We start from the raw sequence: 72,089 nt of genomic DNA, 5'->3' as shown, positions 1-72,089 counted from the left end.
TACACCAAAGCATGGGGGAACACACTGCGCTGCCTCTGCAATAATGAGACAGGATCAGGTAATACATAGTACATGACGCTATCATCTCCTGTTATATAGCACAGCATCTTGGAATGTATGGTGCTAGAACATCTGAGACCCTCCATTATTGAGACATGCAACATGACCTCTCTATTGCTCCTGAGAACCTCCAGCACTGAGACAGCCATACCCCTCTAGCAGCTGACGAAATAACAGGCGACACACCTGCTACTAACAGCAAACTGAATTTCTCCTTGAGCTAAATGGTAGAGCTAGTATTCTCAGATTCAAGAGCTCCCAATCGGAGTCCACGAAAAGTTGGGTCAATCACAGTGATGCCCAGGTAAGTGGGGTAGTGTAGTGCCTGTTTACTGGAGCAGCCTGCATAGCAAGTGCTCATTGCCTTGGCACAGCTCTCTGTGTCTGAGCATTGGGAGTCGAGCACTTGGTTAAAGTGGCAAGTAGAAATGGTTTTGCCACTTCAGTGGCAGGGAGCGTGAGAGGGATGATCTCTACTGCTGCTGCTGTACTGGCAAGATCTAGCCATTTTTTACTCCAAGCCCTAAATTTGTGCCACCTACAACAGAAAACTGAAGCCAGTACCCATTGTACCTGTACAAAGAAGGCGTGGACCCGGATGGATCTTGGTTCAAAAGGGCAGCAAAAAATTGGATCTAGCTGGTATTTGGCAAACACTGTAATTAAAAGTGGCTTTGTGCACTTAAACAGATACGTATCTTCTACAGTAACAACGTGTAGTTACATACGTTTGGAGAAAATGTGACACTAGTTGGATCTCTGCACATGACGCTATTTAAGTTAGAAGTGTGACAGACATCTTTCTGAGCGTGTCAGATGCCAAACACTATTTTATATCAGATACTGAGTGTGGCTAAGGGATAGGACATCAACAGCTTGTCAGTACACAAAAGTGAATTTATAGTATTTCCATGTAGTTAAACTAGTGATCGTAATTATGTGTACTTCTACAGTAACAGAGGATCCAGTTCTGCCTCAGCTATGCACCCACACCAACTTCAATAGAACATGTTCGGGCACTCAATATTAACTACGTTTTAAATTAATACATCAGAACCATGCTAAACTGCAACTTCCTAATTCCTATGTTTAAATAAATGGTGTGAACCCTCTTCTCAGCAAAGATTTAACAGCAGACTCCTGTAGTGAGGTTTCATATTGCCAAGACTTCATTACTTTTTCACATTATTAGAGAGTATGTTTACTACTACGCCATATTGTATAAATAATTAAAATTAAACGACAGCTATCACAATAAATGAATAGAGAACACTGTAATGAAATAGCTTTGTTATTCTGTTCACTTACTAATTAAAAAAAATTAGCACTTGGTAATGGGACTCCCTGTTGTCACGCCAAATGAGCAAGGCTTTATAGTATTGTTAATTGCATCTAACTTTAATTAATTACTATTTTATCCAATATTGCTATTTTTTCCAAAATGGTATCCTAACAATTCTGACTCCCTTTATCCTGTTTGGATTTCTGTACAAGTCAATTTGAATCAGAGATCTATCTCATCCCTGTTTTAAAGACAGCCATTACACCACCCCGGCTAACATATCTACCAAAGCCACAAATTTGATAGCAATCTAGGTCACAGTTGGAAACACATTTGAAACCAAACACTCATAAGCATAGTTGCACTGAACACACTAACATCAAATATGATCGGACCAACACTAGACAAGATGCTCCCTCTTCTTCCACCACACCAGCTCCATTTATTATCTACACAGATAGTAAAAACCTAAGATTTAGGGGCGAAAATGAACATGTTCTGATAGGATTCAGATACCACATCCAGGATTTGGAAGATTCACCAAGTCTGAATCCCTGCACATACAAATGTCTCTGAAGCAGGGCACTGACTATGTTTGGGATTAGATTAGATTAGGTCCATTAGATTCTTAGGTCCAAAGCCCTTGCCTAGGAATTGCAGGTGTTCTCAGCACGATGACCAAAGGGCAAGCTAACCTTGCAAAAAGACACGTGTTACCCTTCAAAGGCACTTTGGTCTTTTGGGGTGTTTAGGCTTTAGAAACAATTTATGAGATGCCCAAAACAAAACAAAACAAAAAAACCCCAGAGTCCAGGCCAGAAGCCCCACCACCAGGCGGCACCATTTCCCAGTGTTGGATGCCAGAACCACCAGGCTCCCCAAGACAAAGGGCTGCCATGTCTTCACTTTGTCAAACCCATCCTGTTCACCGAGGATCTCCTCTCCTCCTGCTAAACCACACTGCCACTTCCCTGAAGGATAACTGCTCTTCTCCTCATAAATAAGTGTAAAACACACAGCAGGTAGGGAGGTAGGGGAGAATGGTGTACAGATAAGCATTTTGTTTTTAACACTAATTGTCATTATACAGAGTAATTGATTTTGAGTTGAGAGAAGAAAACTAAAAATTAAGTGGATCCAGTAGTGGATTTCCGTCCTCTCCTCCCAAGCTTTATTGCACCAGAATGCACTGGGAACCAGACTTTTCTAGTGCAAGGGCACTGAATAGAAGTGTTGTTTGTAAGGAGCCAACATGGCCTAATAGACTGGGGCTTAGGAGACCTGATTTCTAGTCCTAACTCTGCTGCAGGGAGGAGACCTTAGGTAAGTCATGTCCCCTTGTGCCTCAGTTTCCCCCATCTGTTAAATGAGGATAATGAGACTTCCTTTGTAAAACGCTTTAAAATCTAGTAATAAAAGAGAAGCGTTATTATTGAATGGTAAAATGTGGGAACCAAAATACAGTTGAGTCCAGAAGAATCCAAATGCTAGATCTGAAATTTTGCTACTCTAGTTGATCTGTCAGGGTCCAAATTTTACTATTGTAGTGTCGTCAGCTATACTTGTTTATAAATATGGTACAGAAACTGGGAGTTCACTCAGAGCTCAGTCTGGACTGTGAATCAGCTGTACCAGGAAGAGTCAGAATTCACACTTTAGCACAGTAGTACTTGTCTACTTACCAGTAGACACTACAGTTTAGGAACAAAAATTACATAGATTTTACTTGAAGTCAAATTTTAAAAAACAACAAAACACTTCATGGTTGTGCTCTACTGCTCTCTAGTGCAGTGCTACTCAAAGTGGTGGTCCGTGGACCGGTGCCGGTCCGCGAGCCATTGGTTGCCGGTCTGCGCGCACATTGGAAAAAAAATTTGCCAGTCACCGCCACATCAGATAGCTTGAGAAGCACTGCTCTAGTGCACACCCTGTCACTGCAGATACTCTCCTCTCTCCCCAAGATACAGGGACAGCAGCTTCCTCTGCTCCTCAGATCAGCCACACCGCCCTTACCTCCGGAGTTTCGAGTAGCCCCCGCTCACCTGCTCTGGTTTCGGGATAGGTCTTAAAGGAGTGCGAGCTCCATGCCGAAATATGACCTGGACCAACTTCAGCTCCAGCTGAGGGCGATCGCTGCTGTATTGAGTTTTGTCCCTTCTCAGCTCAGCCAGGGCTACCCTCTTCTGGTGCACACAGAAAGCCAGGGTGCCCACGACACCCACTCGAGCCCAGATACCCATGCCGTGGGGCTGTCCTCCCTAACGGACGCTGCGTGTGCATTAGTTTATGTAATGGCAGCCCTGGGAAAGGCTGGCGGCGCAAGGAGGCCGCACCTCAGCCCACGAATTCAGCCGCCGCCCGCAGGCGGCTCGGGGGTGGCCAGGCAGCAGGTGTGAAAAATCAGGGCACGTTTCGGGGGTGGCGGTGGTGACAGCGGCGTTTATAAGGCAAAGTCCCTAATATGGGAACATCTGGTGGTCACCCCAGCTGGGGGGCAAGGGGGAGGTTGTTGACCCCCCCCCCCTTTCCTTTAGCACAGCCCGTGAGCGAGGTGCCCGGGCTAAGCCCAGCTCCGCCCGGGGCGAGCAGGGGAGCGAGGCCAAGCGTCACGTCGCAGCCACGGCCTCCTCTCCTTGCCGCAGCCCCGCTCCTGGCGCGCTGGGGGGGCGGGAGGGGACGGAGCGGACCCGTCCCCGCTACAAACTCCGGAGCCTCCCAGCCGGAGCCGAGGCCAGTTCGATCACCCCAGACAGTGAGAAGAGCGGAGCTACGCAGAGGATTATGGGAAATGTAGTTTTCCCACCAGCGGGTTCCCTTGCTGGGAGCCCGCGGAGAGACTACAACGCCCAGGAGGCAGCGCGGCGAGGGGCCCCCTCCTCTTTCCTGGTGGCGTTCGCTGCGCGCTCACCTGTGAACTGGGAGGGCGACGGGACGAGCGCTGTGGAGATAGCGCATGCGCAGAAGAGGGACTCTCGATTGGGGGGTCTCGCGCTGTGGCTGGGCCGCGTGCTGCGCTCGCGGCTCCCTGAAGTTCCCGCAGGGCTGGGCGCGAGCTGAGGCGAGGCGTGTGCATTGGCGGGTGCCCTGGCCTTGGGGCTGGGCCACGCCCCCGCAGCTGATAGCATCTCTCCCTCCCTTTTCTTGTGTGCAGTCCACAGTGAGCGGCTCCCCTTGCCCGCTGCAGAGACCATTCTTCCTTGCTCCTCAGAGACTGCAGAGGGCAGGGCCACCCACCCTCTGCAACCCTCTTCTCCAACACCCCCAAGCTGGTCCCCTCCATAGTCTCCCATGCACCACAAGATGTTCAGGAAGTCCCCCCGCCCCGACACCCCAAGATGTTCAAGAAGCCAAACACTCCCCACAAAAAATAGGCTTACAAGAAGTGGAAGATTGGACAAACGACCAGGGATGAGTATATAAATATTGGTCAGGCATGTAGGAATGGAATCAGGAAGGCTAAATCACACCTGGAGTTGCAGCTAGCGAGGGATGTTAAGAGTAACAAGAAGGGTTTCTTCAGGTATGTTAGCAACGAGAAGAAAGTCAAGGAAAGTGTGGGCCCCTTATTGAATGAGGGAGGCAATCTAGTGACAGAGGATGTGGAAAAAGCTAATGTACTCAATGCTTTTTTTGCCTCTGTCTTCACGAACAAGGTCAGCTCCCAGACTACTGCACTGGGCAGCACAGCATGGGGGGGAGATGGCCAGCCCTCTGTGAAGGAAGAAGTGGTTCGGGACTATTTAGAAAAACTAGACGTGCACAAGTCCATGGGGCCGGATGTTTTGCGTCCGAGAGTGCTAAAGGAGTTGGCGGATGTGATTGCAGAGCCATTGGCCATTATCTTTGAAAACTCATGGCGATCGGGGGAAGTCCCAGAAGACTGGAAAAAGGCTAATGTAGTGCCAATCTTTAAAAAAGGGAAGAAGGAGGATCCTGGGAACTACAGGCCAGTCAGCCTCACCTCAGTCCCCGGAAAAATCATGGAGCAGGTCCTCAAGGAATCAATTGTGAAGCACTTAGAGGAGAGGAAAGTGATCAGGAACAGTCAGCGTGGATTCACCAAGGGACAGTCATGCCTGACTAATTTAATTGCCTTCTATGATGAGGTAACTGGTTCTGTGGATGAAGGGAAAGCGGTGGACGTGTTATTCCTCGACTTCAGCAAAGCTTTTGACATGGTCTCCCACAGTATTCTTGTCAGCAAGTTAAAGAAGAATGGGCTGGATGGATACACTACAAGGTGGGTAGAAAGTTGGCTAGATTATCAAGCTCAATGGGCAGTGATCAATGGCTCCATGTCTAGTTGGCAGCCGATATCTAGCGGAGTGCCCCAAGGGTCAGTCCTGGGGCCAGTTTTGTTCAATATCTTCATAAATGATCTGGAGGATGGTGTGGATTGCACCCTCAGCAAGTTTGCGGATGACACTAAACTGGGAGGAGTGGTAGATACGCTGGAGGGTAGGAATAGGATACACAGGGACCTAGACAAATTGGAGGATTGGGCCAAAAGAAATCTGATGAGGTTCAACAAGGACAAGTGCAGAGTCCTGCACTTAGGACGGAAGAATCCAATGCACCGCTACACACTAGGGACCGAATGGCTAGGCAGCAGTTCTTCAGAGAAGGACCTAGGGGTAACAGTGGACGAGAAGCTGGATATGAGTCAGCAGTGTGCCCTTTTTGCCAAGAAGGCCAATGGCATTTTGGGATGTATAGGTAGGGGCATTGCCAGCAGATCGAGGGACGTGATCGTTCCCCTCTATTCGACATTGGTGAGGCCTCGTCTGGAGTACTGTGTCCAGTTTTGGGCCCCACACGACAAGAAGGATGTGGATAAATTGGAGAGAGTCCAGCGAAGGGCAACAAAAATGATTAGGGGTCTAGATAACATGACTTATGAGGAGGGGCTGAGGGAACTGGGATTGTTTAGTCTGCAGAAGAGAAGAATGAGGGGGGATTTGATAGCTGCTTTTAATTACCTGAAAGGTGGATCCAAAGAGGATGGATCTAGACTATTCTCAGTGATAGCAGATGACAGAATAAGGAGTAATGGTCTCAAGTTGCAGTGGGGGAGATTTAGGTTGGATATTAGGAAAAACTTTTTCACTAGGAGGGTGGTGAAACACTGGAATGCGTTACCTAGGGAGGTGGCGGAATCCCCTTCCTTAGAAGTTTTTAAGGTCAGGGTTGACAAAGCCCTGGCTGGGATGATTAGTTGGGATTGGTCCTGCTCTGGGCAGGGGGTTGGACTAGATGGCCTCAAGAGGTCCCTTCCAACTCTGATATTCTATGATTCTATGAAATCCAATCCCCTACTGTCATACCTGGACTCAGCTTCCTACGCTATGTCTAAAGGCTTGTCTACACTTGAAAATTCATTTGGATTAAGGTAGGGTGTGAATTTAAAACACAACAGCTCTTCCAGAATAGTCCCCTGTGTGGACATTCTTATTCCCAAATAAGAGCGTTCACGTGGGTTGGTTAATTTCTCCCAAGCAGATGAGCCCTTAATTAGGAAAAGAGAGAGAAATTAGGTTGGTGGTGGGTAATGTTGACCTCTTTTCCTCATCTGGACATATCCCTAGATACCAAATGTGTAGCAAGGCACTTCTCCACCCTTTAAACCAGGAGTGGGCAAACTACAGCCTGGGGGCCACATCCGGCCCTTCAGACATTTTAATCCAGATCTCAAGCTCCCACCAGCACTCAAGGGTCAGGGTCTTGCCCCACTCCTTGCATACCGTGGCTCCGCGCAGCTCCCAGAAGCAGCGGCATGACCCCCCTCCAGCTCCTACACGTAATGGCAGCCAAGGGGCTTAGCCCACTGCCCCTGCCCCAAGTGCTGCTCCCGCAACTTCCATTGGCTGGGAACCATGGCCAGTGGGAGCTGTGGGGGTGGCACCTGTAGACAGGGCAGCATGCGCCTCCGAATAGGAGCTGGAGGGGGGACATGCTGCTGCTTCTGGGAGCTGCTTGAGGTAAGCACCACCCGCAGCCTGCACCCTGACCCCCTCCCAACCTCTGTCCCACCCTGTATCCCCCTCCTGCCCTCTGAACCCCTTGATCCCAGCCCAAAGCACCCTCCTTCATCCCAAACCCCCATCCTCCTCCCTACCCCAGAGCCTGCACTACCAGCCAGAGCCCTCACCCCCCCTGCACTCCAACCACCTGCTCCAGCCCAGAGCCCTCTTGGACACTGACCTCTTCATTTCTGGACCCATTACAGAGCCTGCACCTCCCCCAGCCAGAGCCCTCCCCCCTCCTGTACCCCAACCCCCAGTTTTGTGAGCATTCATGGCTCTCCATAAAATTTCCATACCCAGATGTGGCCCATGGGCCAAAAAGTTTGCCCACCCCTGCCTTAAACTATCTGCATCCAGCTCTAGAACTGTACTTCCCATTCCATGCGTTTTAGTGACTGCTATAAAAAATGTTTGGAGGGCCTGTACTACACATTTGTGCTGGAATATAGTGGTCCTATTGATTTGTCAATCGCAAAAGTCCTGTTTATTTTCACAGAGCCAGGATTTCACTCTTGGTCTGTTAAGATACGAGCACACCTTGATCTGAACTGAGATACCAGCTAACGGGCACAGTAGAACTCAAGATGCCATGCTCAATCTCTCGGCATAATCTAGGGTGATTGTATTGTGTGCTGGAACTTGTCATCTCCATGATATACGTGTCCGTATTATGAATGAAGTTGGTTGCAAGCTGTTCCATTTTATGCTGGTTTCGGGCAGCTTGGCAAATTGCCAGTGTACCTCCCTCAGGTGGGCAGTTTTTTAGGTGCCTCTGTATTAACCAGCAGAGCCTTTCCTGTGCAAATATCACCCTTTTTGTAGGCCCTGTTCCTTATGTTCTTGTAAAAATGGTTCAAATATACCTTTTTCCCCCTGGCCCTCAGGCTTGAAATATGATGGAGGATCTGTTAGGAATCCAGAGAGAGATGCTGAAGTCTAGTGAGTTTTATTGTTTGAAAAATAAATAAATAAAATCAAATAACCTCACAGTCCACTGGAGGGCTACAGTGAGCGCTGGAAAGGATTTGTACTGCTTGCTGAGAGTGTAATGAAGAAAGTGACTGTGGCAGAGAAAACAGTCCATTCACCTTTTTTATCTGGAAGGCAAACATTTAACATCCCCCAAATTAGGGATTATGGGGTGGTCAGCTAGAACGCCTGTTTGATCTCCCTAGAGAAGGTGAAGGGGATTTCTGAGAGATTGTTGCAGGTATTTTGAAAGGTGGCACCGATAAGAACAATGTCTTGACAGCAGGTAGTTGAGAGTATTTGTGTTTTCTGTCTGCTTTTAAAATATTGGAAAGGCAGAGAAGTGCGTGGGTGTTGGTAAGAGATGGTTTGTTGAGGAGAGACAGATACAATGTCAGAGACATTTAAGAGAGACTCTGTAGTGGTGCTGTGCACTACCATCTGACTGGGAGGCAGAAGCCTCTAGGGAGAAGAAAGGAAGGAAGAAGGGCCTAAAAGAGTGGTCTGCGCAGTCGTGGCTCAAAATGAGTCCACCCCAACCACTGCTGCTAGGACCCAGGGAAATGATCTTTCCTTTCTTTAGATAAAGGGGTTGGGAGCTCTACTGTCAGCACTTCATGTTGTAATTCTCTGATCTCCCCAGCTGCCTCCATGCTGGGCCTGCCATATGCACTGGCCTCCTGGCATTGGGGTGTCTCTGATGAGAACCTATAAAGCATAACACAATAGCCTGCTGCCTTCAAGCACAGTGGGCAACCGAGGACAGTGAGATCCAGCTCCCTCCTCCAGCCAGTGTCCTCACCTTTTGTGCTTCCTGAATCCAGTCTTGTCCACTGGAATGCCCTGGCCCCCCAAATTGATCTGTGTATCTAAGTTCTGTTGGATGCTGGGTCCCCTTCTAGCATAATCAGTGCCACTCCTTGGTGGGGCCTTGGGGATCTCCAAGTCCTGGAGCCTCCTGGGAAATTTCTCTATAGCCTTATAGACCAGTTCAGGCATGCTGTGGAGACACTTTTACAGCAGAACCGCCATCCTGGAACTCAGGTGACCATCCTTACTTCCCTGCTTTAGTTACCTGCTCTCCTGTCTGCTGCACTATCCTGCTTCAGTTACCTCATGGAGGATCATCAGGTAGGAACACAAAAGAAAACTAACTGAATATTTATGCTGGCTGCAGAGCTATTATAATTACAATAGAAAACCCTAATTAAATAAACAGGTAAAAAAATGGGGAGGGCATTGTAATGCTGCCTCCTGTGACTCAAGAGTACCAACCTCAGGGCAGATTGTTAAGAACCAGGGCACAAGCCCCAAACTGGTTGTGAGTTCTGTATTTAGATTTCACCAATCAGTTATCAAATGCAAGCTCCTCAGGCACTATAACAAACTTCATGTGGAGTCACAGACAGCGTCTCTGGGTACTCTATCTATCTTGCTACCCAGGCGAGCTTTGTGATAGATGATTCTTACACCAAGAATCACAGCAATATTCGGTTGCTTCCAGTTCCAAAGGACTAGTCACTTATCCCAGGTCAATTGCACCAAAAACAGTGCTTGTAGTCAATCCTGTTATAAATTATATAAAGATATATTAAATAGAACAAGGAAACCAAAGAGTTATTTACAAAGTTAAAGCAGGTAAACATACACACACAAATGAGTTACAATTTTAAGTTTTAAAAGGTAATAAAAAATTTCTGTAATCAGCAAGCTCTATATGTCCTCTAGGGCTAACCCAAGCTAAGCAGCTAGGGATCTCTCACATATGCCTAGAAACATCCTCCACCCCCACTCTTACTTCAAGCAGCACAGAAATATGAAATTCCTTTTGTTTGGGGTTTTTATCCTCCTGCCATGTGATCTGTGCTGCAAACTCAGCTGATGGTAGGAATCCACTTGTATGATCCATCTTCACAAGGAAGAGAACAGGACAACAAAAGTCTTTTGTCCTCTTGTTGACAGTATGTAGGGAAATTCCAGTTACAAAATCTGTCTGGTATCAGTGGACCTTTCCTATTGGGAAGGGTGTAACACCTTCTTTTGAAGATCAGTCCTACACAAGAATTAGCCTTTCTCTTCTGTCTGGTGACTTACACAGTCACAGAGGCTCACAATGTAACCACTCAAATACCACCTTACAATATGGGATACAGATGTTATAAGTGAGATTAATGCATGCAGCAACTCATAAGCATTCAATGAAGTCTAAACACATTCTTACATTTCTAATGCCTATTTTAACAATACTAACACACAGGTGAGACAGACTGATTCCTGTATTTGTCAGTGTTCAAATGAGACGTGGGGACCTTGGCATGAGCTGGCACCTGGTCTGCCAGCATCACAAGCATATCTGAAAGGGGAGAGGCAGGTAGAAGCAGACCAAAGGTGGATCTGAATTGTCAGTCTAGAGATGAAATGTTCCATATTCCATTTTTACTCCTTTCAAACATTTAGTTCCCCTTGTTTAGTGGCGTTTTGCAGCACGGCATGGAGTCTACAGATAGGTTCTCGAATATCATTTCAGTGTAAATATATACTAATTTAAATATATAATGAAGCTATGTAGCATATTTATTAATAAATCTTTTCTCTCCTTTTCTTTTGTAAAGGAGTTTAAGGTTTGAATCACACAGATTCCTTTCTTGTTAATTCCTATGAGCCTTTTGTTTAAGAATGCCCAGTGACCATTCTCTCCTCCATTCCACCCAGGCTTTTCCCTGTTTCCCTGCGCCATTCGCCTTCTTTCTCCCCTCCTTTGGTTCTTTCTCTTTCAGGATGTCAAATTTTAAACTTCATTGGGTGGATGGGGTTGTTTTACGCTGGAAGCGTTCATGGCTGTTATCGGCAGGTTCTTTGATTTATAGACAATTACAGAGGTGGTTCAAGGTGCTAGCTCTGCTGTCCGGATGGCTGGGGCTCTGGGATTAAAAAAACCTCAGAACTGAGTCTCAGGTCCTGGGTCAGCTGACTCAGGCTTGCAGGGTTTAGGCTGGGCGGGGGGGGTGTGTGTGTGTGTTTAAAAATAGCCATTTAGACATTTGGGGTCTCACAGCCTTGGCTCCAGCACGAGCCTAAACACAGCCCAAGCCCCACAAACCTGAGCCTAAGGAAGACTTCAAAAAAATGGAGGAATGAGGTTCACCTCAGCATTATATTAATATCTTCAGGGCCTCATAATATGGCCATGTTTTTCTTATCTGGATTAAGAAGTTCCTCTTACACCTTATCATCTTTCTAATCAAAAACATTCTTTTCTTTAATAAGAATCTGACTCCCAAAAAGAGAGCCAAACACTGGGCTTTTCTGACTTACACTCTTAAGCTTCCTGTTTACATTGGTTTGAAACTCACAGGTCTGCTAAGCCATCTGCCTGAATTGTGAGCTTCTTGCATTAGCAACTTTCCACCACAGTTCTGCTGACAAAGCAAGATTTGGGGTGCCAGCCCAGCCCTAGAGGGAGGGTATCAGTGCCTTTCCCAGTGTCCCTTTCCCAGGTGGGGTTCCAAAGTTGCCTGGTGATGCCTTCTCTCCCCCTTACTTTTATCTCCATATATGGCCCCCATCACCATAATATCTCAGCACTTGACAAACATTAATGAATATATTCTCATAACAGCCCTCTGAGTACAATTACTGTTATTCCCATATACCCAGTTCGGGAACTGAAGCACAGAGAGACTGCGATTTGCCCAAAGTCAGGTGGAAAAGTCAGGAATTGGACCCAAGATCTTCTGAGTGCCAATCCTGTGCCATGATCACAAGACCATCCTTCATCAGCTCCCTATACTGCCTAGACCAAGTGAGGGACTTAAGGGCCTCTTGGAGGAGCACTCTTCTCTCTTTCTCATGTCGACGTGGTCCCCTGTGGCTTTCTACCCTGCCGATGTGATTCAGGCAGAGCACACAATGCAATGTTGCTGAGTGGAAGGGTTGATGAAGCTTAGCAGACTGGTGGTATACATTACTGTGGTCTCATGAAGCTGGCAGGATTTGGGTGCATGGAGCAGGACAAAGATGTGGGAATGGGCAGGATTGAAGATAGGGTCTGGCAACCTGCATAGAACTTAGAGAAAGGAGGACAGGTTGGAGGGGGTACCGGGAAGTCAATCTGTGTGTGGATGGCCAGTATGCTAGCTACAATTGCAGCACCTCTGTGAATAGTTCTGTTAATAAAGAGCCAGCTTAGTTTTATAATCATGGAGTCCTTGCATTTTATGAACCCAGCAGGCAGTATATGAAACATAGGGGAGAGGAAAAAACAGAGAGAAACAAAAAGGAATGAACAGGGGGAGGAGAGAGGAAAGAGACCCAGGGAAGAAAGTGAGACCAAGGCAACAAAACAAGGAGAAAGAAGAAGCTGCTCCAAACTGTGGGGTGGGTGTGGATGTGGTCAGGGCAGAGTATTATGTTTTCAGTCAGAAAATAAATGTGTGAAGGAATTAGTAAAAAGAGAGAAAATAGCAGCAGATCAAACAGAGAGTGGAATAATGAAATATAAGTAAGGCCCACAGCTTTTAGATTAGTGAATCACCTTAATTTGTTTTGCTTTCTGTGCTAGTATTTTCCTGGCAGATAGCCCACAGCTCTGTAAATCTGCAGGGAGAGAGATAACAGAATGTTGCCTCTCTGGGGATTTGACTCTTGCTGCTTTGTACCATTCCTGGTAAGCGTATATTTTAAAATATAACATGCCACAGCAGGTGTGTGCAATTAGAGGAGGGCTCCCCAAAATAGCAGACGGCTGTCCATTTTTTAGCATATGGTGTTGCCCTTTTTTCCTTTATCCAACTGTGCAGAAATTTATTCTAAGATGCATCGTATTTTCAAAAACATATTCTAACTAACCTATCTATCTCCCTCCATCTATTCTAATATGACCAGGAAAAGGGGAACTGCTATTTAAAATGCCAACCTTCATATAGTTTGTGTTAGTGGTAAGAGTTAGTTCTACTCCAGTAGCTAAACAGATTTCAGGCAAACTTGCCTCCCAAAAGTGGATTCCAAATTTCCCTCTGGCTGAAATTTAGCAGCACTGCACAGACCTGCACCTCTTCAATTATTATTATTATTTATTATTTATTAATTACTAAATACATATTTTGTCTTTCTATAGAGTTTCCAAACAGTGAATTAAGTCTCACAACTCCCTTGTAGGGTAGGTCAGTATTAAGATCCTCACTTTACACAAGGGGAAAACTGAAGCACAGAGAATTTGTGCTTTGCTCAACAGTGAGTGCGTGTCTGTTCTGTGAATAGAATCAGGCCTTTCTGTCCATTGCTTTGAGCACAAGATCAACCTTCCTGATTATTATTATTGTATTATAATGTGATTTTAAATGTAAATATGCTTAAAAACAGTTTAGCATTAAAAGTTCAAGTCTGGCTTTTATTCCTCATAGGGTTACATGTAGGTTGCTGGAGAGGAAGTGCCATCCTCCCAGACAAAGGTTTATAGTCACCCTATGTGTAAAGCCACTAAATCAATGGAGCTGCACCAGTGATGAACCTATGTGAAAGCATCTGCACCAAATGTAGTGGCATGTAGTTTAGGCCCCCAATGCAGGTTTTTTTTTTTAAAAAAAAAGTAAGTGGAAAATGGAGGGATTGTAAGACCTAAGGGCTTCTTTCATTATCTTTTAGGTAGGGTGGTGGTTTGCCCTGAGTGGGAAGGAGAGAGAAGGCAGATTAAAATAGTCTCCTACAGTACTCGGAAACCAAAAACGATAACAGCATCCTGCTAATGCAGGAAAGCCTGCAAGTGAAACTAACTATGAGCAGAAAGTGAAAGCTGATCAGACTGATTTCATTGTCCACTTTGAATGAATTGCAATATGTAAATAAAGTACCAAAATGGTGAAAAGGATTTCTTGACTTTCTAATGCCATTTTCCCAAATTCACTGGAAGTCACTAGCTCTCTATGTTCTGCTAATTAGGTAACATAGCTAAGTGCTGCCTGTCTTCCATTGGCCACTCGTAATTATTCATGGCTACATAATAAGCACACAGTGACTGTGGTTGTCAGCTCACCACATATACAGAACAGAACTTTCAGTCTTCAGCTTCAAAAACGCAGGCCTCCAATACTGCAGCCAAAAGAAACTTCCTCTGTTACCCATCAGCAGAGATAATGACTATATCCTTGTTGTTTAGAGTCTCCAATCACTGTAGTGAAGATTACTGTTATAACCACATAGGCACATTAACTGTATTCCATCCATAGAGGGCAGAAGTGCATTTATAAATGAGTATAATACACTGTATTGCATCTTAGCTCGCTGTAGTTAGTAAGCGACTTAATCTACTCAGTCTGGCTATTGCAGCTTCTATAACCAACTCCTTTGTGAGCAAGTCAGGTCTGAAATGGAAGGAATGTTGCCATTTCTAACTTGTATGATCCACAGGGGTTGAATTGGAAAAAATAATTATGGTACTCTCCTAAATACCACTGCAAAGCAAGTCCCTCCCACTTCAGACACCAAAATGAGACACCACTGGTAGCAGATCTTTGTGGTATCCCTCTCTGGTTTTTGCATGTTCTGCATGCACCAACATCAGCTTATTACTCATCCTCTTTTTTTTATTTGATTAGCAAAGAAATAATGTAAATGTCAACACTAAAAAAAACCCACTATGCTTCATAGCTAACATGACATTCAGATGAACAGGGGTAGTTCACACCACTCATCTCTATTGCTTCTGGCTGTCTGCAGACTCAGGCAAACAGCACAGCAGTTAACAGCACTAAGTAAACAGCAAGGAAGTTATAGAAATTAGAGATTTTTTTGTCAAGGAAGGTTTAGATTCAGAAGTAACACTCTCTAAGAACTAAGCAAGGTAGCACCATCTAAAAACTAGCTTGACAAGGTGGTATAAGCCATCCTACTTTGATCCCTGGTGATTGGATAGCAAAATTGTGCAGGTTCACTATGGGTACTTTTCACCTTTCCCTGAAGCATCAGATACAGGCTACTGCCAACACAGGATACCGCAGTTGATGGTCCAGTGCTCTGAGTTGCTATGGCAAATTTATGTTTCAATAGCTATATTTAACTGTTTCACATTCTTAACCTCTGCCACTTCAATTGCTATTTTGTGCTAGTTTGAAAAGTGTTTGGGGATGATTTGGAAAGTGAGAGGTGATGATATACATGTCAGTTATTATAACTATTCCTCTGCCCTTGGAGGGGTGGGAAGCACCAATTCTGAGCATTACAAAATGGTCCTGGTCTAACAATTGATTATAATATGCTTTCATATACGGATATAAGCTTCTGAAAAATGGAACTGGTGTGTGTGGTGTAACCTGCAAACTGTGCCTATACCTCCCTACCCATACACTGCATCAAGAGTGGGTGAGAAGTGATAAAATGGAACCTAGGGGGGAAAACATCATCTCTTCATTTTGATGCAGGCCTAGGTAAATCTTGAAACGTTAAAGGCCCCTTATTGATCAGACCATTGTTGTTGGCAGAACATAGTGGGTTTCAGCATAAACTCAGACATGATATCCAATGGCGCATGAATCCTTTGTCTTGCCCCTAGTACTCTGAATTGTTTTCTATTTTAATGTAGACCCCTACGCTTGATGTGGGTGGGGATCAGCAGGGGGTGGGGGCAGAAGAGGGGACACAAGCCTTGTCTTGGGGGCTATGGTATTTACATTCAAGACATTTCTGTCCACACCAGCTGTTCCGTGCATGTTATTTTCAGATATCCAGTAATCCCTGAGAGGTCAGAGGGTGGAATAGTGTGAATATATTGGGTGACTGAGGTGAAAAGTCTTGAGAGTCCTCAGGCCCTGACACAGGGGAGCTTCAGTCCTCTGGGGAGAGATGATTATGGCTTGCAAACTAGGAGAATCCTGAAAGGAAGGAGGGAATGTGTGATGATTTTGCTGTTGGTCAAGTCTGCTCAGTTTGGTGTTTGCATGCATGGCTCTTCTTTTTTTACACTGCCTGCAAAGAGCACCTGTTCTTTCCTTAACAATGTGTATGTATATATATATAATATATATATTTCTGCATTTATATTTAGCCCAATTTAAAAGTCCCCAACAAGTCTGAAAGATGTTGTGGCTTAGAGTGGTGCCTAGAGGCATTGCTAGAGTTCAGGGTTTGTCAGAGTTTCCATTGTAAATCTCCTTTTTGAAAGCTTTATAACTCATCATCCTATTCTGAGCTGATGGGTTCTCTCAAACTGGGAATACACTTTTATTTTTTATTCTCCCAAAGTATGATGAAAATCAGTTTGCTGACCTATGAGGTATGCACAGCCAAGAGTTTCCAAAAGGATTAATGATTTTGGTTCCCTCCATTTTTGGGTGCTTAGCTTGCCACAACTTAAAGCAGCCTGATTTTCATCACGTTCTGAGCACCTGCCCTCTGAAAATCAAGCCTCTTTCAAGTGTCTCAAAGGAAGACACACAACATTTTATTTTGGCAAAAAAAAAATTTTCCAGCCAAACTTGACTGTTATCTGATAGTATTACAAAATGAATGGATGAAGGGAACTTGGTAGATCTTTTAGTAAAGATGTTATCACACGATATCTTACTCTCAATAGCATTAATTCCAATTGGGTTGCTAATGCACATTTGTCAAATGGATTTAAAACTGATTGGAACACTGTAAGCAAAGCACAATAATAATAAACCAGTCTATCAATCTGAGGCAAGGTTTTCACAGGTTGGCAGATTTTGAGGCCAGAAGGACAGCCTAGTCTGACCCCACAGGCCAAAGAAGAAACTCATCCAATAATTTCTGTGTCAAGCCCATAACTTCTGACTGACCTGTAGCTATATATTTTTTTAAAAATATAAGTCATGATTTACAGACTACAAGTGAAAGAAAATTCACTGTACCCCTTTGGGAAGGTGTTCCAATGGTTAATTACCCGCTCTGTGACGAATTTGGCTCTTGTTACGCATTTTCTGCTAGGTTAAAGAGCTGTCTACTCTTTCCAGGATAGGTTCTTGTAGACTATGATCAAGTCACATCTTAACCGTCTCTGGGATAAACTAAATAGATTGAGCTTTATGCTCTCACTATAAAACATATTTTCCAGGCCTTGAATAAATCTCATAGCCCTTCTGTGAACCTGCTCCAATTTGTCAATATTCTTTCTGAAGTGCAGATTCCTGAACTTGGACGCAGCATTCCAGTAAAGGTCTTATTAATGCCATACCCAGAGGTAATGCCACCTTCTGACCCATTTTTTTTTATAGTCCCCCGCTTATACATCCAAGAATCACATTCACCTTCTTAGCTACAATATGCACTGGTACTTAAGTTGTCAATGTCCAGCAGGATACTGCTAGAATTATTGTTAGGTCTTTGCGTAGCTAATAAATATATGGATGATCTAGAGGGGAGTAAAACAGCACACTGTTAATTTCACATATAGTACTCAAATGGGAAATATTGGAAACATCAGAAAATAATAAAAAAAGGAACCTAGAGAAACTAGAAATATGGGGAGGAAATAAAAAATATGAGTAAGATCCTGGGAAAAGAGAAACTCATACTTTTAGGGAAAAATAATCCAAAACACACATTTAACGGGAAGGAAAAGCAGAGAAACAGTAATACTTAGAGAAACCTAGGATGAGAGCAAACAGCAAATTAAATTGTGTTTTTGCTGTGAGATGGAGCTGAAAATCTAATGCATTTTTGGTCTGCTACATAATGTTATAAAGTGGGGAGATGATAATACCATCCTGTATGCCCATGCATAAGTGCTTTGCTGCACTGGAGCCTGAAGCAGGAAAAAAGCAAGGTGGAAATCGGACACAATTTTATTGAAATAATACTTGCACTTTACATTTTGCAACCACTTTTCAAGAATTAGTGAAGACTTACAGCACCGTTGGGAAGTGAATATGTATCATTCCCATTTCAGAGATGAGAAAACTGAGAGATATAAAAAGTTAAGATCAAGATTTTCAAAAATAGGATCCTAGAACTAGGCTTCTAAATCCATATTTGGACTCCTAAATAAGTGATTTTAAAAAACAATGCCGAGCACGCTGTGGCTCTGGGATTTATCTTGGCCCTGCATTCTGGGTGCCCAGCAGTTCTGAAAATCCAGGCCACTTATATAGTCATGTAAAAATGAAGTTAAGAAGCTCCTGTTTTTGAAAATCTTGGCCAAAAGCACCCAGTAAACCCCATGGCAGAACTCTGAGTAGATCTCATTTCTTTTAGATCATGCTGTCGTTAAGACCTGGTATCTTGTGACCTGCCAGGCCTTGAAATGCTCTGGCTGATCAATACATCTCTGGTCACTCGATTAGAGACCTAAAAGTGACAGTTCTTCAACAAAAAAACTTCAAAAACAGACTCCAACAAGAGAGTGCTGAATTGGAATTAATTTGCAAACTGGATACAATTAAATTAGGCTTGAATAGAGACTGGGAGTGGATGGGTCATTACACAAAATAAAACTATTTCCCCATGTTTATTCCCCCACCCCCCACTGTTCCTCAGACGTTCTTGTCAGCTGCTGGAAATGGCCCATGTTGATTATCACTACAAAAGGTTTTCTCCTCCTCCCCCCGCCCCCCCGCTGGTATTAACTCATCTTAAGTGAGCACTCTCGTTACAGTGTGTGTATGGTAACATCCATTGTTTCATGTTCTCTGTATATATAAATCTCCCCACTGTATTTTCCACGGTATGCATCCGATGAAGTGAGCTGTAGCTCACGAAAGCTTATGCTCAAATAAATTTGTTAGTCTCTAAGGTGCCACAAGTACTCCTTTTCTTTTTACAAATTCTCTCAGGAACTGTAAACTTTCCTCACAGATCCTGGATCTATGATCAGAAAGAAAATATTGTGATTGCCTGTGTGTGTATGTACCATCTTTATATATATGAATTACTAGACATTAGAGAGTTAGGTCAAGATTTTCAAAAACAGCTGCTTAAAGTTATCTTGGTACATCCATATGTAGGCCCGAAGTTGACGGCCTAGTTTTCAAAAGTCCTGAGCACTGAGTCCTGCTAGGTCACTAGCTTTGGTGCCTGAATATGGATTTAGAAGCCTAACTTTAGCCATCCATTTTTGAAAATCTTGGCTGTAGCCTGGCATGCATCAAACTGATTGGGTTAAGGGTATTTTTCATGTTTAACTCCAAGTTTGTTTCCAGAAGTGAACAGCTGGCACAGCATCTACTTCAAAAAACAAAAATAGCAGGCATGCCTCTGACCCAGAGCTGCCTCCCTGCTAATCTGATTCCTTTTAAGGGTAGGAGCTGGTGGCAACTAAGCAATTTTCAGTATCGTCCTTGCACGTAGCAGAGAATGAGTGTGTTGGCTCTGGTGAGTGGCACTGTGAGGACTGGGAGACGTTTGTTTTAACTTCCAGTGAAGATATGCCTAAAAAGTCAATGTATGTGTTTTTGTTTCTTGTATGTCAGTGGTTCCCAAACTTGTTCCACCGCTTGTGCAGGGAAAGCCCCTGGTGGGCCGGGCCGGTTTGTTTACCTGCCATGTCCGCAGGTTTGGCCAATCGCGGCTCCCAGTGGCCGCGGTTTGCTGCTCCAGGCCAATGGGAGCTGCTGGAAGCGGCGCGGGCCGAGGGACATACTGGCTGACTGTGGGTCTGTTCGATCACCTGGACTCCTCTCAGATACATTCATTCCCTTGTCCTGATTCTCTTCCCATGCCATGTCCCATCACACAAGTATTATGTGATAGGGGTAGAAGCGGTGGCAAAAAAAGCGTTAGCTATTTCTGAGAATGAGATTAGGGAAAAATACATCAATACATGTTAAAAATTCTTACATATATTTTGTTGAGAAGCTTTAGAGGCCCCATGCTTTGGAGCAAGGACTAGAAATTTGGCAAGTGGGTTACTTCGGTGTCCCAGATGTGCCTTACACTATTCTCATGAAAAGCTGCCCAAATTTGGCCAAGTTATAAGCCTCTAGAAAATCTAAGTTTGCACCTGCTCAGTAGAGACTTGTGAGGGTTTGCCAGCTAAATTCCCTGAAGATTCCCTCTCACTGAGCATGCGCCAAACCAGGATCTGAGCAGAATTTTCCTTGCAATCGCTGCTCTTAGAAATGGCAAGCTGTTGTGGCACTGGAACTAAGAGCAGACAGACTCTCGCTCTTGTGCTGTCAGTGCTCCCACTGGAGGGCCCCAGCCAGATTGGTGGATGAAGCCACCTGACTCAAATGCAGAGGGATGAGGTGTCGGGCCTCAGAGGGTGGGTGGGACAAGGAGCTGATGAGGAAGGAAGGGAGGGGAGATTGGGACCAGGACCCAACTGGCGGGGACTGACTGGGCCCTGATACTGAAATAAGGAGCCAATGAGAAATGGGGAGGTGTGGGGAGAAGAGGGGAATGGGAAACTAAGATTGGACGAGGAGCTGGAGTGGCAGGAAAGAGGTAGGACTAGATGGGCAAGGGGAGTAGAACAAGGAGTCTATGAGGAGAACTGGAACTGGGATGAGAGAGGGGCAAGACAGTAATTGGATGAGGATCCCAGGTTGTGGATACAATGTGACTAACTGGACAGGGAGTGTGGGACTGGAATGAGAAGTCTCAGGGGGTGGTGCCTGGGACTGTTACAGGAGTGGGTGGTTGAGGGTCTGTGGCCTGTGATGTGCAGGAGATCAGACTAGATGATCACAATGGTTCCTTCTGGCCTTAAAGTCTTTAAAGTCTATGATTGGGGCCAGAGTTTGTAAATCAGTTTGTAAAGTACTTTATGATCCTCCTGTAACAGACCCCTAACCTCTGGCTGAGTTACTGAATATAACTAAATATGCTAAAATAATGATTTAAATGACTTCAAGTTACAGAGAATCCATCATTTACTGTAGTTTAATCCAGCAAGAGACCAGTGATCCATGGTTCAGAGGAAGGTGAACCCCCCCCCGCCCCAGGTCTCTGCCACTTTGGCCTGGGGGAAAATTCCTTCCCGACCCCAAATATGGTGATCAGTTGAACTATCAGTATGTGGGCAAGACCCACCAGCTGGACACATGGGAAAGAATTCTCTGTAGTAACTCAGAGTCCTCCCCATTTAGTGTCCAATCTCTAGGCATTGGGGATTTTTTTCCTATTAGCAGTCGCAGATAGATCACATGCCATTGTGGTCAGTCTCATTGTATCAATCCCTCCATAAACTTATCAAGCTCAGTCTTGAAGCCAGTTAGGTTTTTGCTCCCCACTGCTCCCCTTGGAAGATTGTTCCAGAAATTCACTTCTTTGATGGTTAGAAACCTTTGTATATTTCAAGCCTAAACTTGTTGATGGCTAGTTTATATCCATTTGTTCATGTGTCCACATTAACCCTTAACTTAAATAATTCCTCTCCCTCCCTGGCATTTAATCCTCTGGTGTATTTAGAGAGAGCAATCATATCTCCCCTTGGCCTTTGTTTGGTTAAGCTAAACAAACCAAGCTCCTCGAGTCTCCTCTCGTAAAATAGGTTTTTCATTCCTCTGATCGTCTAGTAGCCCTTCTCTGCACCTGTTTCAGTTTGAATTCATCTTTCTTAAACATGGGAGACCAGAACTGCACCCAATATTCCAGATGAGGTCTCACTAGTGCCTTGTATAATGGCAATAACACTTCCCTATCTCTACTGGAAATACCTCGCCTGATATATCCTAGGATTGCATTAGCCTTTTTCATGGACGCATCACATTGGTGGCTCATAGTCATTCTGTGATCAAAGAATACATCCAAGTCTTTTTCCACCCTCTGTCGCTTCTAATCCTGCAAACACTTAAGCTTGTGTGTAGTTTATCCACCTGGAGTCACTAGTACTACTTACATGAGTAAAGTTACCCATGTGCTCAAGTGTTTCCATGATTGACGCCTGTATAACATACAGTATAGAAAGGGATCACCTCATCTACCACTGAAATGCAGTCAGCTCTGAGGTGGAACAGGGCAGATGGGATGTAGCAGCACTACACAACTTCAGACAGGAAGCAAAAAAGAAAAATATATTGCAGCCTTTCCGATCTCTAGGTTCCCTCAGTGAGGTTTTTTTTTAAACTGCAAGCTCAATATCATTGTTTTTATTATTTTTATGGGAAGTGCTTCTACATCAGGGGTTGGCAACCTTCAGCACGTGGCCCATCAGAGTAATCTGCTGGTGGGCCGTGAGACATTTTGTTTATGTTGACCACCTGCAGGAATGGCCCCCCGCAGGTCCCAGTGGCCGCAGTTTGCCGTTCCCGGCCATTGGGAGCTGCGGGAAGCAGCGCGGGCTGCAGGGAGCTCTCATCAAACTAGCTGAGAGAGAGAGCAGGGGTGCTGTGTTCCCCTTAATTTGATCCTTCCATGTGAGTCTTGGGTAGATTTAAGGGATTCCTGACCACTATCTGAACTAGTAATTAGAGCTGAGTAAATAAATTGCAACTAATAATTTGTTAAATATAGCCACTTTTCTGCAAGTAGAATATCTGTTAGCAGATCACCAGTCCCTCAGAAGTATTTGCTATTCCAGTTTAATCAACAGCTATTTTTAAAAATATGTTACTGTTGGATTTATTGCAGATATTCAGAATAGTGATTGGTTAGATAAGTCACATGGTGGTGTTTCTGTTTCTTGAGTGGATGAACACCTCTAGTGTGAATATTTGCATATATGAATTTAAAATTTGGCTTCAGTGAATGCTCATACGTGATTGAAATTGAAATTCCCAAAGTTTTTGACAGTCAAATCCTATTTCTCAAACATTCCTGGGTAGAAAAGAAAGGGGTGTGCGTGAGGTCAAATAAATTAATCTAAAAATGTGAACAAATATTTGTTGGGACAAAAAGATATGTTTTTACATCAGTTTCCCAGTTCTACTAACGAAAGGTGTAAATTCATTTTACCGGTTTCCTTTCACCCCATTCACCATGGAGATGCTGTAACTATGGTGTTTAGAGGAAAGTTTAAACACATCCAGTTGTTGAAAATCCCATGGTCTCACAAGGAACTTCAGTCATCATGGCAGTACAGGTAGTTAAGGCTAAGATATTACCTTAGAAAACCCCAACCACTATGACCAGCTGTATCCAATGCCTGCTTGAAGCCCAGCAGGAACATAGGAGTCACTATTCTGGATCAAATCAGTGGCCCACTGTGACATTTCACTCCATATTCTTTATGAAAATATGCTTATAATATGAATATGACATAACTGAGGTGTACTTTATGCAAGATGGGTCTTGTAAAATATCATTGGAAAGGTTATGATTTACTGAATGCGATTATCCAATTTGTATGCCTGTATCGTTTTTGTATCTGAAGTTAGGAATATTGACTATGTATCTGTATTTCAACTATGCTACTTTGTGTGACGCCCACTGCTAACACTTCAGGTACAACAATGGAAAAGCCAGACACGGCTGATGGCCCATCAGCGAGGACAATGGACTGTGGAAAGGCTTGGCCTTCTTGCTGACCCATACTGCCACTGACTCATGGACACTGTAATACTACAGGGTCAGATGGTCTTGTCACTTGATACTAAACATTACCTGGGATTTCTTGTTCCATTCCACTGGAAGGGAGGGGGTGATCAAGTTTGGGAAACAAAGGATTCCCGCCTTATGTAAATCCTATTTAAGGGTGGGGAGGAAGGCAAACGGCACTCCTCCTCTCCGTGGCCTGTCTGCCCAAGAAGAAAGACTGCTAAAGCCACCTGAAAGGAAGGCAAGAGGGGAGTCCAGTCTGAAAGGAAATATAACTGGAACTCGGAACCACAGAAACTTTGCAACCTGTCTAAAATAACATTTAGGGTGAGAATTTACATTTTGTGGCACCTTAGAGACTAACCAATTTATTTGAGCATGAGCTTTCGTGAGCTACAGCTCACTAGTGAGCTGTAGCTCACGAAAGCTCATGCTCAAATAAATTGGTTAGTCTCTAAGGTGCCACAAGTACTCCTTTTCTTTTTGCGAATACAGACTAACACGGCTGTTACTCTGAAATTTACATTTTGTAACCTGTTTCTTAAGTATATTGAGCTTAGCTTGTGTGTGTTGCTTTATTTGTTCAGTAATCTGCATTGTTTGGTTATCTCTTATATTCACTTAATATTCACCTTTTGTAGTTAATAAACTTATTTCTTGTTAATTACATAAACTGGGTTATATTCTGTCTAACTGGGAGGGGGCGAATTTCATAAAACCTTTGGGTTTGTACCCCTCAAAGGGAGTGGGCACCAAAGTGTTGGGGCAAGCCCCTAAGGCTGAATCTTTCCAGAGTGGATCTCTGTCTCTCTGTGCAGCTGGGCATGGCCCTGCCTGTGTACTTATCAGGAAGAAGCTTGTGAGCCTAACCCAGCAAGGCCAGGTAAGGGAACCCAGGCTGGCAGAATAGGCCGACTCCGTGGCATCCCAGCACATCAAGTGACATCCCAAAGGGCCCAAACCCATCACACCCACTCAATCTGATATCCTGTCTCCAACACTGGCCTGCACCAGGAACTTCAGAGAAAGGTGCAATTATGGAATGACCTAAAGTGGAAGCATCTTCCTAATCTCAGGCTAGATGGGCCTACTTTTCAGAGGTACTGAGCGCTCACAGCACCCACTGACTTTAGCTGACATTGTGAGTGCTCAGCAACTTTGAAAGTCTAGGTCTTAGTGGTTGGTTTATGCCTTGAAGGATGAGGTTTATTTTCCTTATATTTGTCCTATGTAACTGTAATGTTCTCAACTAGATAAATGTCTGCTCCTTTTTTGATCCTATGAAACTCTTGGCAATGAGTTCCATGGGAAACAGTGTTTTGTTTCCAGTTTATCACTTTGAAATGTGTTGTCTTTCAATTTTGTTGCCTAGACTCTTGTTCTCATATTATGAGAGGGGAAAGCGGAATTCTCGACCTGCTTTCTCTAGGCCATTCATTATTTTGTGTACCTCTCTCGGGTCCTCTCTCATTTGTCTCCTCTCTGAACAATCCCATTATCTGCTGTTTGGATGGAGGCAGGGGAGCAGACTGTAGTCTTGAATTCATCCTGGTATCACTGTCTTGTCTTGTTAGGTTTGGCCTTAGGGATTTTTTTTAAATATAGATTTTCTTTTTATAGGATTAACTTTTTTTGCTTTAAGAGCCTGGTTGGACATAGCTCAGAATCAGCAATCCAGACCTCAAGCAGCTGTAGAATGAGGTTGACTGCTGGATTGTTGAGACAGCCCCTTTATTTGACATGCTATATCAGGTAGGAGGAGATGCTGATCTGGTTTGAAGCGCAACAGGAGGAGACGCTGTGACATCATGGAGCTGGTACATTCTAATTAAATTAACCAGGAACTCCAGCTGATGCTCCAGGAATCTGAGTTAGTGGGAACAGGAAACTATAATATGGAGCAGGCCCCAGTAAATTAGCATTGATGCAGAATGAAAATCTTTTATTCAGAATGCTTTGTAAAGTAAATGACAACTGTACCTTGACTTATGCTATGAGGAAGACAAAGATTGAGTGCCAACTCCAATGCTGAATTTTGTAAGTATTATCGACTTAGCTCACACCCTTAATGCCATCTGCCCATCCTTCCAATCCAATACGATGTACAAGAAATCTGCCTGAAAAGACAGCTCTTGCTCCCCTGCTCACTGGCAGTTAGAACTAAATACTCCCTTTGTGATATGATTTGACAGGCAGTCTTGACAATGGATTCAGAGCATCATAAGCATATGAACTGTCAGTAAATGCAAACATCCATCCATCACACATCCTCCATCTGTGATATCCAGGAGGCAGCCAGGGAGGCGTGCAGAAGAGATTGGGAGCAGGAGAATATATGCTCAGTACTTGGCTTTAATGCACGTTTTCTAGGGAATGGTTGGGGTGTGATCTTGTCAAAGAGATGGGCATGAACCATGTCCTCAGGTGTGAACATCCGTGAATTTAGGAGGGTTGAAATCTTAGTACATATCCATATTTTAATTTCCCAGCTCTACCCCATATTTATAATGAGTAGGATCAAATACCCCTGCGTTTTTTAGGATGCGTTTGATTAGAGTGGGGCTTTTACACTTTGGACCCATTCTCAGAAATTTAAGATTAGTCAGGCCTGGTTTAATGCTTGGATGGAAGATCTCCATAGAAAATCGAGGGCCTGGTGTGAGAACTCAGTGGCCCAATTTTCAAAGAGGTGACTGCTCAAGTGCATGTGTGCATTAGCCTGACTTAGGCACACAAAGCTCCAGATGCATGTGCATCCTGGCAGTTTGCATGCATCAGACAGGTGCACTCAGAAATGCCTGTGCACTACTTTGAAAATTTGGAGCACTAGAACTCATCTTTCCTGCGTGGTGCTGGGGGACACTGTGTTGCTGAGGGTGCAGTCTTTCAGATGAGATGCCAAATCAAGGTTCTGACCACTTGTAGCCTCAAAGACACCGTAAAACTTTCCCCAAGAGTGGTGGTCCTATCCTTGGTTTCCTCACCTACTTCCAGCTTGAGTAATTATGTTCTCTGTAAATTTTCCCTTCATTTTCAACAGGATACAATGATCCCCCTTGTTTCTGCTTTCCAGCCTTCTAGGTCCCATGGGTTGGGAGGTGAAGTTGGGTTGGCGGTAGGAGGGGAGACCCTTTGAGTTTGACAGATGGAGCAGGGGAGAAAAGAAGCTTGTGGGCTGAGAGGTGGCACCAAGGGAAGGACAAGAGCCTCTGAGTTCAGTTTGGGAAGGAGAGAAGTCAGCTTTTTGGACAGGGGAGAGAAGAGGAGTTTGTAGGTTGGACAGCATAATCTTGTGAGAGATGAGTGCCCCAAACTGCTCTTTGAAGACAGCGATGAGTGTGGGTGGTCAATCCTCTTAGGATCAGGTGGCTAGAGGAGCCCTCTTAAGGCCCTCCTCCTGGTTGACTGATTTTGATGGAAGCACAATTGAACTCTTCAGGATGGATTTTGCTACCCTTCATCCCTTTGAGAACATCTTGCAAAGCTACAACCAGTGCTGTTTGTCCCTAGCTGGCTTCCTGTGTTTCTTCTCTTCTCTGATAAACCAGAGGGTGTGGGGTGTTCCCTTGACTCCACTAGCTGGTAAAACAATAGTTTTTCAACATTTATAGTTGGCCATATATTTCCTCCGACCCCCACCCCTCAAACACACAGAATTCCAAGCAATGGCCCACGTTTGTTTTGGGAATCTCTGTGATAGCTGACAGGCAGAAGTTGGAATGGAAACCCATAGATGTTAGCAACTCATTCTTTCATTCTTGGACACATAAGAGGAGACACATGAACAATAGGAAATGATATCAGAACTTTATTAGGACAAACTAGGCACAATTGTTTAAAAACTCTTGTTCAGGAGAGCACACATCTTTTCCTGATTCAAAAATACCTGTACATAAATCACTTACAAACTAAAATGTTTTCCTCCTGGTTCATGTGCAGGCAACTGTACCAAACCATGCACTGCATTGGACTCAAGGAGTGACAGTCACTTTCAACAGCAGATATAGGAGGGAATAGATCAGTCCTGTCTTAAATCACTCCAAGCCCATACACACACAATTCAACCATTTATAAGCAGCTGCACATGTTCAAAAGGGCAAGGTAAATGAAAGGGAACAGGTTGAACTAGGACTAGTTTATCCTCCAAAGACAGAAAGATAAACTTAATCCCCTTGTTTCATTTCTGCAATGACCAAATGAATGGGGATCAAGGTTGGGTTTGGGGACTAGGAACCACCCTAAGTGCTGCTTGAACAGCCTTGCTCTGGGATCCTCGTTTATCTCATTACCAGTGTTGCCATCTGATGAGAGCTCAGGTTGACCTGTGTGGTGAAAAGAATCAGTGCATTTGTCGATTTCTGAACGAATAAGAACTGGCAGACTCAGCAGAGCGGCCAAGGACTGATGGATGCAATAGAGGCTGGTCAGTGCTCTCACTCTAGAATGAGGCTGAGGTTAAGGTTTATTGGCCGGGCAGGGTTGAGGAAGCTTGCACAACCACGGCCTGTGCTGTAACTCTTCTGAGGATGAACAGAGGACCTCACTCTCCAGGGCTGTTGGTCTAGCATCCTTTCGATAGAACTAAATGTACTTAAAACGTTTGTTAAAGAGAAAAAAAAATCATGTCTTTTCACACCAGAGTCTCTCCTTTTTACAAGTGACATATTTGCATCCATGGGAAAATTTGTTTATTTTGGTTAAGTGGACATTTCTCTTGAAACTAGTCTAATAAGTAACTTGGGAAAATTCCTTAGGCCCCTTCAGCAGGTAGCCTGGGTAATATCCCAGGGATGCCAGGGTCTGTCTGCTGGCCTGACCGTGGGATGAAGGTATTTCCACAGTTGGACACTAAGGCACTTTATTTTTTGGAGGAAAACAGACAATTCTTAACTACCAGTCAGATCTTGATGGGGTTACATACATAATGTTAAAAATTCAAGTAGAATTCATTGCACATTTACGTGGTATAGGTAAGGCAAGGTGGTATAATGTGTCTGGGCCCAGGCAGAGAAAAGGGAAGAGAGAGAGAAAAATATAAAGCATTTCATTCAAAGGCCTAGTGCAGTGGTTCCCAAACTTGTTCTACCAGTTGTGCAGGGAAAGCTCCTGGCGGGCTGGGCTGGTTTGTTTACCTGCCACGTGTGCAGGTTCAGCTGATCGCGGCTCCCAGTGGCCGCGGTTTGCTGCTCCAGGCCAATGGGAGCCGCTGGAAGCGGCGGCCAGTACATCCCTTGGCCCGCGCCGCTTCCAGCAGCTCCCATTGGCCTGGAGCAGCGAGCCGCAATTGGCCGAACCTGCGGACGCAGCAGGTAAACAAACCGGCCCGCCCGGCAGGGGCTTTCCCTGCACAAGCGGTGGAACAAGTTTGGGAACCACTGGCTTAGTGTTTTATTTCTGTTTTTCTCAGGAGAGAAAAGTTGTAACTTGATGTGCTTGCAAAGTGGATGTAGCTCCATGTTAAAGTAATTTCAAAGCAACAATGAGGTGGCCAGTGTATGGCTTGGTGAGTTCAATATTGCAGCTCCTGGCCAGCCTCAGTTTTAAGGGGGAGATGCAATCTCTGGAGATTACAGCTCCTGCTAGCCAACATTCCATCTCTATCTGAGTGACTAGGAATGGCAGGTCCTGTGGTCCCTGTAGGTGGCGCCTCTCCATTAAATATGAGGTTGGCTACCATCTGCTGTATTTTCTGCAAATTAAGTGCTGTGTTCAGGCTCCTGGCAAGTTGCCAGTCCGCCCTTTATTGGGAAAGTTTGCCCCTGTTCTAAGGCTTGAGAAGTGTTGTCTGGAGTAGGGCAGTGCCATTCACTAAAAAGGAGCAGAGGGCCGTAAAACAGAGAGCAGAATGGCACGAGTTCAAAGTCCACACTGCAGAAGTTTTGCTTAGCATTGAGGCTTTCCCTCCCTCCTTGCCCCACCTGGTAACAGGTCACACGGACAGGTCATCTGACCTAGTCTTACTGCTGGCACGGCTGGTCTTGCTGAGCCTGCGTTTCTCATTGAAATAACCATTGGAGACCTGGTGGGGGGCAGAGTCATTGGGTGCCTCAGGACTCTGTGCATAGCTGATCTGGATAAATTGGCCTTCTCCAGCTGCATTCTCTTGACTCTCAGTGGCAAAGTTGTCTGTGTTCTGCTGAGTGGCCATTTTATTGCTGAAAGGGCTGATGAATTTCCCATTGGGATTGACCAAACACTGATTAAAATCTGGAGGGGGAGTGCAACTTTGAGCCTTCTCCACTTGCGGTGCAGGCTCCAGTTTGCCAGCAGCCATGGTGGGGCTGGGTTTGTAAGATTTAGCACACTTCTGCTTGGCTTTTTTCCACCCCAGGTGGTACAGCTCGGCCAGACTCAACAAGAGCGACAACATTGCCACGGACAGCATGAAGATGATGAAGACGTTCTTCTCTGTGGGCCGCGAGACGTAGCAGTTCACAGGGTGAGGGCAAGGGTCCCGGTGACAGGTGTACAGAGTCTGCAGGAAGATCCCATAGAGGATGTATTGTCCAACGATGAAGACCACTTCCATAGTGATGCGGATCAAAATGCTGTAGACATAGGTGTTTAGCAAGCTACCCTGGAGTATTATTTTCCCACTTGATTCCTCCCCACTGGAGAGCTCTGCCTTCTCTGCCACAGGGTACTCCTGTTGATGGTAAGTGTCACCACTGCTTCTAATCCCCTTTGCCCTCATTTCTGCCTCCTTCATTTTTCTCTTCTCCTCTATGCGCACTGTGTGCATCGCATGCCCCATGTACACCAGGGATGGGGTGGAGACGAAGATGACCTGAAGGACCCAGTACCTGATGTGGGAGATGGGAAAAGCCTTATCATAGCAAACGTTCTCACAGCCAGGCTGCCGGGTGTCACACATGAAGTCAGACTGCTCATCTCCCCACGAGGACTCTGCCGCTGTGCCCAACACCAGCATCCGGAAGATGAAAAGCACGGTCAGCCAGACTTTTCCCACTACGGTGGAATGCTTGTGGACCTCTTCAAGGAACTCTCCCAGGAAGGTCCAGTTATCCATCTCTGCTCAGTGGAGCCACAGCCTCTGTGGAAAAAGGATGGCGAGAGAGAGGTTCTGAGACAGGTGAGGGGAACTCATATCCTTAAATCAGAAAATGCTGCATTTGAAAGGCACTGAGAGGCAGTCAGGAATCTTCTGTGAATGTGTGTACTGAAACACCCTTCTGAAAGAAACCCCCTCCCACACTCCCACTTCAGTGCTTTATAGCCGTGTGAGTTCAGCATCTGGCTTTGAGCCTCATGCTAAAGACAGGACACCAAATTAGATGGTTCATTGATCTGTTCTGGTTGTGGTAGATTTTATAAAATATAAATTAGTATAAAGACTACAGAGTGATAACTTGGCTGTTAAACTATTTGAGATGTACCAGATTTTATTCTTGATTCAGGAAATATTTACTCTGTGGTCTGAGCTTAAATTTATCCTCTATGGAACCTGCATCTAAGGTGGTTCTCCTTCTGCTGTATGGATAGCAGAACTGTTCTCTTGGGACTCCCCAAATGTACAGATACTTTGAGAGGTGAGATTTGAATCCAAAGCTAGGACTGAGCAGTATCCTTGCACTTCCTCTTGCTTATGCTGGCCTTCTGCTGTAGCCTATTTAAAATGGATGTATCAGTGGCACAGACATGCTAGATGTTTGAAATGCATGCAGCATCTTCTTACTCTGCTGGGTTTCATTTCAGAATTGAGTGCCACCATTCAAATAAATGTGTAGGGAACCCCCCCCCCAAGCTCTATGATTTCATTTTGTTGTTGCTGTGTGTAGTTAATTCCAACAATTTCAGACATAAATCATAAACATTTTCTGGGCCAGCAATGATCTCAGGTCCTCTTCCAACCTTGTAATCCAAATTCTGATCGTTGATGCTTGCTTCAGAAAAACCATTTGTCTGATACAGGAATGCTGTAAAATCTTAGCATCAGGCCTTGCTATTTTTAAGTCAAAATTCACCATTCAGGTGAAAAGAAACCTCCCTCTGTGATGTACCATGGGACTAAAATTATCTATAAAGACCATTAGTTAGTTATAAAGGTCAGATGCGAGGCATGGGAAGATGATCTTGTACTGAAAGCTCAGGGTTAGGAATTGAGAGATCTGGTTTCTGTTCTATCCCAGACTCTGCTAGACTCCTTCTGGTCAAGTCACTTAATCTCTCTGTGCCTCAAATCTCCATCTGTAATATGGAAATAATGGGTTTAATTCTGCCTTACTGTAACTCTGGAGTAAGAGAGATACAAGAGAGATTAATTTGGTCCAATTATACTTACCATACCTACCTTACAGGGGCATCATGTGGCAAACATCTGTAGAAGAAGTTGTGATCCAAGGGCAGATGTGCTATAGGAGTGTACAGTGTTTTGATGTAGATAATATGCCCTTTCAAAAACAAAATATCTTATGACCTCTTAACAAATGGAAAACATAATAACTACAATGGCAAGATAATAAAAATCACCGCACGAGGGAAATACTGACACCACAAAGGTCCAGAAATGTAAGTCTTTCTTAATCATTCTTTGTCTTGTCTACAAGTGCTAATGACTCTCCCTGAGCAAAGACTGTATAGCTTCCATGGAGAGTGGAGTTTCAGACTTTATTAAATTATGAAAATTTACTGCAGCAATATGGTTGAGATTTTCCATGCATAAAAGTTGAAGTATGCAAGGATATGATTTGTATAGGAACAATAAGTTACCCCCTTGTTAAATAGAATGGGGAGTAAAATATAGCACTGCACATGGTGCTTTATACTACAGTGTATATGTACAGTGTCATCCAGTTACAGCTCATCGTGGGCTTAATCCTCAAAACTGGCTTTGGCTGCTCTGTGCTGCTGCAGGCTGCCCTTAAGGGACAGCCAAGAATTCCCCCTGACAGAGGAGAGTTGCTAGGTGGTTGTTCACTTCCCCCACTCCATGTAGGGAATGTTTCAGGATGGGGATGGTGCATGCCACAGATGGGACTGGGCAAAGTGAGTGGATGGGGCTCTGGCTGATCCTGGATGGCACACCTGCTTCCATACTAGACCACTTCCGTTGCCATAATGTAGAGCCACCCGGAGGCTGCTCTAAATTATACTAGAGGCTGTTTCAATCCCCAGCCATCTCAGAACTTGGGGAGCAGTAAAGTGGCTTAGTCACCTATTCCCTCCCCACAGCTGCACTGGATGTAGATTTGGTGCCACCAAGGATCTGTCCCACCGTCTGAATTTTCTGACTTTAGTTCATATACAGTTTCAATGTTGTGGGAAAATGCTATAAGCAGACAAGGGATTAAAACAGGCTGATATGTTGGTGATATGAGTTATTTATAAATAGTTACTATGAAATGATGCATTATGTTTCTTGGATGTTGCTTGGTAACTCCATAATGGGAACGATGTGGTATCTACCCTGTTATCTCCTGATAAGTCTGTAAATAGTCTGTTACCAGTGAGTCCAGTGTGCCATAGCATAGTTGTATGTCTGAAATGTTTTTTCTGCCGGGCACAGAGATTTAGCTGTACACTTTTCTCTCATCTTGTGCGTGTGCATGTCCACTACTTGCATGTGTTCCTTCAGGATTCTGCCTTTGCTAGGGAGCCTCCCATAATTTGAAGTAGATGGGTGACTGATACTGCCGATAATATTATGTCCTATCAACACTGGTTAATGCTAGTTGACTTCTCTCTGTATACCCTCTTCGGTAAGGCAAAAATTTCCAGTGCCCGCTTTTGCAGTAAAAAGTTTTAAATTCAAATAGTTGCCACACTGGTCTTCTGTGGACTGGAATCATGGACTTAGCTCAATTTCTCATCAGTTCTAATGGTTTTGGTCTCACACTGGCATTTTGTACAATGTTCAGATGTTTCCAAAGTACTAAAACTTGTTGCTCAAGTTATAGGACTCTGCAGTTCTAGACATGAATTAAATATAAAAATCTAAATTAATGCAAGATTAAGGTGAAAAAATAAAATGTATGAAAAGTCCAGAAATAATGGAAAGGGTTCTTGGGTAACATTAATTTACCCACATTACACATTCATAATATTTCCCATGACTAACTGGACTGTTTAAATACATACCTAACTTTATATACTATGGGTTGAGTCTATAGTATGGGTTGAGTCTTCACTAGGAAGAAAGGTGTGTTCTTAACTCAGGTAGCTAACATGAGGTAAAATTCTACTGAAGTTTACTCCTGGGGGAATTCTGTGCCCTGCGGGGAAGAGGCACAGAATTCATATCTGCCACAGATTTCTTGGCTCCCCCGCAGAAAAATGGGGGAGCAAAGAAATCTGTAGGGAACACACGCCCCTTCCATGGCAGCCCAGGCACATCTGCTGGGAGCAGCCAGCAGCAGAGAGATCACCACTGTGGGGGAGGAGGGAGGCTGGGCATGCCTCCATGGAGAGACATTAAGGGGGTGGGGTGCCAATGAGTGAGAGAGAGACTCACTCTGTCCCTCTTGTCCCTGTTGCTGCATCCTGGGCTTGGAGGTGTAGTGTGAAGCAGGCTCTGTCTCTGAGGCAGAGCAGAAATGTAACAACTAAACAGGCAGGCTGCTGATGTTCCCATTGTTAATTAATTGTTCCCACTCTTAGCCCTGGTCTACACTACAAGTTTAGGTCGGATTTAGCAGCATTAGATCAGTTTAGCCCTGCACCCGTCCACACTACGAAGTCATTTTTTCTGACTTTAAGGGCTCTTAAAACCGGTTTCTCTATTCCTCTCTGACGAGTGGATTAGCGCTGAAATCGGCCTCGCTGGGTCCAATTTGGGGTAGTGTGGATGCAATTCAAAGGTATTGGCCTCTGGGAGCTATCCCAGAGTGCTCCATTGTGACCGCTCTGGACAGCATTCTCAACTCAGATGCACTGACCAGGTAGACAGGAAAAGCCCGCAAATTTTTGAATTTCATTTCCTGTTTGGCCAGAGTGGCGAGCTCTTCAGCACAGGTGACCATGATGGAGTCCCAGAATCGCAAAAGAGCTCCAGCATGGACCGAACAGGAGGTACGGGATCTGATCGCTGTATGGGGAGACGAATCCATGCTATCAGAATTCCATTCGAAAAGATGAAATGCCCAAACATTTGAAAAAATCTCCAAGGGCATGAAGGTCAGAGGCTATAACAGGGACCCGCAGCAGTGCCGCGTGAAACTTAAGGAGCTCAGGCAAGCGTACCAAAGAACCAGAGAGGCAAACAGCCGCTCCGGTCCAGAGCCCCAGACATGCCGCTTCTATGATGAGCTGCATGCCATTCTAGGGGGTGCCCCTACAACTACCCCAGCCCTGTGCGTGGACTCCATAAGTGGACTCTCACGCAACAGGGATGCGGATTTTGGGGACGAGGAAGATGATGATGAGGAGGAGGAGGTTGAAGCACAGGAAGCAAGCGGAGAAGCCATTTTCCCCAACAGCCAGCAACTATTTTTTCACCGAAGAAGGGACCTCTGGTGAGTGTACCTTTGTAAATATAATACACGGTTTAAAAGAAAGCATGTTTAATGATTGATTTGCCCTGAAGACTTGGGATGCATTTGCGGCCAGTGCAGCTACTGGAAAAGTCTGTTAACGTGTATGGGGATGGAGCGGAAATCCTCCAGGGACATCTCAATGAAGCTCTCCTGGATGTACTCCCAAAGCTTTTGCAAAAGGTTTCTGGGGAGGGCAGCCTTATTCTGTCCTCCATGGTAGGACACTTTACCATGCCAGGCCAGCAGCACGTAGTCTGGAATCATTGCATAACAAGGCATGGCAGCGTATGGTCCCGGTGTTTGCTGGCATTCAAGCAACGTCTGTTCTTTAGCTCTCTGTGTTATCCTCAGGAGAGTGATATCATTCATGGTCACCTGGTTGAAATAGGGGAATTTTATTAAGGGGACATTCAGAGGTGGCCGTTCCTGTTGGGCTGTTTGCCTGTGGCTGAACAGAAATCATTCCCGCTGTTAGCCATGCGATTGGGGTAGGGGTGAAGCGCTCATCCCAGAGAATTGTGTGTGGGGGTGGGGTGGGGTGGTTAGTTGGGTTTGTGCTGCACATTAACCCAAAAACCGCAGCCCCTCCTTTTAAATGGCCAACCCATTTTAAAGGGCCAACCCAAGGGGTGCTTGGTATGTGAAATGAGGGCGCTGCTGTTTGAAACCATTCCCACATGTTAGGAAGGTTAAAGTAGCCAAAAGACTGTGGCTTACCATGTCTGCCTGCAAGCCGAATTCTGTTGCCCGCCAGCCCTGCGTGTGTGATCTCTCACACCATACTGGCAGGCCCTCAATATAAAAGGCAAAATGCAACCTTGTAAAGAAAGCACACATGCTATGTAATGTTAACAGCTTGGTTCACAGTGAAAGAGTCTACCCATTGTTCTCTAAAATGTCTCTTTTAAAAGACTAATCTCCCTTTTTTCCCTCCCACAGCTGCAAATGTTTCATCACTCCATGTATCATCTCTGTCCCAGAGGCTATCAAAGATTAGAAGCTGAAAAAACTGTACTCGCTGAAAGAGCCCAGCACAATGCGTGGAAGGAGACAATGTCAGAGTCCAGGAAAGCACAAAATGAACTCGAGGAGAGGAGGGACGAGCGAGAGGAGAGGAGGGACGAGCGAGAGGAGAGGAGGCAGGATGCAATGCTGAGGCTACTGGAGAATCAAACTGATATGCTCCGGTGTATGGTTGAGGTGCAGGAAAGGCAGCAGGAGCACAGACTGCCACTGCAGCCCCTGTGTAACCAACAGCCCTCCTCCCCAAATTCCATAGCCTCCTCACCCAGACACCCAAGAATGCGGTGGGGGGTCTCCGGGCACCCAACCACTCGACCCCAGAGGACTGCCTAAGCAACAGAAATCTGGCATTCAATAAGTTTTGAAGTGCAGTGTGGCCTTGTCCTTCCGTCCTCTCCTCCTCCACCACCCAACCCGATGCTTCCCTCCTACCCCACCCCTCTCGGGCTACCTTGGCAGTTATCCCCCCATTTGTGTGACGAATTAATAAAGAATGCATGAATTTGAAACAACAATGACTTTATCACCTCTGCAAGCGGTGATCAAAGGTGGGAGGGGAGGGCGGTTGGCGTACAGGGAAGTAGTGTGAACCAAGGGGGCGGGTTTTCATCAAGGAGAAACAAACAGAACTTTCATACCGTAGCCTGGCCAGTCATGAAACTGGTTTTCAAAGCTTCTCTGATGCACAGCGCACCCTGCTGGGCTCTTCTAACCGCTCTGGTGTCTGGCTGCGCGTAATCAGCGGCCAGGTGATTTGCCTCAACCTCCCACCCCACCATAAACGTCTCCCCCTTACTCTCACAGATATTGTGGAGCACACAGCAAGCAGTAATAACAATGGGAATATTGGTTTCGCTGAGGTCTAACCGAGTCAGTAAACTGCGCCAGTGCGCTTTTAAACTTCCAAATGCAGATTCTACCACCATTCTTCACTTGCTCAGCCTATAGTTGAACAGCTCCTGACTACTGTCCAGGGTGCCTGTGTATGGCTTCATGAGCCATGGCATTAAGGGTCCCCAAAGATAACTATAGGCATTTCAACATCCCCAACAGTTATTTTCTGGTCTGGAAAGTAAGTCCCTTGCTGCAGCCATTCCTACAGACCAGAGTTCCTGAAGATGTGAGCGTCAAATACCTTTCCCGGCCATCCCACATTGATGTTGGTGAAACGTCCCTTGTGATCCACCTGTGCTTGCAGCACCATTGAAAAGAATCCCTTTTGGTTTATGTACTGGCTCCCTTGGTGGTCTGGTCCCAAGATAGGTATATGGGTTCCGTCTATCTCCCCACCACAGTTAGGGAATCCCATTGCAGCAAAGCCATCCATTATGACCTGCACATTTCCCAGAGTCATTACCCTTGATAGCAGCAGGTCAGTGATTGCGTTGGCTGCTTGGATCACAGTAGCCCCCACAGTAGATTTGCCCACTCCAAATTGATTCCCAACTGACCAGTAGCTGTCTGGCATTGCAGGCTTCCAGAGGGCTATCGCCACTCTCTTGTGAACTGCAAGGTCTGCTCTCATCTTGGTATTCTGGCACTTCAGGGCAGGGGAAAGCAAGTCACAAAGTTCCATGAAAGTGCCCTTACGCATGCAAAAGTTTCGCAGCCATTGGGAATCGTCCCAGACCTGCAACACTATGCGGTCCCACCAGTCTGTGCTTGTTTCCCAGGCCCAGAATCGGCATTGCATGGCATGAGCCTGCCCCATTGCCACCAGGATGGCCAAGTTGCCGTGGCCTGTACTTTGAGAGAAGTCTGGGTCCATGTCCTCATCACTCTCCTCACCGCGCTGCTGTCGCCTACTTGCCTGCTTTTGCAGGTTCTGGTTCTGCATATTCTACTGGATAATGCACATGGTGTTTAGAGTGGTCACAACTGCCGCAGAGATCTGAGCGGGCTCCATGCTTGCCGTGTTATGGCGTCTGCACGGGTAACCCAGGAAAAAAGGCACGAAACGATTGTCTGCCGTTGCTTTCATGGAGGGAGGGAGAGAGTGGGGGGCCTGACGACATGTACCCAGAACCACCCGCGACGATGTTTTTTGCTCCATCAGGCATTGGGATCTTAACCCAGAATTCCAATGGGTGGTGGAGGCTGCAGGAACTGTGGGATAGCTACCCACAGTGCAACGCTCCGGAAGTCGACGCTAGCCTCAGTACTGTGGACGCGTTCCACCGACTTAATGGTCTTAAGAGGGGACAAACACAATCGACTGTATAAAATTGCTTTCTAAAAAATTGACTTCTGTAAATTCGACCTAATTTCATAGTGTAGACATACCCTTAGTCAATTAAGGCTCCTTTACCTTGCCAGAGTAGTGTAAAGGAGGCTTCTTGTGTATGACAGTAACGGAATACTCAGCTAGGAAGGTCTATGGGCTTGGCTACACTTACATTTTATAGCGCTCTAACTTGCTGGCTCAAGGGTGTGAAAAATCACCCCCCTGAGCGCAGCAAGTCAGAGCGCTTTAAAGCGCTAGCTAGTGTGGACAGGCTCCAGGCTCATGGAGGTGGACTACCAGGAGCGCTGGGAGAGCTCTCTCCCAGCGCTCACACTCGCACTTCAAAGCGCTGCCACAGGAGTGCTCCCACAGCAGCCCTTTGAAGTTTCCAGTGTAGCCATGACCTTAGTGCTTTCTCCCTTTTTTTCCTGTGCAAGAGAGGCACAATGGGGTTAGATTACAGCTCAGGATCTATTTTACTTATCCATTTAAAAAAAAAAAAAAGCCAGACAATGATTAGCAAAATTGTCTGACTTTCTTGTGTGAAAGTCTGAACAATTTAAAGCAACATTCTACTTTACAGAACACCAAACACCAAAATAAAAGTAGTGTAATTTAAATGAAAATCCAGGATTATAACTGGAACGCAGGATCTTGGTTACCAAGTATTTGTAACTTAACTTTCATATGTTTAGGAAATGCTGAACAGTTATTGTGATTGTTTTCCTGTATGGTAGTTTAAATAAATTACCAAAATAAGTGAAACTGGTGTGATTATATTGCATTATTTTGACAAATAATTTTGCATTTTTTGGTGCAGAATTTCCCCAGAAGTAGAAGACACGTCAGTTTGGAGTTTTCATAGGAATGAGCTGATTGAGGCAAACTCTAGGCTCCTCCATAGTCTTTAACTCCACCTGAAGAAAAGGAGTACTTGTAGCACCTTAGAGACTAACCAATTTATTTGAGCTTGAGCATGAGCTTTCGTGAGCTACAGCTCACTTCATCAGATGTATACCGTGGAAACTGCAGCAGACTTTATATATACACAGAGAATATGAAACAATACCTCCTCCCACCCCACTGTCCTGCTGGTAATAGCTTCTTATTACTATTATTACTTATTATTCTTATTACTTATTAATAGCTATTACCAGCAGGACAGTGGGGTGGGAGGAGGTATTGTTTCATATTCTCTGTGTATATATAAAGTCTGCTGCAGTTTCCACGGTATACATCTGATGAAGTGAGCTGTAGCTCACGAAAGCTCATGCTCAAATAAATTGGTTAGTCTCTAAGGTGCTACAAGTACTCCTTTTCTTTTTGCGAATACAGACTAACACGGCTGTTACTCTCTAACTCCACCTGCTAACTCATGAAAATGCCATACTACCTTGTATTCACTAGGATTTTACCTCATGGTAGTTAACTCAAGTTAAAAACATTCCTTTTATTTGTAGTGAAAACAAGGCCTGTATGCAATGTGACAAGTTAATAATATTATGAGAACCTTATCTTTTCCACATTTGTGTCTTTAAATTTCAGATCCTTAAAATTAATATGAGTTTCTGTAGTTAATTTTTTGTGCATTTTTAATAGTCATAGCAGTGAAGTGAAAGTTGTAGCTGTTGTTCTGCTGTCTGTGATGTCACAGAAGTAGAACTGTATTAGGCTCTGCTAAAATCTTAGCAGATGCCTGTTGAGCATACTAAGAAGAGTTTATTTTCAATCACTGACAATCTTATTTGCTTGTTAATTCATCCACCCTGCAACTTAGATTTTTCCTCACTGAGGACCAGACCCATTATAAGACTGGAGGTTTTTGTTTAGGTGGTTTTTAGGTATTAGTGAGCTAGTAAGCCATTCATAAAGCTTCAGCCAGGGTTCGCAAACATTTTGAAGTCATGACTTTGTTACAACAGAGAAAAGTTTCAGGACCCCACCCCATCGTCCCATAAAGTGAAGAAAGCTTGTCACAGTACCCTGAAACCTGTTTCTGACCTCCCCAGGCTTGGTTGTTTCTAGGGGTTTTCCCTGCAATAAAACTCCGTCCTCACCTTCTGCTTCTGAGAAGGAAAGAGAGAGAGAGTGAGTGTGTGTGTGTGTGTGTGTGTCTAAGCCCTTTTATACTCCTAAACTGGAGCTAATTGGAGACCCCCGTGATCTAATTCCAGTGTGACTCAGCAAATATACCTCTGCATATCTTTGCAGGGTCCCATCACCTGATATCCAGATGACTCAACAAAAGAGCTCTGCATATGCATACAGAGTCTTAGAATCTGCTGCCCTGTTATAGTCCCTTAGGCTGCTAACTTTATACTGGATCAACAAATGAGCTGTGTGAACTCATGAGATCTTGGCAACAGTGGAAGTTCAGCAGGGAAAGTGTATGTGACAAAGACCAGCTGTGTACAAAATGATGGCCATCCCAGTTTTAATCGTCACCTGGAACAATATTAATGTTAGGGGAGACCAAATATCAAAGAGCCGGACGACACATGGAATCCAACCAACTTTATGCCTTGCGACAGAAGAATTCTCAGATAAAAATGCTTCAGCAAAAACAGCACGTGTTAGAACATCAAGCTGGCCTGAGTACAAAGCATCCATATCGGCTGTCATTTGTGTTACCTTCTTCTGGAGGAGGTAAGTGTTCAAGTTCCTGGTTTCCCTTTATTGATAGCACATGATCTGAATGACAGACAGGCAGTATTTTAGCCAATATGCACCAGTACTTCTTGCTCTGGATGACACACTGACCTTGACAGATGGTGATGGCCTCAGGGAAAGGTTAAGAAATTCACACTGATGAGGTAGGTGGGTGTGGCTGTTACAAAGCCACATGAGTTTCTGCACTTTGCAATTTCCTTCTTCCCCTAAGACTCCACTCCCCTTCTGCTCTGGAGTTGCCAAAAATCCACCAGCTCCCCTCTTTGGAGGACTGGCTGCAATATCAGCAACAGTGATATAAATAGCTGAGCTCAACACTTTGCACTAACTTTTCGCACAAAAAGGTGACAGGAGGACACTGGCCCTGCAGGATGCTTCTAAAATTAGCAGAGAGACTGATTATAGAAATGCATCGGCTCCATCTGGGCTCACTTCTCCCCTTTACATGCCACTGGACCCTGATTTGGACACAGTGACCGTGGACATTCAAATAAACCCTCAGGCAAATATTCATTTGTCTGCCAAAGGTCTGTTAACTGGAGACAGAAAGAAAGAAAAGAAAATAGTGGCGTGATCTCTCATGTGTCTGATATCTGGTTGAAGTGGGGCCGGGGTGGGGTGGGGAAGTGGGAGATGTCAGGGAACTGGCAGATCATACACCTGGTAAGAATTGGCAGAGTAGAGCGCCTCCCGCTCCCAACATTCACCCTACACTGGGGAGAAAGGCATATTTGGTGGAGGAGCCAGCTCTGCTGGCTTTATCCCAGTGAAGAGAACCATTACCTCAAAGGGGGGATTTTCAGTTGTCCAGTTACAGACAGACTCTCTGGCTCCTTTGTGCTGCCTGAGCAGGACAAAGGGAACTACATGGAATGTGAGAATCTGGCCCTTCATGTCCTGTAGAAGTGCTAATCACTTGCCAGCCATTCACACACAGAGAGTGCTTTTATCTGTCCAGATCCCATCACAGACTGACAGAGTTCAGATAATAACACTTTTCCATAATACCTCTCATCTGTGTATCTCAAAGAACTGTGTAATTAAGCCTCATAATACCCTGTGAAGACCGTAGGTGCCATTATCTTCATTATGAGGATGGGGGCATTGAGGTGGAGAGAGACTGAAGCCCAGAAGTGCCTAACTCCCATTGAAATGATAGGAGTCAGACACCTAAATACTTTTGAAGATCGGGGCCAAAGTGGCTTATTCAAGGCCGCACATTGAATCAGAGGTAGACCTGGTGATGGAACCCTGACTCCCAAACCTATGTACTATGTGTCCCCCAGGGATCTGTACTGAGCCCAGTCCTATGTAACATATTCATAAACAATCTGGAAAAAGGGGTAACCAGTGAGGTGGCAAAATTTGCAGATGATACAAAACTACTCAAGATAGTTAAGTCCCAGGCAGACTGCGAAGAGCTACAAAAGGATCTCACAAAACTGGGTGACTGGGTAACAAAATGGCAGATGAAATTTAATGTTGATAAATGCAAAGTAATGCACGTTGGAAAACAACAATCCCAACTATACATATAAAATGATGGGGTCTAAATTAGCTGTTTCCAAGATCTCTTTCTTGAGGAGTGTCATTGTGGATAGTTCTCTGAAATCATCCACTCATTGTGCAGTGGCAGTCAAAAAAGCAAACAGAATGTTGCAAATCATCAAGAAAGGGATAGATAATAAGACAGAAAATATCATATTGCCTCTATATAAATCCATGGTACGCCCACACCTTGAATAACTGTGTGCAGATGTGGTCACCCCATCTCAAAAAATATATATTGGAATTGGAAAAGGTTCAGAAAAGGGAACAAAAATGATTAGGGGTATAGAACGGCTTCCGTATGAGGAGAGATTAATAAGACTGGGACTTTTCAGCTTGGAAAAGAGGCGACTAAGGGCGGATATGATAGAGGTCTATAAAATCATGAGTTGTACAGAGAAAGTAAATAAGGAAGTGTTATATACGCCTTCTCATAATACAAGAACAAGGGGCCACTAAATGAAATGGATAGGTAGCAGGTTTAAAAGAAACACAAATTATTTTTTCACGCAACACACTGTCAATCTCTGGAATGCCTTGCCAGAGGGTGTTGTGACGGCCAGTACTATAACAGGGTTCAAAAAGGAAGCTAGATAGATTCATGGATGGTAGGTCCATCAATGGCTATTAGCCAGGATGGGCAGAAATGGTGTCCCTAGCCTCTGTTTGCCAGAAGCTGGGATTGGGTGACAGGGCATGGATCACTTGATGATAATCTGTCTGTTCATTCCCTTTGGGGCTCCTGCCATTGGCTACTGTCAGAGGACAGGCTTGATGGACCTTTGGTCTGACCCAGTATGGCCGTTCTTATGTTCTTACTAATCTACAGACTGCACAGAGAGCTCTGCTTTAACAGATTCCATGACAAACTGGAGCTCAGGCTCAAACTGGGACCTGGTGGTCTCTTGACACTAGAAAGAGTTTCTTCGAGGGAAACTAACAGAGACTATCCCTTGCCATGCTGCCATCCTCAGCACATACACTGGCTGAGCCAGTAAGGAGCTCATCTCAAGAGGATGTCACTTGTGGCATATTTTACAGGCCACAGATCCAATTAGAGTGCCAGAAAGGTAGAAGAGATCCTTTCTTTCAGGAAAAAGGAAAGGAGTACTTGTGGCACCTTAGCGACTAACCAATTTATTTGAGCATAAGCTTTCGTGAGCTACAGCTCACTTCATCGGATGCATACTGTGGAAAGTACAGAAGATCTTTTTATACACACAAAGCATGAAAAAATGGGTGTTTACCACTACAAAAGGTTTTTTCTCTTTTGTAGTGGTAAACACCCATTTTTTCATTCTGTACTTTCCACAGTATGCATCCGATGAAGTGAGCTGTAGCTCACGAAAGCTTATGCTCAAATAAATTGGTTAGTCTCTAAGGTGCCACAAGTACTCCTTTTCTTTTTGCAAATACAGACTAACATGGCTGTTACTCTGAAACCTTTCTTTCAGGAATGTATACAGCCTGCATCCACCAGATGTTGCTTTTCTTCAGTGCCAGGCTCTGGAATGGAGGGCTTTTCCCATCTGTGTAGCAATCCATCTCCCCAAGAGGCAGTAGTTAGGTCAACAGGAAAATTTTCCTGTCAACCTAGAGCTGTCTACACTGGAGGTTAGGTTGGTTTAACTGCGTCGTTCAGGGGTGTGGATTTTTCACATTCCTGAGCAACATAGTTATACTGTCCTAATTTCCTAGTGTAGACCAGTCCTTTTTTGGGGAGGACAGATATATGTTAAAATAGGAGTGGTAATGCAGGAGTGAGAAATGCACCTGTGAAAGGTGTGCTCCTTAAAATTCAGATGTCTGACAGTTGGAGCATAAAGTGGTACTAAAACCTAACACAGCAGTGTGTGATCCCTCTTTACTGACATTGGCTGTTTCATATGCAGTCAGGTGATGTCTTCCAGATCTCGTGTGTGTGTGTGTGTGTGTGGGTGAGAGAGAGAGAGAGAGAGAGAGAGATCAGCCTGGTCTTCCTTACCAAGGCATGCAATGAAACAGACTGGTTTCCAGCCTGTGTGCCAGTGGTCAGATCTGTGCATAGATCTGGACCAGCCTGGATCCCAATCACTCTTGCTTAATAGAGGGGACTTGCATGTTCACTCAGGTTCTTCTCCAGTCCCTTTGGCCAGGCTTGTGTGTAAGTCAGATGTCCCTCCACTCCCTAGTCCCTCTTCTCAGTTCACTGAGATGTTTGTGAGGATCACACTGATATCTGGACTCTCAGCTCTTCCTTGATGAAGTGTCCTTTGCTTCCACACTCCAAATGTGGAAAATCTCAGAATTCACAAAAAAGGGGAGTGAGAAGATTAGGGATTTGAATTAGTTCTTACCTCCTGAACACACACGCACACACATGGCCCTCACTGAACACCTTCAGGTCGATACGTCAGGGATATGTCATACATGCAAGGCAGCCTGATGCAGAACATTTTAATCTGAAGGGTTGGTGGAAGTTTTAAAATTTCCAGTTGCTGAATGGCTCTGAGTATTATTGTTTGGTCTGTGGAACCTGATGCTCTCTGTTCTTGATCAGTGTAAAATCATGTATTACCATAGCCAGATATTTGGGGGCAAACTCAGCTTTGGTGTAGTCAAGCTGGATTCAGTGGAGTAACATCAAGAATGAATTTTGCCCATAATATTTTAAAACCTTGATTTAAAAGAACATTAAATTACAGTATTAATAAGGCCTGCTATTGGCAGGTGCTTAGCACCTTCAGAGTCCCTTGGGATCCTTTCAACATGTGCAGAAGTAGACCTTTAATGGGCAAAAGGAATGCAGTAGATGCAATAAAACTGAACTTTAGTTAGCTAAGTAAAGCATGTGATACAGCACTGTGCAAGCTTTTACCTGAAAACTCAGTTCATTTTGATATAAGCAGAGAGGCTATATGGACTGAAAACTAGCTGAAGGACAATAAACAAAGGGGAATGATAACTGATTGCAGGAGAGGTGGAGGTGTCCAATGCAAATCCTTTTTCTTCTTCCTCTACAAAATATCTGAAATTCTCACCTCCATCTCAGTCCTCAGTGCTAAAATCCTGGCTCATGTTATCTCTCAACATATGTGACATATAGCAAATTTGGACAGCTATTTGCACTCAGAACTAAGTCTGGATACAATTTGTGGGTAGTTTATTTTGTACTCTCTCTCGCTTTCACTCACACACACACACATACACCTCCCCCCCCCCCCCCGTGTTAAAGGCTCCTTAATATGGTTGCCAAGTCAACCGCTCAACAATTAGGAAATGCCAGTATTACGGTTACTTGTGAATCCTTCATTCAGCGCTCTTGTGTATATGCATTATAATACAGTCTGTAATTACATGATCACATATTATGATTCCACAGGATCCCTGTTTCCTTCATTGCTCAGGATGGATGGTGTTCACTGAATGAGCAGCTATTCGATATTTTGTTTTATCCTCCTTGTTCAGTGTAAGGTCATATGCCTTATTTTACTGCACATTATTCAAACCCTGCTCTGAAGCCAGAATTATTATTTCCTTGTGGGCTTTTCTATGGTGCTCATCACTATAGTTTTGAGTGCTTCACAAACACTAATTTATCTTCACAACATCTCTGTGAGGTGAAGGGGTAGTATTATCCTCAATTTACATACAGGGAACGGAGCTACAGAGAGATTAATGCCAAAAGGCCCCTTAATTTTGGGCACCCAATTTGAGACACCTAGGATCTACTTTTTCAGAGTACCTATTACTACACGGCACTTCATAGTTAATGAGGCCAATGCAATCAGATTGCTAGTCTATTTTCAATCAGATTGCACTGGCCTCATTAGCTCTACAGAAGTGATTTTCCCTCCCTTGGTATTCACCGCTTGTTGTCAACTGTTGAGAATGGGCCACTTCCACCTTAATTGAATTGGCTCTTTAGCACTGACTCCCCACTTGGTAAGGCAACTCCCATCTTTTCATGTGCTGTGTATTTGTACCTGCCTACTGTATTTTCCACTCCATGCATCTGATGAAGTGGGTTTTAGCCCACGAAAGCTTATGCCCAAATAAATTTCTTAGTCTCTAAGGTGCCACAAGGACTCCTCTTTGTTTTTGTTGATACAGACTAACACAGCTACCACTGTGAAACCTAAGGCATGTCAGTAATAGCACAGGCATTGCTCGCTTACAAAGAGAGACAGAAGTACTGGTGTAGCAAAGCTCTCTCTAGTTCCTCCATTAGAAGAGGTTGACCTCTTATTCCTTTACAGATACAACAGGCAGTTTTTTTATATCTACATACCCATTACTTATTGTATGGCTATAAGTATTTCTTTGTTTCAGGAAAGTTCTGAAGTGTGGAGTTGTTCACAAGGATCTCCCTGTTTTCTGTCAATTTGCCAGAAAATTGATTTCTTTCCCTCTTTATACATTCTGATCCCAAAGATCGAAGTTTGCCCGGTGTCTCCTGAGGGCTGTTTCTAATTTTAAGACTTTGTCCTCGTGCCTCACACAACAACACCCGAGGCGTGCCACATACGCTCTGAAATGCTCTGTGCCGACCATGCCGGACTGCTGAATTACTGATTCCAGTTAGTCTATTTTCAATACACTGAGATAAGTCAGAAAATGAGGCCAAATCAGAGCACAATGTGTGAAGTCTGTGTGAAGGTCAAAAAGGAAAAAGGGTTGGGGTAGGAAGTCCTGCGTTTTCTGCTAAGCTACAAATTCCTTCTAGCAAAGCTCTGGAATTCCAGATCCCAAAATATTAGGAGAAAATATAATGTAGGGAGGAAAAAAATAGCTGTCGCTTATAGTTGCAGAAATGTTTAGCATAGTTCCCAAGTGAACAGAGCTTTAGCGAGTCGGACCAGTATTTTGAACTCTGAACCCTCAGGAATTCTCTCAAACTAGCAGAATCAAAAGATGGGAAAAGAAGTGTTTGCTCTCTCCTCTCGGGTGAGTTTCAGAAAAAAAAAGAAATACACAGTTGATTGGCTTATACTGAAAATGTACCAACAGTGTCAGGGATTTTAGAATAACTGTTTAACCTATGCCCAGACACAACACGCACACATGCGCACGCGCACACACGCACAAATACATATACAAAGCTCTTTATTCACAGATTTAGGACAGCATAGGCAGCAGCAGTACAAACCGCCCACACATGCTACCCAACCAACGTACTTCACCCCTAACCTGCAGAAACCCCATTGCTCAGTTGCGTTGGCCCATTCAGTCTAAGGGCCTCTCATCTGAGTTTTGCCAACAGGCTGTTGATTTAGTCCTTTACAAAGTGGTTATGTATACTCTATCAACTGGACTGCGACAACTACTCAATTTAGCTAGGCCATTGAACTGCCCTCAGAACGTCACAAAATCCTCTAGAGACTTCGCTATCGCTGTATTGATTTAATGGGGAAGGTGCTCAGCTACTATAGCTAGCTAACTAGGTAGAGTGAGATTATATAGGGTCACTACAAACATTTGACTGGTTTGGACGGAGAAGTTAGGAGAGGAAAGGCTCTGTCTCCCATGACAGGCCCTGGCACTAGCTCTCCCACAGTGGGAAGGATAAAGGCAACAATTTACAGCTGGTTATGTATTGAACTCTGTTACTATAATACCACAAATATTCAATATTAAAAGGTAAACACAATGCAAGCATTAAAAAACAAGAAGTAGTTGGGGAAAAATAGGTTCAAGAAAAGCTATTAATGAGAATGGAAAGTGTTGAGTGTTTGTCTCTGTAGGGCTTTATAGTTATCAGTTTTTAACTGGGTTTGCTGGGATTAGGATGTGAACCAAGAGGAAGTTCAAAGAACAAAGGGCTCACAGCCCTGAGACTCAGTTACTGCACATCGCACACAATACATGTGATAAGGACATTTTAAAGAGGTGGCACTGTACATTTCCATTGCTCTCCCTAGGAATGTCATGCAGCATTCTCAGGCTCTATGTAACGGCAGAGCTGGGATGTGACATCCTCAAGGAAATGAAACTGGAACATTTTTTAAACCACTCAGCATGCATTCGAAGAAACCTGCTCCCAATCTACTATGTGAAGCATTTATACATTGGACCCTTGCAATAGCAAGAAGTTCCCCACACCCTCCTGCCTTAGGACAGCTTCACTTAAAAGCTGAGGTTAACTTTAACCAGTGCTGCAGTCTGCACATTTCACTGTAATGAGGCTATTTGGGGCTTTCATTCCACCTCATTGAGAGTTATCCCAGCTCACTACCGGCAGGCTCCTCTATAACTTCTGTAGTTGCTTGTAATGAAAGGATTTAAATTTTTAGAATGGCCATAATTGTCCTTAGTACTAGTCTGGATGTTATAGAAATAAATGGAAAAAAGAATGTGTGTGTCCAAGTTCTTATTCTTTTTATGGCTACCCTTATCTTCACCTCCACCACCGTTTCCCCTGGAATCTAGTAACGTGACTTCCCTTTGATACCTCTGCAGCTCTATTCTTTTTTCTAAATGACATTTTTACCTACCTGATGTTCGATATCTCCTCTCTGGTCTCCTTCTTCTTCCTGGGGCTCCTTCTTCTTCTTCTTTTATATTCTTCTTTTCAATTGTTTGTTCTATACACCTTTAATCTTTCTCTCTCTTCTCTCCTTCTTCTCCACCCACTTCCTCTGTCTGTCTGTCTCTCATTTGATTCCCCCCCACTTTCTGCCTTTCCCCCTCTTTCTCTCCACCTACTCCCTTTCTCAGTCTCTCTCTCCCCCCACACTGTCCCTCTCTGTCTCCTCCCCAGTTCCCCCCCCCGCACTTTTTCTCTGTTCTTTGCACTTTCTCTCTCAAATCCAAGTATCCATCTTTTTTGCTTCTTTAAAAATATCAATTTTGTGTGTTTTCTGCCATTCTTGGGCTTTCTCTCTCACCCTGGGCTGTTCCTCACTGCAGACACGCTGAACTGACTGCTGGCTTCACACTGTCCCTTCCAATTGCCAATACACATAGTTCATGCACCTCCTCTCTTAGATAACAAGTCCTGGTTTCAAACCTTTCTTTAAATTAAAAGAGACGGAGCTGCCCCCTCACTTATCCCAATCATAGCCAAGGAAGTTCCTATGGGACCAAAACTAAAGAGAATGTTGGGTAGTGTTTTCGGACTCTTTTATTAAAACCCAACCAATCAAGCTGAGTTCCTGTGGTGCAAGGGGGATCTCTTATTTAGCCAAGAATGCCTTGCACACAAGAAAAACAAAATAAACATTCTAAATATAAATACATGCACAGCTCCAAAAGTTAAAATAAACCCCAAATACAGCATGCTTCATTTGGAGCACAGGAACATAGGAAATGTCATACCAGCTCAGATCAGAGGTGGGGCACTCCAGAATCCCATCTTTGACCATGGCCATGTCCAGATGTGCCAGAGGATGGGGCAAGAAACCTCTTTATGGACAATATGGAATGACCTGCCTCAGGGGACATGTCTTCCTAACCCCTTCACATAGAGGTTGCTTTATGTCCTAAAGCATGAGGGTTTATATGACTTCTAAAAATGGTTTCATCCTAGCTAATGTTCGCTGTGCTAATTACCCATACTCATGTCTACTCCCATTGTTCATTTCTATTTAATGGTTGGCCTCAGTGGTAAAAACAAATGCTGAGATTCCAGCAAATCTGAGCTATGGCTGCTGGCAGAAAACAAAGCTGATAAACGTGTGATGTGGGCTGTGGCAAAAGAAAACTATACTCTGCACAATGGTTTCACCATATGCTTTCTCTGGTAGCCTTCCTTCCCTCAGTAACCCTACATGTAGTCAGAAGTATTTCTGTCCCATCCATATTATACATTCGCAGTGATCCTTACCTGCTTACATTAGCTAAACCAGATCAAGTCATTTGAGAAGGGAAGGTTGTTCTTGTGAACTGAGTGGAGGGCGAAGAACCAGGAACTGCTAAACTCTAATCAGAGCTCTGCCACTGATTTGCTGTGTGGCATTGAGCAGTAAAGTTAACTCTTGTTACTATATGTCTGCTTTATAGAAAAATCTTGTGTAATAGAAAATGATAACTTTTCTATAGGTTTTGTTGAACCTTCATAGGTTATTAAATAGACAATTATATACCTGCTATGGAATTCTATTGTATAGACAAAAAGAAACAAACAAAAATATGTGGAAAGGAGAACAATATTAAATTATTTAGGTTATTTAGAGTAATTTCTATAGAGCCTTATTCAGTTTCCACAGAACCCTATTATCCCTATTAATTTTGATAGGATTTGTCCATAAAGGCACATCTATAAAAAGGTGATAATACAGACCTAACTGACCAGGGTGGTTTTAGGATTGATTTGTTAATACTTGTGCTAGAGGGGTGCATAGTGTTGTTATTGCTGTTTATGCTATAGCTGTAATGAAACCGAAACTGCCCTTGGTGGTACTTTGCTGTACACACGGAATGATCTGATCTGCTTTTCCTGGCTTAGTTCTTTATTTTTTTCACCTTAAGCCTGAGCCAGGAGGATGCACTCTTCATTGGGTTGATCTGTAAACCCAGATAAGATCTGGTTCAGCTGAATGAATATAGGGGCTTTCTGTGAGGCTATTTATATGTTTGTGTCTGTGTGTATCATGTATGGTGTGGGGCAAATCCTGTCATATTATGCAGTCACAGAGTCCCCTGCCCACAACAGACCTGGGTTATTCTGCTGCATGGATTGGAAGCAGGATTTAAGGAACCTGTGCACCAGGCGTGCCCTGCTGTACCTTCTAGAAAGAGCTCGGTTTTTTTTGAGGACACCTTGTGTGGTGTCGCACAGCAGGGAGTTGGATGACAGCAGGCGAGTAGAAGGGAGAGGTGAGAGAGGTCAGTGTGCTGCTGCTTTATGGCTCCATTGGCCAGACACTGTCTCCCACCACCCACATGGCTACAGGGCACAGGTGTTGTGCGGTCTCCTCCAGCTTGAGGCTGAGGGAGCAGCTCTTCTGCCACACCACAGCCTGAGAAGAAGGGTTCATAGAAGCATAGAATATCAGGGTTGGAAGGGACCTCAGGCGATCATCTAGTCCAACCCCCTGCTCAAAGCAGACCAGCCCCAACTAAATCATCCCAGCCAGGGCTTTGTCAAGCCTGACCTTAAAAACCTCTAAGGACGGAGATTCCACCACCTCCCTAGGTAACCCATTCCAGTGCTTCACCACCCTCCAAGTGTTTCCTAATATCCAACCTAGACTTCCCCCACTGCAGCTTGGTCCTCCTCTCCTTCCAAGAGGCTCCCATGCAAAGTTCAGATGCTTTGACTGGAGAGTGAATTTGGGAGTGAAGCCTCCCCAGGACAAGTGGCAATAAGAAGTGTAGTCCACAAGATTACCTTGTGTAGCCTGCAGACTGCTCTGCATTGCCCTATCAGAGCTATCTAATCTCACCCAGAAAAAAGCCGGAGCAAGATTCTGAGCAGAGTCTCAGCACAAGGACTGGTTAGCATTTAGCATTGGTCCCATCTGTCGTTAATGAGAGTATTTATCCTGCACCATAGACTTCTAGTTAACCTACTAAACCAATAAAAAGGCTGGTTCCATTTGAAAATGTGTGTGAGTACAGGGTGCAGGCAAGACTCATGCATTTGAAGGGGGTACACCACATAAAGATAATGCTCTATGAAGCTCATGCTCTGTTGGGAAGGCTGTTTCATGCAGGGGCATGTGCTGTCTTGAGAGCCTGGCAGTTTTGCAAAGCTGGTTCAGGGGAGGCTAAGTTGTTCTCTGAGGCTCTTGGTTTCAGGGAAGGGAGGGGGCCTGTTACACCCGAGGAATGTATCTTCTCTTTCTAGCTTTTCTACACAAGGGGATTTTAGAAAAACAAATCCCACCTGGACTACCACCAATGGTAGCACCTGTAGGAACCCTTCTGTAGCCATGGCTCACATGGCCTCACCACTCAAGTAAACCTGCTCCTCAGTGTGCCAAAAAACACAGAAATCCACTGGAGCCTTGCTATACTAGGACAGTGCTCCTAGCAATGTGAGCCAGGTGGCATTTTTTTTCTAAAGTTCCCTGAAGTAGATGTGACAAAGGGAGACCTTCCTTGCTGTGAACTCTTTGGGAGCAGTACAGTTGAGGAGGAATCTTCAGTCCCAAAATATAATTCCCATGGGTGGACTGTCCCTCTGAGCACTGCATCAGCGTGTGATGATAAAACCGTAAGAGCCAGATGAGCCATTTTTTTGTAGTCACATTTATTCTTTTAGTATAAAATCTTAAATGTTTTGAATTTAGTAAGATGTTTTTCACCCAAATTTCTCCTGCCCCAAAGTATTAATCCAAGATAGACACAGCAAAAAAAGGTGAGGCACAAGAATGTCAGATTCATTTGCATTCAGAAACAAAGTTTTAAAGAGTAAAAATCAGGGCAGATTTCCATCTCGGTAAGTCAGAAGTGAACATCTTCCCTGAAGTAAATGGTTAGTTGCAAGTCTTGTGTTAGCTGTAACAAAGCATTGCATTGCTTCATCTTCTGCTGCCGGTACTACTGGCTACCTTTCACCTCCTTAGCATCTCAGAGCATCTCAAAGCATTTTGGAAACATGAATTTAATTAAGTCTCACAGCAGTCCTGTAAAGGTGAGAATTGTCTCCATTTTACAAATGGGGAAACTAAGTCATGGAGGGGCTAAGTAATTTGCCCAGGGCTTCAGCAAGTCATTTGCAGAGCCAAAAGCTGAACCCAGGAGTCCTGACTGCCTATCCGTGACTCTAGCCACCAGACACTGTTCCCTGTCTTATAAATATACACACTCCGGTTAAATCAATAACCATCTCACACAAGCATGTTATTTCAATATAATAAGAAGAAAACCATAAACTGTTACCTCTTTCTGCTGATTCTGGACAGGTGGATGGAACAACACACTATGCAGGGGGGTGAAGGTTACTATTAGCTTTGGCATAGACTCTAGGGCAGGCTGGAACTCATCTCTTTGCTAGTGTCCAGTGCTCAGTAGGGCTCCTTGTCTGAGGGAGGACCCTTTAAATGGGGCAAATAAACACCAGATGGCTCCTGGAACACAGCCTCTTGTAGTCTGACACTAGCTGACTGGCTGGAGATTCCCTAAAGCTTGAAGGAAATAAGCTGGGGTTTCCACCTCCTGCGCTCTGCCTGACATGCACTGGCAGCTGTCTGCCTATTGCTCTTTTAAAGAGTTGTCCTGGATCGGGATATAAATGTGATCTTACGCAGGCTGTATTTTAAGCAGCAACTTGGCCCAAGTTCAGCTCTTCCTCTGGCTCCCAGCTACTCTATTTTTAATGAAGGATTTGGGGTTATCAGAAAGGAAGTCAAATTGTTTTAGGAAAACAATAGCAAAGCAACTAAAAGTTTATTAGCTTCCTCCCCAGGGCCTGGAACCAACTTGTCAAACTACTGAAAAGATGGCAGGGCTATTTATTTAAAGGGCTGATGACAAGCCTCACAATTTCATTCCTGTTTGTCTTTGTGAGAACAAAGGAAAGTAAAAAAATCAAAAGGGAGCAGACATTTCTAATTGTTGAAAGGTGAAAGTAGGAGTTTAGGGTGGGCAACTGCTATGATTATGGTGGGATTTTCATGATAAAATGAATGTTCACCCACACTTTTCCAAGGCACCACAAAAAAAATCTCCTTGCTGATGGAAATCTTCCATGCTAAGTCTTAGCTCAGCCTTTGCCTTTAAGTAATAGTTTGAGGGGAACATTTCTTCAGCCATTTTGAGCTATGCAAAGGAGAAAAAATACAGTAGGCCAATGGCAGGGCCATGAATAGACCTCTAGTCTAGTTACAGTCCAGTGCATTACCATTGGCCTATTAAAAATATTTACATTGCTCCAAACTAGCTGCAATCAGCTCCTCCACATGGTTATACCCGCATATTGGTGACATGACTCTATTAAAGTCACTGGAATCATGCTGGTATAAGAGAGTGGAGAGCCACGCTGCTACATTTGCAAGCATAAAATGTTCAGGTTGGCTAGCCCTCTCTGAGCACTTTCACTGTTTGCACTGACAAGAGAGAGAATAAAAAAGGGAACTAGGTTCTAAGCATTGGCAAAATACCTTTATCACAAAGCAGCAACATTTACTTACGGTGCTAATTACTTAATTGTGGCCTGATCCTGCTCCCTTTGAACACAATGGTGAAACTCATCACTAACTTCAATGATGCAGGAACAGGTGCCTGAGAGACTGATTCTGAAAGGCACTGAGCCAGCACAGTTTCAAAATTCTCACACTCCCAACCTCTGAGCAGCTCAAAAAGCAGGGATTTAAAATTCCTCTGCTCTCTAAAGTCTTGGACAATATTCAGTCCTGGATCAGTGACAGGTTTAAGGTGTGATCCGGTGATTTTGTCATAATCCGCTAGGGCTAGAGTTACCTGCTATGTCTCATAAGAGAGCTGTGTGATTGCATGATCTCTGGAAGATCCCAAGATACTGGCTCTCAAAACTGCAACAGCCTGATATACAGAAAAGGTATGTTCCTAGAGGTTTAAAAAATATGTTTACAATGTCTGTCACTCTGAGCTCTGTACAGCTTTTAAAGCCATGGTTCAGCACAGCATTCCCATTCAGCAAAGCCCTTAAGCACATGCTTAACTTTGAAGACATATTTAAATCCCATTTTTTGTTCACTGAGACTTAAGCACGTGCGTATAGGGAAGCACCTGCCTAAATGCATTGCTGAAGCAGGCCCTCACATAGCCTGCTTTATTGGCAGGGGGTTATAGCAGATATTAGCTATACAAAAATATTTCTAAAGTATCATTCTTCTAAAATGTGACGCAGGCAAAACTCATGATGGTGTTTGTTAGAGTAAATGTTTTAGGTGCACCTGTTTGGAGTGACCTGTGTAACTTATTCATGGCTTAGTCACTTACAAGTAATGCAGTCATCTCAAGTTTACAGCTCTAAAATCTGCATACTGGTGCCATATCTCTATGTATTCTCTCCATATTAATCATGTTGTCTCTGATCCTGCAAAAACTTGGGCATGTGAGTAACTTCATGTATGGGAATAGTCCTACTGTCTTTGATGGTGCTACCCATGTGGGTAAAGTTACCAGTGTGCATAAATATTAATCCCGTGGTATGTCAGTTGTGATATATACTGTGCTAGTGCCCTAGCAAAGAGATGACAGGCCACCATGTAGGATGATACTCCATGTCTGGCATCACGAAAGCAGATGTGATAACCTGGAAATTGTTGAGCTGACAGATACTGCCAGGTAAAAATACTCTGGGACCTCTATCTGCAGAGTGCTGCCATCTGGAGGAGACTAGTGCTGGCACCTGCTTCATGAGGCCACCTGCTCCTCTGCTAGCTGTGGCACTGGAGGGCTTCCTGGCTCCAGAGCATAAGCCTTGGAGGGAGGATGGTGCCAGAAGTGTACGAAAACAATGCCAGTGGAGAAACCTTTGGATGGGAACAGGTAAGATGGTGTGATGGGGAGAGTGAAGAGGGGAAGACACACAGGAGTGAGAGGTGAATTGCCTCACTTCAAAGAAAATTATTTTTGCTGTGGGAAAAGAGGACGAGTGGCCTGCTCCACAACCATGACGATTAACCCGATTTGGGAGGTAGAGGACCCAGAATCCAATCCTACCCTGAACACAGTGCTCTCGCCATAAGGTGTGGAGCCTTCCCTGACAGAAATCTCTTGGGGAAACATGATGAAAGAGTTTGCAGAACAAGAGGCATAGTGCTGAACTGGCCGTTATGGCAGTAATAGCATTGCCCTGAAGCACAAGGGTGTTCCTTTGACAGGGCATATTGCCCAAAGTCTGATTGCTACCTTTAGAAGCATTCTTAAAATGTTTCAAGACATGACCCAGTAGGTAAAATTAAGAGCTATTTAATTGCACAAATTAGTAAGAAAATATTCTTATTGTCCACTCTTTTTATTAGTGATTTTAGTGCTGTGGACAGCCTTAGAGACTGAAGTCTTCTCTGAACAAAGCAATTATAGTATGGGCAAGTGGAGGTGCAACCTTCATGCTGCCTAGCCAACATGTCTCAACCCTGAGTGACTGCCTCTAGGAATAAGAGGGTGTTTACTCTCCATGAGACTATTCATCTGTCAAGGTTCCTCCCCCACGCTGAACTCTAGGGTACAGATGTGGGGACCTGCATGAAAAACCTCCTAAGCTTATCTTTACCAGCTTAGGTCAAAACTTCCCCAAGGTACAAAATATTACACCCGTTGTCCTTGGACTGGCCGCTACCACCACCAAACTAATACTGGTTACTGGGGAAGAGCTGTTTGGACGCGTCCTTCCCCCCAAAATACTTCCCAAAACCTTGCACCCCACTTCCTGGACAAGGTTTGGTAAAAAGCCTCACCAATTTGCCTAGGTGACTACAGACCCAGACCCTTGGATCTTAAGAACAATGAACAATCCTCCCAACACTTGCACCCCCCCTTTCCTGGGAAATGTTGGATAAAAAAGCCTCACCAGTTTGCATAGGTGACCACAGACCCAAACCCTTGGATCTGAGAACAATGAAAAAGCATTCAGTTTTTTACAAGAAGACTTTTAATAAAAAAATAGAAGTAAATAGAAATAAAGAAATCCCCCCTGTAAAATCAGGATGGTAGATATCTTACAGGGTAATTAGATTCAAAAACATAGAGAACCCCTCTAGGCAAAACCTTAAGTTACAAAAAAGATACACAGACAGAAATAGTTATTCTATTCAGCACAATTCTTTTCTCAGCCATTTAAAGAAATCATAATCTAACACATGCCTAGCTAGATTACTTACTAAAAGTTCTAAGACTCCATTCCTGGTCTGTCCCTGGCAGAAACCAGCATACAGACAGACACAGACCCTTTGTTTCTCTCCCTCCTCCCAGCTTTTGAAAGTATCTTGTCTCCTCATTGGTCATTTTGGTCAGGTGCCAGAGAGGTTACCTTTAGCTTCTTAACCCTTTACAGGTGAGAGGAGCTTTCCCCTGGCCAGGAGGGATTTCAAAGGGGTTTACCCTTCCCTTTATATTTATGACACGCCCCCCCAAATCTCAGCTAGGGTGAAACACTGGCTGGGATTTCTTCCTGGAGCTCTAGGAAAACAGAGTTAATAAGACACATGCATCTCTAAATATACTACCAAGTACATAAAGACTAACAATATTTTCCACATCTCAAGGACGATTTTAACCAGTTGATTCTGGGAAACTTTCACGGGAGAGTGCATCAGCCACTTTGTTAGAAGCTCCTGAGATGTGTTGGATGTCGAAATCAAAATCTTGGAGAGCTAAACTCCACCGAAGAAGTTTTGTGTTAGTTTCTTTGACGGTGTGAAGCCACTTCAGTGCAACATGGTCGATTTGCAGGTGGAAACGCCGTCCCCAAACATATGGGCGTAGCTTTTCCAGAGCGTAGACAATGGCGTAACATTCTTTTTCAGTGACTGACCAGTTGCTTTCCCTCTCAGACAGTTTTTTGCTGAGAAACACTACAGGGTGGAATTCTTGATCAGGTCCTTTCTGCATTAAAACTGCTCCCACACCACGCTCAGATGCATCTGTGGTTACTAGGAACGGTTTGTCAAAGTCTGGGGCCCTTAGTACAGGGTCAGACATGAGTGTCGCTTTAAGCTTGTTAAAGGCCTTCTGACACTTTCCGGTCCACTGAACAGCATTTGGCTGTTTCTTTTTGGTTAGGTCTGTCAGTGGGGCAGCGATTTGGCTGTAGTGCGGTACAAATCGTCTGTAATAACCAGCCAAGCCTAAGAAGGATTGAACCTGTTTCTTTGACTTTGGGACAGGCCACTTTTGGATAGCATCCACTTTGGCCTGTAGGGGGCTGATAGTTCCTTGACCCACCTGGTGTCCAAGGTAAGTCACTCTGTTTAGGCCTATTTGACACTTCTTAGCCTTAACAGTTAGTCCTGCCTCCCTTATGCGCTCAAGGACTTTTTGTAGATGTTCCAGGTGGTCTGCCCAGGAATCCGAAAATATGGCCACATCGTCAAGGTAGGCGACTGCATATTCTCCTAATCCCGCTAGGAGACCATCTACAAGTCTTTGGAAAGTGGCGGGTGCATTTTGCAGCCCGAAAGGGAGTACATTAAATTCATACAGCCCGAGATGTGTGATGAAGGCTGACCTTTCCTTGGCAGATTCATCTAGCGGTACCTGCCAGTACCCCTTGGTTAAGTCCAAGGTAGAGATGAACTGGGCCCGTCCCAGTTTCTCTAATAGTTCATCTGTGCGTGGCATTGAATAGTTGTCTGGGCGAGTTACAGCATTTAGCTTACGGTAGTCCACGCAAAAACATATTTCCCCATCTGGTTTGGGAACTAGAACCACTGGAGATGCCCATGCACTTTCAGAGGGGCGGATTACACCCATCTGTAACATATCCTGGATCTCCCGTTCTATAGCAGTTTTAGCTTGAGGAAACACCCGGTAAGGTTGGACCCTAATTGGGTGAGCATTACCTGTGTCAATGGAGTGGTATGCCCGTTCAGTCAGTCCTGGGGTGGCTGAGAACGTTGGCGCATAGCTAGTGCACAGCTCCTGGATCTGCTGTCGCTGCATACGCCCAAGGGTCATGGAGAGGTTCACCTCTTCCACACCACCAGCACATTTCCCTTCATAGTAAACACCTTCAGGCCACTCAGCGTCGTCTCCTCCCTGGGCTGTAAACTGACAAACCTTTAATTCTCTGGAATAAAAGGGCTTTAGAGAATTAATATGGTACACCTTAGGCTTTCGGTTGGAGGTGGGGAATGCTATGAGATAATTAACAGCTCCCAGGCGCTCCTGGACCGTGAATGGCCCTTCCCACGATGCTTCCATTTTATGGGCCTGGAGCGCCCTTAAGACCATGACCTGGTCTTCTCCTTTGAAGGAACGCTCTCTGGCATGTTTATCATACCAGGCTTTTTGCTCTTTTTGAGCATCCTGTAAGTTTTCTCTAGCAAGGGCTAAAGAGGTTCGGAGGGTGTTTTGTAGGTTGGTTACAAAGTCCAGAATGTTAGTTCCTGTAGAAGGTGTAAATCCCTCCCATTGCTGCTTCACCAACTGCAATGGCCCCTTAACCTCACGGCCATATACAAGTTCAAATGGGGAAAACCCTAAACTGGGATGTGGTACAGCTCTGTAGGCAAAGAGCAACTGCTGCAACACTAGGTCCCAATCATTGGAGTGCTCATTTACAAATTTACGTATCATGGCCCCCAAAGTTCCATTAAACTTCTCCACCATGCCATTTGTTTGATGGTGGTAAGGAGTGGCAACCAAGTGATTTACCCCATGAGCTTCCCAAAGGTTTTTCATAGTTCCTGCCAGGAAATTAGTCCCTGCATCTGTGAGGATGTCGGAGGGCCAACCTACCCTGGCAAAAATGTCTGCTAGTGCCTGGCACACACTTTTAGCCCTGGTGTTGCTTAGAGCTACTGCTTCTGGCCATCGGGTGGCAAAATCCATGAAAGTCAGTATGTACTGCTTTCCTCTGGGTGTCTTTTTCGGAAAAGGACCCAGAATATCCACAGCTACTCGCTGAAATGGAACTTCAATGATGGGGAGTGGCTGGAGAGGGGCTTTGACCTGGTCTTGGGGTTTTCCCACTCTTTGGCACACCTCACAAGACTGGACATAGGTAGAAACATCCTTGCCCATTCCCTCCCAGTGGAATGATCCCCCCCAAACGGTCTTTGGTCCTGTTCACCCCAGCATGGCCACTAGGGTGATCATGGGCTAAGCTCAAGAGCTTGGCCCGGTATTTAGTTGGAACTACCAACTGTCTCTGAGGATGCCAGTCTTCCTGGTGTCCACCAGAAAGAGTTTCCTTGTATAAAAGTCCTCTTTCTACAACAAACCTGGATCGATTAGAAGAGCTGAGAGGCGGTGGGTTGCTCCGTGCCGCCGTCCAAGCTCTCTGGAGGCTTTCATCTGCTTCCTGTTCGGTCTGGAACTGTTCCCTTGATGCTGGGGACATCAGTTCCTCATTGGATTGTGGACCTAGGCTTGGTCCCTCTGGAAGCGATATAGGGGATGGAGCTGTTTCTGTTGACTGTGAACCGCTCTCCGCTGGTGCACTATGTTGGGATTCAGGCTCCGGCTGAGCCTCTTGTGTAGGGTTATCGGCTGCTGCCAGTTCAGGTTCGGTGGGGCCCTCTGGTGTTGAGGTTGCAAGTACTGGATTCAGTGCTGACACGGGGTCTGGTGTTGGTTGTTTGGCTGGTTCCGGTTCTGGGACTGGTTCCGTCTGGGTCTCTGGGACTGGATCCACTACTGCTGTTGCAGACATTGGCCTGGGGTCCGGGTCCATCACCTCTGACTGGGTCCTGATAGAAGTTTCCGGAACAGAGCTAGGCCTCACGGCTTGTTTAGCCTGGCTGCGGGTGACCATTCCCACCCTCTTGGCCTGCTTCACATGATTGGCCAAGTCTTCCCCCAACAGCATGGGGATGGGATAATCATCATAGACTGCAAAAGTCCACATTCCTGACCAGCCCTTGTACTGGACAGGCAACTTGGCTGTAGGCAAATTGAAAGAGTTGGACTTGAAGGGTTGAATCGTCACTTGGATCTCTGGGTTGATTAAATTGGGGTCCACTAAGGAAGCATGGATAGCTGACACTTGTGCTCCGGTGTCCCTCCACGCGGTGACCTTCTTCCCGCCCACACTCACAGTTTCCCTCCGCTCCAAGGGTATCTGGGAGGTATCTGGGCCTGTGGACCTCTGGTGTGATTCCGGTGCAATGAACTGTAATCTGTTGGGGTTCTTGGGGCAGTTGGCCTTTACATGCCCCAGCTCGTTACACTTAAAACATCGTCCAGCTGACGGGTCACTGGGGCGAGGAGGGTTGCTGAAGAACGGGGTGGTGGGACGGTAAGGGGTCTGGAGGGTTCTTTGGGAGGTAGGTGGGGCTTTGGGCGGCCCCCGGTAATAGGGTGTGGTCTGGGGTGGTCCCTTCTGGTCTCCACTCCAACTGCGACCAGTTTTCTTCTTCTCTGCCACCTCCACCCATCTGGCTCCAATCTCTCCTGCCTCAATTACAGTTTTGGGCTTCCCGTCTAGGATGTATCTTTCTATTTCCTCAGGAACACCCTCTAAGAATTGTTCCATTTGCATTAGGAAGGGCAAATTTACTGGAGATTCAACACTTGCTCCTGATATCCAGGCATCCCAATGTGGTAGGCATGTCGGGTAAATGACATGTCTGGTTTCCACCTTAGGGCTCTGAACCTCCGACGAGACTGCTCGGGTGTTATCCCCATTCTGACTCTTGCCTTGGATTTAAACAGTTCATACTTGTTCATGTGTTCTTTAGGCATTTCAGCTGCCACCTCAGCTAAGGGTCCACTGAGCTGCGGCCTCAGCTCTACCATGTATTGGTCAGTAGAGATGTTGTACCCAAGGCAGGCCCTTTCGAAGTTTTCTAAGAAGACCTCAGTATCATCACCTGCCTTGTAGGTGGGGAACTTTCTGGGATGGGAAGTGGTACCTGGAGAAGGATTGCTAGGGTTTGTTGGTATATTCTGCTGGGCCTTTATCCTCTCCACCTCCTCCACATGCTTCCTCTCTTTTTCCTTCTCCTCCTCCACATGCTTCCTCTCTTTTTCCTTCTCCTCCTCCACATGCTTCCTTGCCTCCATTTCCCTCTTGTGGGCAGCCTCCTGTACCTCCTTCTCCAGCCGCATGAGTTCTATCTGTCTTTCATGTTCCCTTTGTTTTTCCTCAGCCTGAAATTTGGCTAATTCCAGCTGTAGTCGAGCTGAGGATTTGGTCATTCTAACCTCTCTGTTTTTAACTAACTTTACACCCGAGGTTTAGAAATAAACAAACAAAACGTGGCTGTAAAATTTTGCTGTGCTGGAATAGAATACCTATTCTCCGATAGTGACTGTCAGCCTACAGAAAAAGACAATTCCCTTGTCTCTGCTCTGGGCCCAAATTAAAGCAAAAACCTCCAACTACTTGGAAACCTGCTTACCCAGCCCAAAGAAAAAGCAAATGGGTAGAACACACACCCCCTATTTACTTTTAGGAAGAAAAGGAAAAAAAAACCTCTGGGTTGGAAGACTGTGAATTTCCCTGCAGGAGTTAAGTACCCCTGCCTCCAGGCAAAGAAAACCTGCAATTCACAAGATAATCCCCTTTTGTCTCTGTTTGGCCACAGTTTCAGCTTTCAGTTTCAACTGCTTTCTGGACTTCCGTTCCAAAGGAAAAAAAAATTTCCTTTTTAAAATCTGTATTTCTAGTTCAAAAAATCTCAACTGGATCTCAAAATGATTTCAGGTTAATCCCACCACTGTGCCACCATGTCAAGGTTCCTCCCCCACTCTGAACTCTAGGGTACAGATGTGGGGACCTGCATGAAAAACCTCCTAAGCTTATCTTTACCAGCTTAGGTCAAAACTTCCCCAAGGTACAAAATATTACACCCGTTGTCCTTGGACTGGCCGCTACCACCACCAAACTAATACTGGTTACTGGGGAAGAGCTGTTTGGACGCGTCCTTCCCGCCAAAATACTTCCCAAAACCTTGCACCCCACTTCCTGGACAAGGTTTGGTAAAAAGCCTCACCAATTTGCCTAGGTGACTACAGACCCAGACCCTTGGATCTTAAGAACAATGAACAATCCTCCCAACACTTGCACCCCCCCTTTCCTGGGAAATGTTGGATAAAAAAGCCTCACCAATTTGCATAGGTGACCACAGACCCAAACCCTTGGATCTGAGAACAATGAAAAAGCATTCAGTTTTTTACAAGAAGACTTTTAATAAAAAAATAGAAGTAAATAGAAATAAAGAAATCCCCCCTGTAAAATCAGGATGGTAGATATCTTACAGGGTAATTAGATTCAAAAACATAGGGAACCCCTCTAGGCAAAACCTTAAGTTACAAAAAAGATACACAGACAGAAATAGTTATTCTATTCAGCACAATTCTTTTCTCAGCCATTTAAAGAAATCATAATCTAACACATGCCTAGCTAGATTACTTACTAAAAGTTCTAAGACTCCATTCCCGGTCTATCCCTGGCAGAAACCAGCATACAGACAGACACAGACCCTTTGTTTCTCTCCCTCCTCCCAGCTTTTGAAAGTATCTTGTCTCCTCATTGGTCATTTTGGTCAGGTGCCAGCGAGGTTACCTTTAGCTTCTTAACCCTTTACAGGTGAGAGGAGCTTTCCCCTGGCCAGGAGGGATTTCAAAGGGGTTTACCCTTCCCTTTATATTTATGACATCATCTTTGGCCTGTCTCACTGCCAGACAGTGTCGATTGTGGTGGTCTTTCTGGCGATGTGGACTAGGAACTGGACTAAAACCTCGTACCCTTTTCATAGAGGTTAATCAGGTTATTAGATAACACAGGCCTGCCTTCCCTGATAAGCTTTGATCACTACCAACTGGGGCTGGATTCAAAGCACTAATCTAGAGGTGAAAACCTCTCTGTTCAATTACCCGTCCCTGGAGACCTCCAGTGACAAGGGTTCTGACCAGTTGGTCAATCTAGTCTCATACAGGTGAAGGATGTGCTGTGGGTATATTATTGAGAACTGCAGAGCATGCAATAGAGCGGTGAATGGAAGGAGACAGGAAGACACCCGTGCCCAAAGGCGCACACACACGAAGTACAAGGTTGAAGCTATTTTGTTAGGATAACTCCAGCCCTGAGTTCCCCATAGGCCTCTTCCCCAGGCCCCACCCTTGCTCCGCCTCTTTCTGCCCCTACTCTGCCCCCTCTCCCAAGTCCTCCCCACCTGCCAGGCGCTTGTTTCTTTTTGCCCCCCTTCCCTGAGTACTTCAGCCCTGGGGCCTGCCAAACAGCCAGCCTGGGAGCCACAGGAACCACAGTGGCTGGTGGGTGCTGAGAACCCACTCTTTTTTTCTATAGGTGCTTGAGCCCTGGAGCACCTACAGAGTCGGCTCCTGTGCTCCTGGCAGTGAGGTAGGGATGCCCACTGTGGACTTCACCTTCCAGGCCTTATCAGTCTGGCACCTTGCACCAGCACCAAAATTCACTGGAAAAACGTGACAAGAAAAAGACAACATTGCACTGAACTTTTTTAAAGTTCAGTAAAGTTTTATATCCAATTCCACTTTCTGGATGAGTGAAGGTTTTTTTGTTCTATTCATATTTTGTGTGAACCTGCTCATCCATCCTTACCTATATTTCTGGGCACCTTGGCCTTCATAGTAAAACACAACATTGGATTCATTTTTTAATGGCCCTCCAACCAAGCATTGCAAATAAGAACCTGCAGTGTGTTAAGGAAACAGGGAGAATTAAGCCCCTGGATTTATGTAGAACTCTTAATGGTTATGATTAAAGCACAGGGCAAAGTATGAATCATGAGGGACTGTTGGGTAGAATTTGAATGCTATGTGGTGGGCAATTGACTAGCATTGGGAATCCTTATGTTATATAATGGGCAATATTTGACTAGTTTGTTTGGAGAACTTCCTTGCCCCTTGCCTCTCAAGGCTTTGCATTGTAGTGACCTTCCTCGCCCAAAGAGAGCTGGATAGACTTTTTGTGCAATTTCTCATTGTGTCTCTGCATGGCCTGAGGTGGTTACTGCAGAATAATGATGGGATGGGAATCACTTCCTTCCACTTGCCGGTGAATATGCATCCTGCATTTGAAATCAGAAGAAGGGAATATGAGGTAGGATCCTGGGATTTAGAACTTCTAAGATAAAATGCACACAAACTTCATAACCCTCACCTACGTGTTCCCGTTGAGGGTTGGTGTTTTTGCATCTCACTGATCGTGTGACTGTCACATGGTACCAAAGTGGGCTGGTACTGGTCCAAATCTTTTCTGGGACAAACCACATATGAATTCATACAGGAACTTCATGATAGCATTGGATTAGTTATTGATATTAACTAAAGGGGAGCTTGCTTTGGGAGGAATGGTTAAAAGTCATTAAAAGAAATTGATGTGGTTAAGAAACAATTTTATTTCAGCTAAACCTATCCAGGCAGTCCGCAAATATGGAATCAGTCCCCTTGAGAAAAGCCTGTGGGAAAACATCAATTATGTTGTTTAAAAACCAAAAACAAGAGGAAATGCCGAGACATCTGAGGTGATAAGAATGACCTTAACAAATCCTGAGGAAAGCTTGAGCGCGATTTGTGTTTCTCCGAGTGTGAGAAACCAAGAGGCACATGCTAGTGGGATAGATGGTTCTCACATGTGATACCCATGTGGACTAAGCTAATAATTAGCCCTTGTTGTACCCTCCCCCCCTTCCCCTGAAGAAGGAAAACAACTTCAGCTGGTTCTTCTAATATCAAAGGGAACCCAAGACTGGTTTCCAAACAATGCACTCCGTATTTGGGAGTGTTGTCACCAAATCAGGGACACAATGGGATAAGTCCACAGAAAAGGCAATGGAAAATATAAATGGAAATGGTTCAAAGCCATGCAAAATTTTTCCAGAGGGTGGGATGGATGGGAAAATGGGAATTCTGACCATTTGCACAGGTCAGTCCATGTTCAGAACTGATTTCCAGTCTCAGGTAAGGTAACAACAGCGCACAAAAGTAGGAGGAAGCTCTGAAATGTGTGGCATGGAATAATGTAGCATCACATAACATCTGGTAAAGGTTTTTTAAATAGCCTCATCTGCATGATTCTGTGTTTCTGCCGTGAGTAATTTTATGGCAATAATAGTGAGTTCTGAGTTTATGTAGGAGAACAGATGGCTGCAGACTGGGGCTTTCTGGAAAGGAATCTAAAGGGCCTTGAAATATGCTGATAGGAAAATGCTGATCAACCTGTTCCAATTATTGGGCTTAGATATCAGCATTTGTCTGCAGATCCCAGATTGTTTGGAACACATGAGAGATACTGCCCAGAGAGCTGTTGTTATGGCTATTAATGCCATTGGATACTCAAGGGATGAGAGATGGGAACCTCAGCAGGTTCAAAGATTCAGCTTAGCTCTAGCATGCAGAAGTTACAATGCTTCTCTAAACCATGGAAACAATAGGTGTCTCCTACCATCTCGACCCACAAGCGCTACCTTCTCCCTCTCCTGCAAAAAGTTGGGAGAACCCTTCTTCCCATGCCCATCAGCAAGGTCTGGGCAAATCTTTTTCCTTCCAATCCAGGGCTTGGACCCTTCTTAAAGCCTGAACAGACCTTCCTATTTCTCCCTCTCCAGCTCGGTGTGACTCTTCTTCTTGCCCATGTAATCTGTCCCAGGGTGCTTAGTATAAAAAAAGATTCTTTGAGAAAACATTCCCAGTAGTAAGAAAATACGGCAGTTATTTACTCCACTATGAATCAGATTTATGCTCCTGCAGCAAACTAAAATCAGTCACTAAGGCAGACACCATGGTGATGGGCACCAGTATAAAAACCTGGAGAGATAGCTAGCTAGAGTAACTTTAAGGGAATTGCAAGCAGGTCAGTGATGGCATGTGCTGAATGTTACTGGGACTGCTGAATGAATGGCAAGCTGCACTTTGCTAAGGAGATGGATACTGAGTTTTTATTTGCAGTTCAACACACTTTAGAGCAGGGGGAGTCAAGAGGCAGACTGCCTGCCAAATCCAGACTGCCAGATGTTTTTGACCAGACTGCAAAACTCTGGGGGGAGCCATGGGCAGTCAGTGCAGGGGGTGCTAGTGCGGGTAGAGGAGTGACTGGCCACATGCTGGAGGCTTGGGGGAGCTGGGGCTCTGGGGTAAGGTGGAGGAGCCTGGCACCAATACTGTGCCCCTCACCTGCTGCTGCCACCACCACAGGCCACCACTGGTGCCTGTGACTGAGCGTATGTCTACACTACGAAATTAGGTCGAATTTATAGAAGTCGGTTTTTTAGAAATCGTTTTTATATATTCGAGTGTGTGTGTCCCCACAGAAAATGCTCTAAGTGCATTAAATGCATTAACTCGGCGGAGTGCTTCCACAGTACCGAGGCAAGCGTCGACTTCCGGAGCGCTGCACTGTGGGTAGCTATCCCACAGTTCCCGCAGTCTCCGGAAATAAGATTCAAAAGTTCGCGGTTCTTTTCCTGTCTACCTGGCCAGTGCATCTGAGTTGAGAGTGCTGTCCAGAGCGGTCACAATGGAGCACTCTGGGATAGCTCCCGGAGGCCAGTACCGTCAAATTGTGTCCACAGTACCCCAAATTCGACCCGGCAAGGCCGATTTAAGCGCTAATCCACTTGTCAGGGGTGGAGTAAGGAAATCGATTTTAAGAGCCCTTTAAGTCGAAAAAAAGGGCTTCATCGTGTGGACGGGTGCAGGTTTACATCGATTTAACGCTGCTAAATTCGACCTAAAGTCCTAGTGTAGACCAGGGCTGAGGGGCAGCATCAGCAAAGGCACCTGACTGCCTGCTCCACAGGGGCCACAGCGCACTCAAGAGGCCAGAAGGTGCATCTGCAGCTCAGTCCCACCTGCAGTTTAGCCCAACTGTGGCAACAGTGCTTTGTGTGCCCCTGGTCAAAGATGGTCACAGCAGGGGCACCATTTAGGGAGGGCAGAGGGGCATCTTCTCCCTGGGTTTTCTGTCAGCCCTGCGCACCTGCCAGAGCTCACAGTGGGAGCACCGCCAGCCTGAGTCCTGCCACACCCGGGACTGACAACGGGAGCCCCAGCTGCCTGGGGCTGACACAAAACTCGGGGCGGGGGATGACCCCCCACCCTTTCTAAATGGTACACCTGCTCCCATGGGAGCCCCGCTGGGATGACAGCTGGAGTCCTGCCAGACATGTGGGGCTGACAGCGGGAGCCCCGGCTGGCGTGCAGGGTTGACAGGCCGAGCCGCACCACATGCAGGGCTGACAGTGGGTGCCCTGCCGCCCCAGGGCTGACAGCCAAACAGCCCCTGGAACCATGGTTAAAATTGCTGCCCCCATCAAAATTTGAAATGGCGCCCCTGGGTCACGAACCCCACAAATAAAATGTCCACAATTCCACCTAAGCTGCTGAGGGGTCCATAGTTCCTGTCTGTCTTGGAGAACCTGCCTCTGATTGGCTGTGTTCTCCCTTGCTGCCAATCAGGGTTGCTGCAGGAAGCAGGCAATGCTCTCTACCCCTGCTGCCCCTCAGGAGTCAGGAAGGAGAAGAAAGAGTTCAATGTCTTGGGGCAGCTCTGCTCTTCCCTTCCCTCTACTCCTGTGACAAGGGGAGGGCTCTTATGTCTCTCCCCTTTCTCCTCTCCCTCCCTGCACCCCCTGTCCTTGCCTTGTGAGGGGGGGAGCAGAGCTCCAGAGCGAAGGTAGTCCTGCCTCCTGCACTTCTGACGTTTAATGGCACTGCGTTTAAACATGGCAGCAAAGCAAAAAAAGAAGTAAAAAAAGGACAGGTGACACCAAAAATGGTTCATTTAAAGAAGAGTGGACTGACGCTTTATTTTGCTACAACATTCAAAAGGTTGACCAGTATGTTTAATTTGTACAGAGACTGTGGCCATTGCTAAGTGGGAACATCAAACAGCAATATGAAATGAAGCACATGGAATTTGATCACAAATATCCACTGGGCTCCTGTTTAAGATCAGACAAGATCTCTTCATTAAAGAATGCATATTTTCAGAGCACAAATATTATTTCAAAGGCTACTTGTGATCAGGAAAAGGCAGTTGAAGCTTCATTGAGATGTGTGTGGGTAATGGCAAAACACAGGAAATCTTGTTCAGATACAGATATTATTAAGCAGTGTATGGTTACTACAGCTGAAACCTTTTTTGCAGAAAAGAAAGACATTGTTGATGCTTTCATACAACTGCCAGTTTCAAACACAACAGCTATTAGGCGCACTGAGATGATAGTGCAAGACGTTTTCAAGCAGTTGTTGAGAAACAGAAAATGGGAAAATTTTCCATGGCAGTGGACGAATCCTATGATGTCAGGGATACAATTCAGCTACTACATATGCATGGGTGGCAGGTATCGCAGGCCAGGGGAGGCTGAGCCTCCCCAAACAGCCCTGTATGACTCCACTCACACCCTGGTGGTCCCACAGCTGCGGTGGGAGGCTCTGGGTTCCAGTGGGGCTGCGGGGCCTCGGGCAGAAGGGGCAGAGCTGGGGGCTAGCCTCTCAAAGCCTGTGATTCACGTGCCACCCATGGCTGTATGCCCGGATTATTGGTGGAGAGAAATTTGTGGAGGATTTGTTGTTCCTTATACTACATAACAATTGCACGACAAATGAGGATTTGTTTAATACTGTTCAAACTGTTTTGTCTAATGAAGGTTTTGACGTGACTCAGAGTGTGTCCATTACAACAGATGGTGCTCCTTCCAGGATTGGTAATCACCAAGGGCTTGTGAAACGTCTGCAAGGTCTGAATGCGAATTTTATTTCCTGTCCCTGTGTAATCCACCAAACCGCACTTTAGCATACTCATCGCTAAGCTTTGCACAATGTAATATCAATGGTGATTAAACTTGTCAACTTCCTTCAATCCAAGTCATCACTGCAACACAGACAGTTCAAAAAATTTATTTCAGAAGTTTCTGCTGATTACGATGACCTGTTGGTTCATAATGACATCCTTTGGCTGAGCAGAGAGCAAGTACTAAGAAGGCAGTGGTAAATCTGAGTTCAAGTGGAAGAATATGTACATAACATTCCAGGGAAAAAGGCAGAAGAACTACATGTATTTCTGAGGGATGTCACAAGCATGAACAACCTGGCCTTCCTTGTTGATTTAACAGGCCACTTAACTGATTTCAACTCGAAGTTACAGGGGTGAAATCGCAATGTAGTGAATCTCCACGGCAGTGTCACTTCACTTCAGAACAAACTGAGTCTCTTCAAAAGTGATTTGGAAACTGGGAAGATGCTGCATTTCTTGATGCTGCGAAGCTGCCAGGACAATGCAGATGTGAATCTGATGGCATCATCTCTGGACAGGCTTCTTCAAAAATTGCTGCAGAGGTTCCAAGAATTTGAAGGTGTTAAAGACATCTCTCTGTTGGTAAGGAACCCAAGCAAATGGCACATGGTGGGATCAAGCAAAAGCATCTTTTCCAGATGTTGAAAAAGCAAAACTACAGCTGGAGCTTACTGATTTATAAGCAGATTAAGTACTTAAGGTGCAACACGCTGAAACTACACCTGAAACTTTCTGGACAACCTGTGCAGGACTCCAAGTATCCACACTTGAGGAAAGTGGCATTTAACATTTTGTCTACGTTTGGCTCAACATACGTGTGTGAGTTGGCATTCTCAACAATGAATAACATTAAATCACATAATTGCTTCATTCTGACTGATAATCAACAGTGCAACTGCCTGTCTTGCATTGACTGAACTCACTCCAAACTTCAAGGCCCTTGTCCAGCAGAGGACCCGTCACTTTTCCCACTGATTATTAATTATACATTATTCACCCATATTATAAAATTGTATTGCTGTATAAAATTACATTTTCAGTAGTGACACTACAGTTTTAACAATTTCACAGTAATTATTCATGATTCTTTTGCTTAATACATGTGTAGGTGGGTGTGTATTTGTTGTACGAAAGACTTGAATCATAAAAGATGAAGAGTTCATGTGCACTTTTATTTTCTTTCAAACTCTGATACTAATATTAAATAAACCACTGAAGGCTTGAAAGTTGCAAATATGTTTATCTATCAACTTATATACATATATGCCTACAATAATTTTATTTGACAAAACCTAAGTTAATACTCTTGGTAATCTCAAAACTTAAAACAATTGTCTGAAAGTGTTTTAATGCTATTTTTTGCATCTATTTGACATTTTATCCATGTACTTTCTCAAAGTAATTTATTGCAACTTTGTTGGAGGTTATTTTTAGGTTATATGGTGATTTGATTTGATTTTTCATTTAATGTACTAAAAATATTAAGCAGTAGGCCCTGGTTATATTACTAGTGCACAGCACTGTATGTGTTCATTGAACAGGGGCACTTACAGTGTGAAAAATGTTTCTCTGGAGTCTGGACCTTGACTATACCTTGACCAAGAAATTTGGACCTTGACAAAAAATAATTGGCTACTCCTGCTTTAGAGTAGGTTTATATGACCTGGGGACCTCTTGGTGTCAAGTGGCAGAGGTTACAGGAGTGCATGGGAGTACAGAGATCCCCTGGGTCTGATTTCTACATAATAGTTCATCGAGTGTCATGTAAGGTCTCTACTGAAAGCCTGTGTCACAGTGATCATCATAATCATTGTGAAATATATGTGTGGATGTTACGTAAGGAGATACGTTTATGTACTGATAATTATGATCTTAAGAGCTGTGAGTTTATCACCAGAAGGTAAACAAGTTTCTTTCAGGCAGGAGATACTTATCTAATTGCCTGGCTATATGTAGATTGAGTGTTGTATACTTCACAATAAATACCTATTTACAGTCTGAGAAAAATCATAATCAAGTGAGCAAAATGCTAAAGATTGTGAAGTCTACAGGGGAGATTCTCAACAGGAAAAAA

The 72,089-nt window shown here is 44.8% G+C and overlaps 2 protein-coding genes across 4 annotated transcripts in view; both read right to left on the bottom strand.

Annotated features, from left to right (window-relative positions):
• ACP6 (acid phosphatase 6, lysophosphatidic) overlaps nt 1–4,430 on the bottom strand; it is an 11,097-nt gene extending 6,667 nt beyond the window's left edge. Inside the window, exon 1 of one of the 2 annotated variants that reach the window (XM_048869151.2) lies at nt 4,251–4,430. In XM_048869151.2, coding sequence (XP_048725108.2) covers nt 4,251–4,415 — 165 coding nt within the window. In that variant the 5' untranslated portion in view covers nt 4,416–4,430. Of the gene's footprint in view, nt 1–3,384; nt 4,108–4,250 lie in introns of those variants that run through there. The other variant, XM_048869143.2, reaches the window with a different exon arrangement.
• A 23,116-nt stretch (nt 4,431–27,546) lies between these two features.
• GJA5 (gap junction protein alpha 5) lies at nt 27,547–53,617 on the bottom strand. Of its 2 annotated transcripts, none has more exons than XM_048869172.2 (2): nt 53,527–53,617; nt 27,547–30,817 (listed from the first exon to the last, which is right to left on the bottom strand). In XM_048869172.2, exon 2 carries the CDS (start codon nt 30,791–30,793, stop codon nt 29,693–29,695), a length of 1,101 nt encoding a protein of 366 aa, XP_048725129.1. In that variant the 5' UTR covers nt 30,794–30,817; nt 53,527–53,617; the 3' UTR covers nt 27,547–29,692. The 2 variants fall into 2 exon arrangements, with proteins under 2 accessions (XP_048725129.1, XP_048725120.1); XM_048869163.2 differs by lacking the exon at nt 53,527–53,617 and adding an exon at nt 49,194–49,395.
• Nucleotides 53,618–72,089: the final 18,472 nt, after the last annotated feature.

Source organism: Caretta caretta, chromosome 1 (assembly GCF_965140235.1).
Source record: "Caretta caretta isolate rCarCar2 chromosome 1, rCarCar1.hap1, whole genome shotgun sequence".
Lineage (NCBI taxonomy): Eukaryota > Metazoa > Chordata > Testudines > Cheloniidae > Caretta > Caretta caretta.
Note: the sequence above shows the minus strand (reverse complement) of the source record. Positions and strands in the feature narration are given on the sequence as shown.

Bases quoted from the DNA above. Each gene is read 5' to 3' on its own strand.
- GJA5 (XM_048869172.2), bottom strand. From the start codon at position 30,793: ATGGATAACTGGACCTTCCTGGGAGAGTTCCTTGAAGAGGTCCACAAG.